Source organism: Suricata suricatta, chromosome 3, assembly GCF_006229205.1.
Source record: "Suricata suricatta isolate VVHF042 chromosome 3, meerkat_22Aug2017_6uvM2_HiC, whole genome shotgun sequence".
In the NCBI taxonomy this organism is placed as follows: domain Eukaryota; kingdom Metazoa; phylum Chordata; class Mammalia; order Carnivora; family Herpestidae; genus Suricata; species Suricata suricatta.
In genome coordinates, this window is record NC_043702.1 from 8,091,873 (window position 1) to 8,163,961 (window position 72,089).

The 72,089-nt window shown below is 44.6% G+C and overlaps 1 protein-coding gene across 2 annotated transcripts; it reads right to left on the bottom strand.

Moving 5' to 3' along the window:
* Positions 1 to 5,774: 5,774 nt before the first annotated feature.
* CAB39 (calcium binding protein 39) lies at positions 5,775 to 54,010 on the bottom strand. Of its 2 annotated transcripts, XM_029933611.1 has the most exons (9): positions 53,897 to 53,983; positions 34,107 to 34,319; positions 29,635 to 29,799; positions 27,426 to 27,544; positions 22,502 to 22,670; positions 15,557 to 15,616; positions 13,024 to 13,089; positions 8,785 to 8,928; positions 5,775 to 8,273 (listed from the first exon to the last, which is right to left on the bottom strand). In XM_029933611.1, exons 2-9 carry the CDS (start codon positions 34,119 to 34,121, stop codon positions 8,085 to 8,087), a joined length of 927 nt encoding a protein of 308 aa, XP_029789471.1. In that variant the 5' UTR covers positions 34,122 to 34,319; positions 53,897 to 53,983; the 3' UTR covers positions 5,775 to 8,084. The 2 variants fall into 2 exon arrangements, with proteins under 2 accessions (XP_029789471.1, XP_029789470.1); XM_029933610.1 differs by lacking the exon at positions 34,107 to 34,319 and having other exon boundaries at positions 53,897 to 54,010.
* Between the last annotated feature and the right edge of the window lie 18,079 nt (positions 54,011 to 72,089).

Consider the following 72,089-nt stretch of genomic DNA (forward strand, 5'->3'; position numbering starts at 1 on the left):
CCTCCGTCAGGGATTGAGCTCAAACTGGACCCTCTGGGCCGCCTGAGCTCTCAGTCCATCCCAGCGGTTATTGCTTTAAGGATGGCTAGGGCTTCCCTCAGGGGACGCTGTGCCCGTCCAGTCCTTTGCCTGAGTTAAGAGAGAAACTGGAAAGAAGGGCTTAAGAAAAAAAATGTGGGAGAGAGAGGCTGATGGGTACCAGCAGGTGAGCAGGAAAGGCTAGGTCTTGGGTGCCAGCTGGTGACAATTGGGCCTCAATTATCTGCTTATTGATGATTTTTGGAGGAAGGCAGGCAGCTGGAAGAGGGAATGGGACATCGAACTAAAGAAAAGAGAAACTGCCTGCCATGTCCACTCCTGACTCTGCTGGTTGCTGCTGTGTGGCCTTGGCCAAGTTGCTTAACCTCTCTGTGCCTGTTTCCTGATCTGTCAAATCAGGATCCTAGAAACCCCAGTTATCCGAGTGTCCTGAGGATTGAGTTAGTCCTTGTAGACACTTGGTAATCACTCAGTCAATATATTTTTTTAATGTTTTATTTATTTTTGATACAGACAGAGACAGAGCATGAGAGGGGGAGGGGCAGAGAGAAGGAGACACAGAACCGGAAGCAGGCTCCAGGCTCTGAGCTAGCGTCAGCACAGAGCCTGACGCAGGTCTCAAACCCACGAACCGTGAGATCATGACCTGAGCTGAAGTCGGAGGCTTAACCGACTGAGCCACCCAGGCGCCCCTCATTCAGTCAATATAAATGAAGGTTTTGGGGGTTAACGAAGAACGTTTGTTAATGAATGGGAATCTGTTTTCGGAGAACTTAGCACATGGAAGTCAGCAAATATTTACCTACCAGTTACCACAAAATAGAAATTAAATCAATACTTATTCTTTTAAAAAAAATATTTACTTTTGGGAGAGCACAAGCAGTGGAGGGGCAGAGAGAGATGGGCACAGAGGATCCAGAAGCAGGCTCTGCGCCGACAGGCTGACAGCAGTGAGCCGGACATGGGGCTTGAACTCATGAACCGGGAGACCATGGCCTGAGCCAAAGTTAGATGCTCAAGTGACTGAGCCACCCAGGTGCCCCATCAATACTTATTCTGTATTGCATCATCACACGATTGAATTTCTAAGTGTTTCCTAAGAAGGGAAGAGAGTTTTCCTATGATTTGAGACTTGTTATCATTGTTCTAAGGATTTCTGATTTGCAGTTTCTAGACCAACGCATTTCAAGGCAGAGCAAGTAGGATTTGCTTTCGACTGGATGGGAGGAGGGGGTGGGAGAGGAGGCAGGAAGTCCAGGAAGATTGTTGATTTAAGGAACCAGAGCTGGGGGGGTGCCCTGGCAGGTGGGCTGACATGAGTTCCATCTTGCCCCCCCCCCCCCCCATGCAGGTCTGCTGTTGGGCCCTGTGTGCAGCTGGAGAGGAAACTCCGGAGAAAGGGTTGTGCGTGCCGCTCAGTCCCCTCACATCCCTCAAAGCCACATGGCCCTGGGGGTCAGCAGTATCTGCTGGGCATATACCCCTCTCCCCTGGGCAAGTTTTTTGGATCATTTATTTTGTTGCCACCATTTTATTATGAAACATTTCAAGTGTACAGAAAATTCTACAAGGGAATTTTTCAGGGGAAGATGATCTGATGGGGAGAAGAGACAGATCTCTTATGCAGAAAAATTCCAAATAATCGATGTTAGATGCTTGCTCTCGAGGAAGTGGAGCCTAATCCCCACTCCCTGAGTGTGGGCTGACATAGCGACTCTCTCCTGGGGACGGACTGGAAGGAGGGAAAACGAAAGAGGAGCTTTAGTGCAGAGAAACCAAACAACGCCGTCTCCACCGGTGATCAAGGTCAAGAAGAGAGGATTAAGTCATGGGGCTGTGAGCGCCCTTGCTAAGCTGTGATGGGGGCAGCGCTGTACCCCGCCGGTCTTCTAACCCGGAGAGAAACAATCAGACAGATTATCCACCTGCAGGGGATTCTACAAAATGCCCATCATGGAAAACCCGAGAGTCTGAGAGACTGCTCCGCAAGGTTAGCCATGGAGACATGATGGCTTGTGTCACGTAGGGTCTTGGTTGGGCTCCGGCACAGGGAATGGAAAAACTACAGAAATCTGAGTAGTGCATGGACTGTAAGTATTAATAATACTTTCACATATTAGTAATAGCACATCAACATTGGCCCATTAATTATGACAAATATACCATGCTAATTTACAACGTTAATAAAAGAGAAACAGGTACAGGGTATATATGGAAACTCTGTACCATCTTTGCCTTTTTTTGCTCTGTAAATCTAAAATTCTCTTAAACAGTAAAGCTGCTTCAAAACAAAACAGCCATAGGGGTGCCTGGGTGGCTCAGTCAGTTCAAGCGTCTGACTTTGGCTCAGGTCATGATCTCACGGTTTGTGGGTTCGAGCCTCGTGTCAGGCTCTGTGTTGACCACTAGCTCAGAGCCTGGAGCCTACTTCGGATTCTGTGTCTCCCTTTCTCTCTGACCCTCCCCTGCTCACGCTGTCTCTCAAAAATAAATTAAAAAAAACATAAAAAAATTTCAAAACGAGACAGCCATATACCCACCCCCTTGACTCTACCCTTCACACTTTACTGTCCATATCAGACACTACATGTGTATCAAGCATCTATCCATCTCTCTGTTTACCTCTCTTTACTGTCCTCTCCTTTTTGCTCAAAATGTCACTTGGGGAGCTGGGACAGGTGGGCTCTCAATGCCACGGGGGTCCCAGGGTCTCAGGGTCTCCATATCTATAACTCTAGGAATGCCCCGGCCCCAGCCGCAGTGGCTGCTGGAAACAAAGAGCTCTACTGCCACCCAGTGGACACTGAAAAAAATGAAAGTTGAGTAGTTGGGCCCTTGAGGAGGCCCTGCAAGGCAGGGGGCCCCTCTGGCTGGGGGCGTTTCTAAGGCAGCCGTGCAGGACCCGTAGCCCCTTGGCCAGTTCTTGTCTAGACCCGGACGTTTGCTAACTCTGGCCCCAGTTCCCAATTGTGCAGACACTTCGTAAAGTTGTACATACTACACTTTTCAAAAAAGTCTTTTGTGGAAGAAGGTAGAGCATGAGGGAGCTGGGAGTTTTCCAGGTGCGCTAGTATTTCTGATGCCCAGGAAGGGCGGCTTCGGAGCAGGGGCACGGGAAGCTGCTTTGGGAAGAGAAGTGTCTAGGGGCGTCGGCTGACTGGGCTTGGGGCCCAGGGGACTGATGGGAGGCCCAGGTCTGCAGCCTGTCCGGGGCCACAGGTACCTGGTGTGCGGCTTTGTCACACACTGTGGCCACAGGCCCTCCTGAATATGGAGGTGAGAGGAGAGGGCCGGGCAGTGTGTGACTGAAGGACAGGCGGCGGCGGCTTCCTCTTGTAGGAGGGGCCCCGCCCACGACGTGGCTGACCACAGGTTCGGCCGTTAATGCCTCCTGGTTAGGAAAAGGAACAGTGTGCCTTAGTTTGGGTTTCCCCAGCAGCAGAGCCTGGGACTGGGGTTCGAATGCTGGTCATTTATTGGGAACTTGATCCCAGGAAGCCCTTGTATGGGGAGGGGGATGAGAGCCAGGGGACAAAAAAGATCAGATGCAGGGTATGTCATTAAGTCATTAACATCATGGTTTTGGAACTCATCCCTGCTGGGAGCCACCATCCCAGCTGCCGGCGGAGGACGCTGGGGTGAGGGCTGCTTGTGGGAACGCTAACTGCCACCCTTCTGGTCCCTGGTCCCCGATAAGCAGCCTCCAAAGGGCAGACGTGGGTGCTGCGGGAGGCTCGGGGCGCCGCGAGGTCCTCTCCGTGCGTTCATGTGTTGGGGGCTGGCACCCAGCCCTACCCCACCCACCTCATCCCCCACGGGGAGAGGTCCAAGGTGGGGCGGCCTGAGGGTTGGGGAGAGCACAGGACCACAGGCAGAGTTAACTGAGCTCGAGAAGGTGCTCACTGGGTTATGAGTGGGGCCGGGACGGGGGGACCCTCCTGCCTTCTCCACACAGGTGACACTTGGTCAGAGAGATGCCGGTCTCTCTCAAGCGTGGAAGGGAGTGTGCGGGGCAGCCCACCAGGGAGGAAGCAGAGGGGGCCAGCTGGGGGCGGCCCTGTCTGGAAGCTTCCCCTGGGCTGGCCCTGAGGCTCCTCCAAAGCCTTGTGCAGTGCCCCTGCTTCATCACCAAATGGAAGACCCAGGTACTGAAAACCGGACCGTGTTCTTTCCACAGCAGCCACGTACTTTGGTGATAAAAATTTGTTGCCAAGGAACAGGAGTTCTGAGGAGCTCCAGTTCACCTGGCGGAGAATGTTGAAAAATTGAAATGTTCCCGCTGAATCCCCGGCGGTCGTCTTCCTGAAGGGCTGCTTAGAAAGAGGTATTGCATGAGCTATGGGGGACGTGACCTCCTGCCTCGGAAGCTGGCGGTCCCGGAACTGGGAGCCCCAGGCCCCTGGGAGGAGCCCGGCACTGGCCCTCAGGGCTTGTGGTTGTCTTTTCCCCCCTGGCGATCCCACAGGCAACCAAACACCAGGAGGCCTCGAGGTCACGGTCACCAAGCACGCCAGCTGCGAGGGGGTCCGGCCTTGTGCGGAGAGCACCCCGGCTTGGGTCAGCGTGACTGCAGCAGGGATGAGTCTCCACCAGAGAGCCTGAAGGCCTTGGTCCCTGCCGACTGTGCCTTGGGCTCTAAGACCCGTGGACGGGGACACGGACACGGGCTGTCTCAGCAGGGGCGTGGAGGCAGCTCCTGAGGGAGGTGTCCCTGTGGGGTTGGCTCTGGGATCCGGCCCAGAGGGCTTGGGGATTGCAGTGTGGGGTGTCCTGCCTTGTCCCCCTCACCTTCCAGAAAATAGACGGTCAGAGAGAGTGTAGGAGGCTCTGAAACTGGCCGGAAGGCCACAAGGGCCAGGGAGGAAGAACGCTCCTTGTAAACCTGAGGTCAGTGTGTCCGGGGGCATTTCTGGCAAATTCTCAGGATTACTCATTCATGACCTCAGAAGGGCAGAAAAAGTTTTTCGAGCACTGAGTCCTCAAAGATCATGAGTCATGATCTTCGGTCCTTACAGATAACATATGTGACAGAGGGCAGGGTGAGGGCTGCACGTGACCCCTGAGTGGCCTGAGATTCATTTTGTCTTAGAGCAGGGAGGTGACACCCGGTTGGTGACCAGTGGGAAACGGAATGTGAGCTGAAGAGTCCAGCCCCCAGCGTGGCCACTTCCTGTCTGATCAGAGGGCAAAGTCACAAGGTCTGACCTCATGGGACCCTGTCATCTTTGGACACAAAGACTAAACTACCCGGAAGAACTAAGCAATGAATGACACGCCCGGATGCAGGGTTTTGGCAAGAACATGTCCCAGGCCGTGACCCCAGAGGACGGCGACCCAGTTTACAGACAAGGATAAAATGAAAAGCGAGGCCCCCACAGGCAGCCTGGGGACAGAGGGCTCTGTCACCCTGTGACCCCACCCTGGTAACCTCTAATCCTCCCTCCGAGTGTCCAGTTTTACCTTCGATGTCAAGAATAAAGGGTCACAGGGCCATGGACCAAGGGTCTGCTCCCCAACGCTAGGGTCTAAAAAAGCGATCAAGCAAGTTGTAATAGTACTGAACGTGAGTGAGAGGCAGGGGGAGGGCGCGGGGAGCCCTGATCCCAAATCAAACTCTGAACAGGAAGACAGACTTAGAAAGGCACGTGTGTTCACTGTTCCCGTTGGTTTGTGACAAAATGTGCGCCGGCGTCTCCTGACGGGGCTGTTCACAGAGACACCATGAGAACGGACAGTGCTGTTTCTCCAAAATTTTATTTTTAATTTAACTTACAGGGCCAGCCAGATATTCTGATAAGAAATTTACGTTTCCTTGGGAGAAAGGAAATGCTTTCATGGCATTGTTAACAACTGTATACATCTCCACCTTTTTGTTTTTTAGGGGCTAAAAAATCACACTGAGTAATGTACCTGACTCAGGTAAAATGAAACCTTTAAAACACAGAAAGAAACCACTTCCCGTACGGTAGTTTGGGGAATATGAATATATTAAATGATCATAACTTTTCACCTTTGAAATGTTTTCACATTTTTGTTAGAAAACAAAAACAAAACGAGTCCTAACTGTCCCCAATCCCAAGGCGAGGGTGGTGTGCCGCACCCTCACCGGGTCCCGCACACTGGCGTGCAGGCGCCCCGCAGCCCCCGCCCGCGTGGAAGGTGCTAGGAGCCAGCGTGGCAGGGGGACCTTCCTTCCACTTGGTGTAACTGAGGTCTTCGCCCCAAATCCAGACACCAAGCACTGGACGTTTCCGCGCGGTCCAGTCCTGCGTTCCCCTCCTAAGTAGCTTGGGCATTGTTCGTTTCGGGGAGCTTGGATCGCTTTCCCGACTTCCGATAGAAAGACAGGACTTGTTTTACACGGAATTTGGGAAAGACAGCCTCAGGAAAAGCAATTAAAATGCAGACTGCCTTTGGACTGAGATGGGAAAAAACACAGTTGTATCCTCGGGAGCTATTTTCCTCACTGGTATTCCCAGGAGGTCTGAAAACCTGATGCTCAAAACATCCACCGGGAGTCTCGTGTTGCTGGCTGATAAATAATTCCGTTAGTTAGAGAGGCGGGCAGAGAGTAAGGATATAAATTTCTTAATCAGCTACAGCCATGCTGAATTCAAACTGGCAAACTCTGATTCGTTAAGTTGTTAGTTGTGATCTCTGTATCACTAAGATGAACAGATACCATTCTAAGAACTTGACACAGATATGTTCTAGGAGACGTTCTGACGTGGTCACAGTAACAAAAAGTGGTGCAAAATCAGTTACTTTATAAATACTGATAATTTGCAGCATTAAGGAACAGGACATTAAAAAAAAATAAATGTCCCCATAGGACACGTATGGCTAGGGGCTCTTCCTTTCCTAAGAGAAGCCGACGTGTCAGTCACCCAGCCTCACGACTGCTGCGCTGGGTCACCCACGCTGAGGAAGAGGCGGTGCTCTGCAGGCCCCTCCCCCCCGAAGCAGCAGCAGCAACTTAGCATCATCGGCACCACTCACGGCAGGCGAGCTCGTGACCCATTTAAGTGAATAAGGCCGACGCGGCGCAGGGGTGCGGCGGGCGGCATCCCAGGAGACAGCTGAATACAAAGGGCTGGTTTCCATTTTTTCTTTTAATGCTGTGATACTTAAAAGTTAAATCAGCATTTTCATGTGATCGAAGTCTTTCAATTACATTTGAGCATTCATTTTTTTTTTTGCAAAAACTCAATATTAGGTAATAGTTACATACTAATACAGTAACATTCCTCTGCTGTACAAATTAAATCATTTAAAAGAAAGGAGCACTCTAAGAATTATATACAAAAGAAACCTGTAAGCATCGTTGAAATGAAATGCAAGGTGTCACTGTTAGTTCTACTGGTTTAAAATACCTTCCAAAAAGTAAAATTAACAAATACCCTTCAACATATCCAGGTTTACAAGTCTCGAGAAAAATCAAATGTCAGAATATTCTAGAAAGCTGTGAAAAGCATATATACATTTTCCTTACGACCTTATGAAGCCTCACGCCTTTGAGAAGTGGCTATCCATTCACTCGCACGTCAACTTTATCCGCCCAAACGGCTCCTGCCCCGGAACAGCGCCCCTCTGGTCTCCAACGCGGCTCTGCGCGGTCCTCCGTCCGCCAAGGCGCACCGCCTCACCGCGCCTCCACGCTCAGATCTTTAACAGAGATCAGCGCGAACACGCAGGTCGGATCTGAAAACACCAACCCCCTTCCTCCCTAAGCCACACTGTCACCTATGCATCTGCCTGCAGGAGCCCGGCCAGCCACGTTCAGAACTCCCACAGCCAACACAGTCCTCGACTTCCGAAGCAACACACAGATCAAGAAGAAGTCCACGTGTGCTCTAGTGGGCAAGAAAGCAGCAGCTACGTTCTCCAACGTGGACTAAAACAAACAAAAAAGGTAAAATGAAAAACCGTTCACTTAACAGCAGGTTAGCAGTAATGTTCCTCATGAACCGAGAAGAGAGCCTGATGCTGAATAGCTAACAGCAGATGCCGAATCTGGATTTACTATTGTAGGTGCTGATTGCAAATTAGGCTTCTTGCTGGGCTGGTCTCTTCAAATCCCTGATCTGTTTAACTAAATAGGTCTTCTCATCGTTAAACTGTTCGTCCTCGGTCCTGTCATTCTGGAACTTGCTGAGGAACTCTATGAGTTTGGTCTGGTTCTTGAGGAGGATGTCCAGGATGGGCTGCGTCTTGTTGGGATTGGCTACAAACACCTGCGTGGAGAGAAAGCGGCGTCAGTCACAGGAGGGACGGAACCCTGACACCCGCCGCGGCCCAGGCCCGGCGCTCCCCCGAGGGCTGCGGTCAAGTCCCGGCTCAGAGGATTTCGGTTTGGAAGGCCTCCTTTTACAACAGGGGGCGGGGGTGGAGAATGAGACATTTCAGCGCAAAAAGGACTGACATATTCATTGATGCTCTGAAATTCAGTAGCTTGGTATTAAAATATAGCTGATTTTAGAATAAAATGGGCAGAAATTACTTCTGGGCAAGGGAAGGCAGAATGGATTCTAAGTACCAAAGCCTCCATGAAAAGGACTAAAAAATACATTGAAACATGCTTTACTTTGTGATTAGTAATATTCTATGTCAGGAACGAATGCCTCGCCTTGTCCCCCAGCGCAGATGGTACACCTTGCCTCTGGGTCTATTGTTAAACACTGCGCCGCACGAACGTGCACTCGGACCACCGACCCGGCGCCGGGGCCCGCGTCCCCTGCACTGTACCTTAAACACGTGGAAGGCCTCAAACTGGATGTTACGACTCTTGTCTCGTAGGAGATTCATCATCAACTTGAGGTTCTCTGGTTTACTGATGTATTTTGTCATAATTGTGAAGTTGTGTCTGTCTAACAGCAGTTCACCGAGAAGCTGAGAAGACATTTAAACAATTACTCTCACACTGTCGTCAAGATTGCAGGTCAAACCAAAGTTTAAAAAAAAATTTCACTTTATAATCATCACTGTTAAGCCCAAAACAGCAGGTGCTCAAAAGACCGATGAGTGGAACTGAATTTCAGCCTATGAGCTGGCGAGGGCCCACCACCTGCCCTCAGAGACCATTCGTGGGCGGGGGGCGTGCAACCATATGGGGGGTCCAGCACTGCTCCCTGGTCTGAACACGCGCCAGCGCCTATTTGGCCCAGAATCTGAAACCGTCAGAGCCTACTTTCCACATAAGCATTTATGTCATCTCATTAAAAAACAAAAACCAAAAAAACCTGCCAAAGAAAATGGTTAAAAGGTAAGTTACTGATAATTCTTGTTGAACTACAAATCTTAGCTTAATCAATAAAGTTATTTTATTTACTTGGATTTCCCAGGACAGAGTGTTTCAGGTCCAAAGCCTTCCACACACTTACCCTTAAACTTGCCCAAGTTATGCTTTTATCATACCTGATTTGGGAAAGTTTATAAAAATGAGTATTTCTGTTCTTTCTTTAGCAAGCTGTCCGGAAGATACTCCAGTGTCTTCCCAACAGCGCCTCATCAGCACTAACGACAGTGAGCTACACATGCCTGTGCCTCCAGCGCTCACACAGCCATCATCCCACAGCGGTCCCTGGTTTCTCCAGCGTCCCTGCTCGCTCTAGCTCCCCTCTTCTGGAGCCAGCAGTCACCTCCTCGTGTGGTCAGTGAGCCAGCTTCTAAGGGAGGTCTAGTGTGCCCGCCGTGGGGGAGGCGGCCAGGGGCAGTCCTTGGGGGCAGAGGCAGGGTGGTGGTGAGGACCCCGCGTCAGCCCGCTTGGGGTCGAATCCTGACTCCCCACGCCCGTGAGCTACACGGCCTTGAGCACATTAATTTCCGGCGCCCCCGTTTCACCATCCACAGTGCGGGTGGATCACAGCACCTGCATCTCATGAGTGCAGTGAGAAATAAAAGCACGGATATGTATGTGCAAGGCACGCGGGACTGGAGTCTACACAGCACTGAGCTCTAAGGGAAGAAAAATGCTTGAGTAGAGGTGTTCCGCCCTGGCTTACCTGCTCTGGTTAGTTCCTTTCTGGATTCTTGGTTATGTTCTAGACACCTGAGAATTTCCAGACAACTGATGTCTAGATAAGAAATGTGTAGTACTAAATAAAAAATAACCTGATGTGCAGAACAAATCCATTCTACTTAAGATTTAAAAGAAAATTCTAGGAAGAATTCAAAGGCCCAAGCTCAGGCTTCACATCAATCTGAATCACAAAATGTACAACTTTCAGGGTGCCTGGTGGCTGGCTCAATCCACTGAAATCAACTGCTGATTTCAGCTCAGGACATGACAGTTCATGAGTTTGAGCCCTGCGTCGGGCCCTGAGTCTGGCTCAGCACTGACAACTGGAGCCTGTTTGAGACTCTCTCTCCCCGTCTCTCTGCTCTCCCCCAGTTTGCGTGTATGCGCGAGCACTCTCTCTCTCTCAAAATAACTGGAAAAAACCCCCCCAAAATATATAACTGTCTTTAAAAAAAATTTTTTTAATGTTTTTTATTATTGAGACAGAGAGAGTACAAGCAGGGGAGGAGGGTCAGAGAGAGAGAGGGAGACACAGAATCCAAAGCAGGCTCCAGGCTCTGAGCTGTCAGCACAGAGCCCGACACGGGGCTCGAACCCACAAACTATGAAATCATGACCTGAGCCGAAGCCGGACACTTAACCGATTGAGTCACCCAGGCGCCCCGTAACTTTTGAGGTAAGAAGCAGCAAGTATTTACTCTTATGAAGCCTCAGAAGTTACTATTAAGCACGTGAAGGAGTACAGCTCTGCTGGTGTTCATTTTCTATCACAGAAACCAAAGAAACACCAAGCGTGGCTCACTTGGTCGTCTGGAGGTTACCAGTTTGGTTATCTGGAGGAGGGTAACTGCTAATTCTTTAAATTTCTTTAGACCTCAAAAAAAAAAAAAAAAGTTGGAGGTCTTGCACAGGGAATACACATTTACTGGTAAAATAAATACAGGAATGCTAAATGCCTGTGTAGTTGGAAAAAGAGAACAGAAATGACAATCCATGTCTAGAGTCCCACCGGCCCTCATGGCTGTTCCACGCGTCCTGCGTTGTCATGGGGCCTCAGGAGCCGGGGACTGGCCCCGTGTCCGTGACTAATGGCCTATGGACAGTGGTCTCAACCGTCCTTTTCAGGTTGGCAGTTCTGAAGTGGCAGAAAAGTCTCGAATGCCTTTCTCCTTATCAAAGCAGCTCCAAGATTCTGAATTTGATTTGCTGACACACTACCCTCCTCCCCGACCAGTGAAGGGGTACTGGCCCTGTTGGAAGCTACTATCCTAGGTAGTCCTGCCAGGCCTCCTTGGCCTTGGGAGACCCTGGCTCCATCCAGCTGCTCACGCCCGTGGGACTGCTGGGGAGACAGGGTGCCCTGGCCCTCAGATATGGCGGGGCTGCTGGCAGAGCGCAACCTTCCTGTGTTGAGACTCACAGGGGAGCGTGCATTATACCACAGACATCACAAGCACAGAGGGCATTACAGCACACTGATGTAGAGGCAGCTGCCAAGACTCCCACACCAGCCCCGAGGGCGAAAGGACTGGCCTTATGAGTGCCCACTGCCCAGCCAGCGCACCTGCACACCCGGAGACACGGAGAGGTTCCAGGACGCGCCGGGCGACGAGGCCCCAACAGCGGCCACGAGGGGAAAGCACCCCAGCCTGACCGGACCACTGCGGCCGCGATCTATTTCCAAGCTGTGGCTACTACTGGTCCCTGACTGTAGGAGGCGCTGTCTTAAAGGAAAGGGGGAAGCTTCTGGCCAGATGGAAATTTGGGTGGTAGAGAGTATTCTAATCAAAGGACACAAAGTATAAAAGAGGTTCCTGATGTCCTTTAGTCAATTCCCAGAGAAAGACAAGGTCCCGCAGGAGGGGCAGCAGGAATGCAGTCCTGACCAAAGTGGTCTCAGACACCTCTGAGAGGCGCCACTCCGAGAAGAGTAGAACTTGAAGTGGACGTGGAATTAGGATTTCCACACCCTCCCCTCCCCCAAACCCTTTGTGATCTGCACCCACAGCTCCTGTCAGGCCCACTTCCTGACGGTGTGAGGGGTATGCTTTTATTAACTGCAGTGAGAAGTCTCTAGAGCAGAGGTCAGCAAACGTTGTTCTGTAAAGGACCAGACAGTAAATGTTTCCGACTCTGCGGCAACCGTTCAAATCGGCCGTTAGGCTCTAAAACAGTCTTACATAAGGCACAAGTAAGTGCATGCGTCTGTGTCCAAGACACTTCTATTGACAAAAACACGCATTGGGCTGGATTTAGCTCATGAGCTTCAGTTTCCCAACCCTCATTCCTGAGTTTTAAATCTTAAATTTCTTTTTTTTTCTTTTTTAAGTGTATTTATTTAGAGACAGAGAGAAAGTGTACGTGCATGAGCAGGGGAGAAGCAGAGAGAGAGGGAGAGAGAGAAGTTGCCCAAGCAGGCTCCGTGCTATCAGCGTGTGAACCAGCGACACGGGGCTCGATCTCACGACGCGTGAGATCATGATCTGAACGGAAATTGAGAGCTGGACACTTGCTAAGCCACTCAGGCACCCCTTAAATTTAAATTTCAAATGGAACTGTCCCTGTCCTGGCTTGATATAAAGCAGCCAAACCTGCCTGTGGTTGAAGGTTCTGCTGCTCCTCCCCCCTCCCCACCCCCAAGCCTCCCAACAAGCAGCTCCTGGGGCCTCACCTAGCTGATATGAGTCTAAGTTTCAAAAACAAGCTTCCGAACCTAAAACACTGCATTGCTAAGAGGAGAGGCCGCATCAAAACTCTGGACTCCCCACGTCGGTCTCCTCACTTACCAGCGGGTGGCGGGCGCCCCGTGCGGACCACAGCTGACCTTCCTTCCCACAGCAGTCCCAACTGTGGACAAATGCATTTTCCGCTCAAAGGTCTAAGAGCCACACCAGCGCGTCTCCCTTTCCCCAAACACAAATTCCACATGCAGGTGAAGAGAAGTCAAATACATAAAATCATCATACCTTGAGTGACTGTCTTTTTGTCACATAGTTTTCTGAATGAAGTAACTTCTCGTATTCACTGAAGAACTAAAAGACAAGAACACACGTATCGGGAATTATTTTTTAAAGATGGGCAGAAGACCTTAAAAAGCTGGAGCACAAACTGCTCACAGCACGAAGGCCGACGGCTGCCCATCCGTCCCACGCGGCCTTCCGCGGGGCTGCTCAGAGACCCCCGGCCCCCGCCCCGAGGCTCGGCCAGCGCGGGCCAGGCCCGTGCAGCTGAAACCCGGTCCTCCGCTGCCGCCCAAACTGCACATACATAAAACAGAACCCCTGCCTTCCCCGTTTTCTCAGGGTGAAGTCTGCTCCCATTTCTTAGTTTTAGGTTAGAAAATTCCTATTTTTTTCTTTTTATAATTCAGTGACTCAAAAGCATAATCACAAGTTACCTATTCTTTCAACGCATCAGGCAAGAGGAGAAAATGATTGTAAACAGACAAGAGAAATTCAGCACTCTCAAATAGGTAGGTGTCCCAGAAAGGGCGGGAACTGGGCTCAATCTTGAGTAACCGCAGGGATTTCATTTAGAAAAGGGGGAGGAGAGAGGACGGGAAGGACACGGCGTGAGTGAAGGCTGGAGAACGTACCATGTGAAGACTGAGGAAGTGAGGGACACGCGTCCACCAGACTTAACACGATGCTCTTCTCTAAGCAGCACGGTGTCACTGGCATGGGACGGCGTGGAAGGCAACAAAACGGGAGCTAGGAAACGGACCTGGGGACACAGGCACCAAGGCCGTACTTGCTAAAACGGGGCCTATGCTTTACCACGGGTGCTTCTCGGCCATTCGTCTGTGACGCAGAGCAGGGCCTCCCCAGGGAGCTGCTCTTGGGGCACTGGACTTCAGTCACCTCACCACAGGGGCTGTGCCCACTACATGCCACGGTGATCAAGTCCCCGAGAATGCCCACGGGAGAGACACGTTTTGTCTTACAGATGTTGTCATCTTATAATGGATTTTGTTCCCTTGGTGCTTTCAGTTATTAGAGATTTCAGGGTCAAAGGGTACAGGATTTTAGGTCATGTAACTCTGTGTCCTCATAGGAAAATATTAGTACAAAAACTGATGTCACTGCCTGAAGTTAACTTCCTTGGAAATTAGTTTGTATCTTTGGCAGGCTTTCAACTAAGACACTGGAATGTGAGGTGAAAGAATCGTTGAGGCCGTGTCATAGTACAAACAATCTAGCTGACATTTATGGAGGCTTCCTGTGTTCCAGGCAGGACTGTCAGGCACTCAGCACACACATTCTTACTTAATCCTCACAACAACCCACCCCAACGGTGAGGGTGTGATTATGAGCCTTCTACTCAGGGCTGAGGATCCTGAAGGCAGAGGGTGAATGAAGGCAGACGCCCGAGGTCTGGCAGCGCAAGGTGGGGTGGAGCACGAAGCCAGACTCCAGGCCATCCGGTGCCAAAGCCCACGCTTCTAACTGCTACAGAAAGGCACCCATGAGATGACTGTGCTCCCATTTTAAACTAACGCACAAAGACACATATCCTACCCAAGTGGAAAATTAAAAATATCTGACCAGCGATGTGGAAGCCACTCATGAGGCTAACTCTGAGGGACCTTGATGCACTCAGCATTGCATGCTGGATGCTACACAGGAGTTCGAAAGCACAGATTTTGCCTCTGAGAACCTTACAATCTAAACTTAGTTGAAGAGTAAAGTGAACAATGAAGGATCTCAAAAATTCAAGGAACTAGTGAAGAATGAAAACCCACGCCTTAGTCCTGCGGTCAGATGGGAATTTTATGTGCACTGTTACGATCCTGGTCTCTAAGGGCACCTGTTGTCGGACTGCGGGCTGCATGTAGGTCAGGCTAGTCCAGGGTGAGGATGCACCCGTGGGTGTGGTGGGAGCAGAGCTGGCATGCGGCAGGGGTGAGCACCTGACACAGGGGCCCGAAGGCCACTGTGCGGGTCAAGGCACCCCAAACTGTTTACGCCCCTCAGGAAATTGGACATCAACTCACACTGCCGGGACAGTCCAGTGTCCTCCCTCTACAAAGGGGACGGACTTCTGAGTCCCCAGCAGTAATGGCCTCGGCCACAGGCCCGAGGAGCCAGCTGCGGAAGCAGGGATCCCTGAGGCGAGTGCTCTGCTCACCCCCGAAGCTGCCGCTCCCCTGGCCCCCCAATGGAAGTGGCAGGAGTGTGGGCAGCCGATGGAGAGGAACGGAAAGTTGAAGTTCGGTAATAATTTTCTTTTCATCTTAACTGGATACGGTCACGGCAGCAAAGGGCTTTTCCCACCTCCCATAAAGCAAGAAAAGATGCAGAGGGTAGCGTGTCAATCAAAAGATAAAAATTCTGCTTCTGACCAAGTAACAATCTATAGACCTCAGTTCAGTACAGAAACGCTTACAGCACCATCAAAACCATTACGCATGCAAACTAAGTATCTGGCACACAATCTAATTTAAATCTTTCATTTCTGGTACAAAACTTACAATTTTAAAGTAGAATTTCATATACTTACTTTATCATAATGCTGTTCCAAAAATTCTGCACTGAGCAATTTATGTCTTGTAAGTAAATCCTAGAGAAAGAAAAATACTATTTTACAGCTGTTCTGCATTCAAGTTCTTTTAGAAAAGAGAATCCTAAAACATGCCACGCCATTTTTACCTGATAAAAACTGTCACTAAAATTCCCTATACTCAAAATGTATTCATGCACTTTCAGTACATGAATTGTACTGAAAGTGTTGATTCTATGGAAGAGCAAATAAAATCATTACTAACTGGCAACTGATGGTGATGATGATTAGTCACAGGTCTATAGCTCTTAGAAGGAAAAATTTAAAAACAAATACGTAAGGCAACAGAAATACAAATTCAAAGAAAGGGGATATGGCAATAAAGTGAAATAAAAGTAAATGATTGTGGTAAAGTATCCAATAGAATACTGCTCCTGGGGGAGAAAGAGGGAATTTCGTCATTAGAAGTATTGGAGGCTTCATTTTCTTCCTCACTTCTGTTATATTTTCTGTTATCTTCAGTGTCATATCTAATGAAAAAATTTTTTTTGAGACAGGATGTTTTCATTGTTTGTTTTTTTTTTTGTGCAAAAAAGGTGATTTTATGAAAGCACGGGACAGGACCCGTAGGCAGGAAGAGCTGCTGCAGAGAGCATGTTTTTAAAAAGCCCCATTGCGTTACCAACTTTAGCTCCCAAGTAAGCACATGAATGCTGCAGCAGTGTAGACTCAAACATCAGACTGACCAGGAGTCCAATTCTGCACTCTGCGCCACATGGCTTTCCCAGAACAACTCCAGGATCATGCACTCAGAAAACACCTACTACGTGCCCGGTAAAGTTCTAGGTGCTGGGGCTCCAAAGACAAGACGTGGTCCCTGCCTTTATGGACCCAGAAGCTGGCAATGATCAAGAGAGAATGGGAACTCAGGACAGCAGAAACGGGCAGTATGTGGTGGATGACTGAATAAAATTCATTTAGAGCCGCCTACTGGAGGGGTTAGTGCCAATAATCCCCTTTCTCTGAACCAACTTTCCTTGTTTTCTTAGCTGTTTGAGTGGCCCAGGTCACAATGAACTAGTGTTTCCTGAAGTCTGCCCAAGTGTATTATCGGTCCTGAGAAAAGTTCGAGGAAATGCCTCATGGTCAAGTGCATGTGGCACGTGCCACAGCTCTGGTTCCCTTGTGGGAATCAGGCAGGTCTCCAGAGACCCTACAGGGGGCTCTTCTGTCACCTGCTTTGTTACTGCCCTTCCCTGAAAGGCCTTCCTCACACAGGCTTTTCCCTTGCTCTGCTGACCTACCGACCACCTTTGGACCTTGACCCCACATCACTGCCACAGAGAAGCCTTCCAGACTGGTCACCAGCACGAAGAAATTTGTGTTTATGTCTGTGAGATTACCTGAATGCCAGCTCCCATGCTAGACTGTAAGTTTTATAAATACCATGTCTATTTTTACGAATCTTTGAATCTCCAGCACCTATGCAGGGCCCAGCACATAGAAGAGTGTAGTATTTAATAAATAAATAAATGAATGAGTGAGTGAACCAAAAAAAATCAGGGAACAGGTTTGGAAAAACATCGCATCAAGCAATCTTTAAAGTATGCTTTTAAGAAGGCTTCTAACTCCACCCCAAAGATTTACAGGTGTTCAAACTGCTGGATACGGTATGCATCGTATGCCTAAGAAAGACCTACCCCAACTTTTTAAAATCTTTCTTGGGGGTTAAAAAGACAAAATTAGAAAACCTGGAGCTCGGGTGTCCTCAAGAAGCTGGAGAAGAAATGCCATGAAGCTTCTGGGTGTGGGGGAGGAGATGGGGGCAGGGAGAATTTATATGATCTGAGTGTACTGGCCCACAGGGTCAGCTATTAGGGGGATGGGAGCAGGAGAACCTGAAGGGAGTGTGTCCTGCATGCTTGTTAGCACCTCCCCCTTCTACAGCTTCTGCAATTGGTTTGTGGAGTCGCCTCGGCGTACGAGCCTCAAGGGCAGGGGAAGGACTGCGGAACCCCGCGCCTGAGGACCAGAGCCTGGCACAGGGCAGGGGGAGAACTGCGGAACCCCGCGCCTGAGGACCAGAGCCTGGCACCGGGCAGGGGAAGGACTGCGGAACCCCGCGCCTGAGGACCAGAGCCTGGCACCGGGCAGGCAGACTCGTGGAGTGAGCTGAATGAACAAATGAATAAACGAATTAAGGGATTAGTGTGTCAGGATCCACATAAGACTATGTGTCATTTCTACTTTTTTTTTGTGGCTAAATCATTTTGGAGACCACTGTAAGGAAGTATGGAGAAAGGAGCCCAGTCGGCTCTGTCATAATCGGACAGAAGAAAATGTCAAAGGAGGGAGTCTTAGAGACAACGGCTCTCAACTAGGGTTGGATTTTAGGAACAGGGAGGTAGAAAATATTGCTCTAGAAAGCAAAATTCCTAGACACGTCGTGCAGTAGATTTTTTTACTGAAGTTCTGAGCAAGGAAACGGCTCTGAGGATAGATCTCAAGTAGGAACAAGAGCCTTGCAGCTGGGCCACACATGAAGAGGAGGACTTCCAGCATCTCCCTGACTAGGAAAGATTTCCTTTATTATCATCTGGTCTAAAGAGACCAGGGAACTCAGGAAACCACTGCCATCTAGGAATCCAGTCTTCGGTAGCCCTGGGGAAGGAGAGACTGGAAGGGCTCTGAGACGGCTAACATAGGAGATGGACTCCAATGCACAGAAGGACGAAAGCCCCTCGTTAAGAGGGCCACACCAGGGCCTGGGGAGGAACGCGCAACACTGGTAGGAAAGGAGAACTGCCGAGAGCCAGCAGCCAAGAAAAAGGCTGATTCCAAGCTGGGAAAAGAGGAGGTGGGGGTTTGGGCAGAGTCTCTACCTACTGAGCGACGAGAAGGAATCTCACTCTAGAGCTGGAGCCACGTGCTTCGGGGGGGTCCCCCAGGGTCAGGGACAGAAATCGACGAAGAGAAGGTGAAGGGGAAAGGTCATGCAGTCAGTGGGCAGCGAGCTGCCAAGTTTCCAGCATGCCAGACCGCGAGGTGCTGGGTCGGCTAGGTATGGGGAGGGGGGGCGGGATCGGATTCCCCACCCGCTGGGCTCCAGTATGCCCACGGCCTTGGTAGGACTGGCAGACGGCCAGAGGTCACCTCCTGAGCCCAGCAGATTGAGCAGCCAACTTTTGGGGTATGCTGAATTTAGAAAGAGTCCTACAAGTTAGTGAGTGCGGGCCTCAAACAGCATGTTGATCCCTGAAGAGACACTGCTGACCTCGGGCTCGGTTTCACAAGCCCTGGCAAGTTTTTGGCCCAATTTCCTCTTTGATGCTTGACCATGTCCCAGGACAAGCGACTCGAATCTACCAAATGTGTGTGGTTCGCCTTTGGAGCTCTTAACAGAATGTTCTCCCTGCGCTAGAGTCAAAGCTGTCCCCAGCTTATTTCCAGAAACCGTCAGAGCCGGCAGAAATAGAGTCAACCCCGTTTCTACAGCCCCCCGCTCCACATACATGAGGTGCTCTCACGGCAAGTCCCTGCCGAGTCTTCTCTTCTCCAGGCTAAATACGTCCAAGTTCCTTTAACCACTCCTCGAAAGACAGGGTCTGAGTCCCCCTCACCATCTACTGTCTTCTGAAAGCCATCTATTTGTCTATGTGCCTCTTACAGTGTAGCGCCTGGAACGGAACACATTTATGTGTTGTTACCGTGATGGCTCACAGTGGGGCCAGCCCAGCAGCAGCACCTTAGGTCACACACTATGTGGTCACAGGTAGCTTCGGGGCAGCAGCGTCACACTGTCTAATTTTACTGCACGGATTCAGAATTCTGTGTGCTCAGAGTGGGCTCTGTACACAGACTGCCTGGGGTCAAATTCCGGCTTCCCGCTTTTTGCCTGACTTCACCCACTACGTCTAGACTTCAGTTTCCTTGTCTGTAAAGGAGACAGTAACAATGCCTTCTCCAGAGAGTTGGTTGAGTAGGATGTGAAATTGCCTACATTTTAGTAATTGTTACACTTAGCAGTTACCTTTAGTATTAACTATATTATTATGCCTTATTCCCACACCCCTTATTTATAGAGGTGGGTCCTCAAGTGGAAGGCCACGGTTACTGTTCTGTTCCATTCTGGCTTCTCCGGATCACTCTGAAGCCTTATTTTAGGATCACCATTGTCTGCTCTCATTCCCTTTGTAGCCATCACCTATACATTTGATAAGCTTATCTAAGTCAATAACAAAAATGTTCAGCTGGACTGAGACAAAGCCCTGTGGAAATCCACTAGGAATTTCTCTCCAGGGTGATGGCGATCCATTTGCCAGCACCTTATGGATGCAGCATTCAGTCTGATGTAAATCACTCCACTGAAACTCAACCTGGCTCCTGTCTTTTCACTGATTCCACAGACACAGATCTGTACAATTACTCAACATCCAGTATGTCCTCATGGTTCGAAAGGAGTGATTCTAACAGCTTCTGTCTGCTGCATACACAGTGTGTGGAGACGCACTGACCCTGACACACGAGTATCCTTATTTCCACTCTAGCCGATGAAGAGCCCGAGATCGAGTCTGCAGCAGGGCCGGGAATGGGACCCAGGCGGCCACTCTCAGTCCCCTCATCCGCTGGCAACTGTGAGATTGATTTGACTGAAGTGACTCTTTGTGAATCCATGCTGGCTTGTGGGCACATGGTTTCCTTTCCAAAACGCTCAGATATCATCTCTTTACAAACACTTCCTAGAACCTTACACAGATATAACCTCAAGCTCCAAGCTCCACCAGCCTCTCTGGGGAATCTATCTTCTTTTACTCTGGAAAAATTGGAAATATATTTGTTGGCCTTCTGATGCCCCTCCCCATCTCCTTAAGTCCTCAAAAGAGAAATCACAAACAGTATTTGACCACTGAGTTACTATGTTGGTATACATTCATTCAAGCTACCAATCTTGGTAGTTTTCATTTCCTAGTGGCACACATTCCAAACACTCGTAAATTCGAATTTATGGATGCGCTGCATTTGCTTCAGTTTTTGTGTGCAGAGTTTCTGGGGAGACAGGTCTGGGCAGACCAGGTCTGGTCATATTCTTCAAGGAGAGTGCGAGCTGTGGATCTATCTTCCTTTTCCGTTACACAAATATTCTCTCAAAGATCTTGGACACCAGTGAACAGGATGGAGAGGCCTTCCTTCTCATCAGCACCTTTGGCGGGAGGCTGTCAGACTCTCACCGCTCTGACTGGGCTCCTTCTCGGAAGGAAGGGGGGGGAAGGTCTGCTGTGACAGGTCCCGTGCCTCTCTCCCCCGTGTTGTCTGGGTCTGGGCCCCACTTGATCTGTGTGCTGGAGAGCTCTCTGCTCAGGGGCCTCTTGAAAGCACGCTGCCCTTTCTATGTACCAGCGGCGGCCGAGACACAGAAGCCAAGCCAGCTTCTCGACGCTTGTCTCTTCCAGAGTCCATCCTTTGAATCCTGAACCACCTTTGAAAGTTTCCCTTCTTCAGGGAGACACTACCTGCCGGGCCCTGGCCAGTCTTTCCCTCTCTGGCTTAACATGAGCTGATAGGGCTGCTTTACCCACAACGATTCCATCACCACCATTTTCTCCTTGGGGAGAATGTAATTCGAGGAAGCGGCCCTAAGTGATGGCTGATAAGCAAATTATCAGCAAGGCCAATCGAGACTGTCAGATTCTGCGAATCCCATTTCTGGCACAGTGTTAACACGTCTCCCTTACCTGTCAGCCAGCCGTGCCGCCTGTGCCAGGAGCACGGCATCGGGCACTCCACTAGGTCTGGAGGTATGACTGCACCCTCCCCTCCCAGAGGGGCGGCCCACAGCTCATGGCTCGTTTTCTACACAGAAGGATCTCTTCCCAACACGTGGTGCTACCACACCTCCCTCCAAAAAGGCTTGCTGCTTTTGAATGGAACATCCCCTTCGACCAATATATCCTCATTGGGAGTCCTAGCTCCAAAATGCAGTGATAGAAAAGACATCAGATTTGTTGGCGTATGTTATAATCTTGAATTCACTTCAATTTGCTTTGTAAATTGACATGTAAGTACCTGAGAGCTTACCTAGGGCTCTGACATCCTCTTTAGTGGTTTCAGGAGAATAAACCCTCGGGCACTTCTCACGCTTTACCCTATTCTCATTCCAGGTGAGACCTCACGGCCAGGCTCGAAGGTTTTCAGCCTGTCTTAAGGGTGTTCATTCACGGCGAGCGACACCTTTTACCCAGAGACCAGCATGTGCTCGTTATCTCAAGGGCTCTTCACCCTCATAAAAGGGAACCCCTGCGAAGAAGTGGCTGCTGCTCCCAAGACGAGTGTCCATGGCTCCTGGGCACAGTGGCCTGCGGGTTTATGCATCAAATTCTGGTTCCACTGAAGTAGCGGCTCTAACCAGCCACTTGTGAGGTCATTTTGTATAAGGAACGTGACATACCAAGGCTTACTTTCACTGTGAGGAACGCTAATAAACATCACTGCTTTATTGACTGTCAACGGCACAGAACCTTGCAATTCAAAACAAAAACGTGCAAGCTGCGCAGCGCTGTCGAGTCCGATGTGCATTTAATCTAATGGGAAGGGAGGCCACGGAGAGAGACGAACAGCGCGGGGGTTCTGCCCCCCTGGCCCCGAGTGTTCAGCACAGCTCTGGCGTGAGCATCACGGAGAGCTAAGTCCGTGTTCCCTAGGGCCTGTCCACGGTGCGGACACCTCCGTCCTGATTATGGTTCTAGTACTTCTACACCTGCACACTCCAAATCAGCCCTGAGCAGGAGACAAGCTTAACCGGAGGAAGTGCCAACACACAGAGAGCAGATGCTCTCTCTTCCCACTAGAGGGCAGACGGGTGCAGACATAGAGGTTAGAGGTTTAGGAAAGAAGAGCAAACTGGGTAATCTCACAAGTACATTTAGAATTCTACAGTTTTTATGTTACCTTGAATGTGGCAAATGCATCTGAAGCTATGTCAAATGTTGACATTTCGACATATCTGAAGAAATCATAAAACTGTTCTGACCACAAAATGATTTTGGCAAGTGGTTCATGTCTGATGCATTCTCTTAACATTATCCCACAATTTAGAGCTATTTCTGGAGATTCATACCTGCAAAAAGAAAAAACAACAACCATGATTGCCCTAACCCTAAACAGTTCACATTTTAGAACAGGAAGTTGAGGTGTGTCTTAATTAAGTGGCCAGAGCAGGTTACAAAAGGCATCTCTGTCAGAGCAGGGTGTGAGCTCAGGGGAGTTTACTCTAGAGGGTGTGCATGCGTGCACGCGCGCGCGCACACACACACACACACACACACACACACACACACACACACACACACACAAGCTGGCAAAAACTGCTTCAACCCAAAGAAAAATAAAAAGCACAGGAGTGATCACATAAATAAACATTCATTATTTAAGCTAAAAGATTTGAGGAGAAGTATTCAGGGTCACTCCCCCAAACAGGAATTAGTTTCATGTGGGATGCTTTCAAAACTTCAGAAAAAATCAAAAGCTGAATAAAAAACCTCAAGAGGAAACAAAATCACTTCCTAAACTCATAGTACCTAATAGGTATAGCAAATAGGCAGCGTTTTTACTTCGTTGTTTCAATTCAATCCTCGAAGCAGCGCTGCCTTCAAGAGCCGCGGCAGCGCCGACCCCACGATGGTGGAGGCCTGATCCTGAGGAGGACCCAGAGCGCCGTCGAGGCGACCCTGACCGCCTCTCGCAGTGGGTCCTGGGGACGCCCCGGCATCGGGTCTGCACCCATGGCTGCATCTCCCCTGTCGGAAAGGAGCCCTGGCTTCCTCTCAGCCCGCAGCCTGCTCCCTTCCGCTGGTGCTGAGCCTCGGGCCCCCCACTGCCTCGCAGGCTGCCCGTGCCAGCTGGTGTCCTGCCCACTTCCCAGGCGGCATCCCTCTGCCCGCCGCGCTCACTGCACCTCCCCACACCCTGCTGGCAGAGACCCCCTCCTGGCCGAAGCAAACTTCTCTCGTGACATAAATTCCACTACTCAGTGTCTCGACAGCGCTGACCTTTGCATCCCATCTTTGGAAAAGGAAAGAAAAAGCTCTCTCGGTTCTCCTTTCCAGCCCTCGGACTGTTCCTCTTCCTTGCCTGGCCGAGGGCAGCCCTCCCTCGGGGGCCGCTGGCCTGCTGGTGGTTCACGGCTCCCCCTGCGACTCCTAAGCCCCGCAGCCAGCTCTGCTCCTGGACTTTATTAGGCATTTTCTGTGGCCTCTGGACAACTTGGGTGAAAGGTCTGCCATAGCGCTAGGCATCTAAGTCCGAATCTCCTCTCCCCCAAAGCAGCCGCCCTGCCCGGCTTCCTCATTTCTGTGTTCTGGCGTCACGATCTGGTTTCAGACACCGGTCTAAAACAGGTCTTGCAGAGCCGTCTCTTCCGATAACGGAAGTGTTCTACAGCCGCAGCTACTACTAGCCACACGTGGCTACCAAGCACTTGAAATCTGGCTAGTATGACCGAGGGACTGCATTTTAACTGTTATTTAATTTAAATTAATGAAAAATGAAAGGACTGCCTGTGGCTAGTAAGTAAGAGCTGCATTGGACAGAACAGTTCCAACCTTCCCTCTCCATCTCCTCCCAGCCCTCCCATCTCCAGAGCCACCACTAGTCCTTCTTTGAAACACTTTAGTTTCATTTCCTTGTATCCATGCCCACTGTTGCATTAACTCACACCTAGAAAAAGACAAGTGCTCCCTAACCAGCATCTTGGCTTGAGCTCAGACGTCTTAATTTACCCAACACACAAGTAGATTGACAGCATTTCCAGTTTAGGAGCTCAACATGATTTCTCCTTGCCAATCAAACAAAGACAAACTTCTGGGCTTAACGTCCAGGCTTCCCCTCATGAGATCCAGTCCTTCGGGAAAACGTCACCTCCCACTCTGCCATCAAGCACTCCGATTATCTCCTTTATTGCTGCCAATCATCATGTTCACTCCTGTCCCTCGACCCAGGCTCCTTTTTCCTACTAGGAGAATTCTAAACCCTCTGGAACGTCAATCATTAGTCTCACCTCTTTTACCAACCCTTGCCTTGCGGACCAAACCCACACCGCACCCCCTGAAAGCCCACAGGCATAGTCGGTATCTGCAGTGTTATTCCTCTGTTACCCACGGGCTCGTCTCAGAGCCTCAGAAGACCCACAGGGCTCCTCTGGGTCACTCACGGCTCAGCAACCAGCATGCTGCCGGCGCTCGCCTGACTACAGGGTCTGCTCACAAAGTGCCTCGTCAAACAATTCATCCTCACTGCTCTGAATTTACTAAGCAGGAGACCGGAAAGACCAGAGTAAGATGGTTTGGCACAACAAGTTGGGCAGGTTTCGAGTGGTCTGTTAAGCTTGTCTGAAATGATTAAGCCATAAACTATCGAGTACAAGGCAGACAGTGGTGCTGCACACCCTGCCAGCACTCGAGTGGAGAGCACACTCACGTTTAGGCCGCACATTACCCTGCTGCCTCCAGATGCAGCCTGACAGCAGCGACGAGAGTATGTTGAAACGCACACTGCCTCCCCCAGACGGCTACCGCCAAAGCACCTCCGGCCCACGCAGGTACGCACACTGCGGGAGAGCAGACTCGTCGGGGGAAGTACAGAAACCTTCAGAGGTAGGTAGGAAATGGTTGTTTCCAGGTCTGAGGCAGGAATCTGTACAAAATGAGCACGGACATCTCATGCCAGAAAGCAAGGAAGCTACCAAAGACCGATGGGGTCTTGCCAAAGGACACAGGAGCCAATTTGAAGGAGCTTCCCAATGGCCCAAGCTGACGTAATTTGGATATAAGAATCGGACATCATGACTGTGATGGATTGAAACACACCAAGCATTAAAAAAAAAATCCCCAAACTTGAGTTCATACTGCCTTGATCATCCATTTAAGAGAAAAGAGGACAAAGGAACATGTTAAATGAAACCACAGGGATGTAAAATTCAAAATACGTAATTTTTCTATAAAAAATACAACCCAGCTGCTTCACAAATAAATGGCATTAAAAAAAAAGAAGGCGTAAGAGTCACGTTAACCAAATTCAGTTTGTGCACCTTGCGTAGAACAGGATTTAAAGAAACTAACTAAAAAATGACTTTTTTGTGTGTGAAAATCAGGGACATCCGAATAAAACAATGTTAGCTCTATAAATGGTATGGCAACTACGGCAGGAAAAAAAAATCCTGGGATGCACTATGTCCTGGGGACCCACACTGAAGCAACACATGCGTGAGGGGGGAAAGGAGGCAAGGCACGTGAAAGAAGGACGGCAGCATGTCGTTAACCATCTGAGCTGGGCGAGGGCAGGACGGGGCCGGTGTTTTACTCCCTCCAGGCCTCTGCACAGTCTCCCTCTAAGGGCTACACAGGGCGGGGAGGCGGGCGCTGGCGGGGCCGCACCAGGGACACCGTCCGGGCTTCTCCTCGCCTCCCTGGCGACGTCTCTGCTCCAGCCACTCACGTGAGAGCTTTCAACTTTTAAGAAAAAAATAATTTAAAGATAAACTGTACCTTAAAATTCTTACTTTAACAACATTTATATCATTCCTTTGGATGCTCTCAAGTGAAAACAGAGGCATACTAATCTATGATTTTAAACCACCAATGCTTTCTATGGACAAGGAAATTCTCAGTTTAAAAATACACAAAGGCATCTGGAAGGTGCTCCAAGAACACCAAAATTTCAAACTACTCACTACATGCTTACACACACAACTCTGGATTGGTAACAACAAAAAATGAGATGCCAAAAGTTCTGGATGGCAACATCTGAAGAAGCAAATAGATATTTAGAACCAGAATGAAGGAAAGAGAATGCTGGCATCAAACACACGCGTTGACTCATGCTTTGTCTCAACAAGTTTGAACTTGGGGGAAGTGTTAAACCACAGAGATATGAATCAGAGCGAGGCAAGCTGTAATGTGAGGGGTAGGAGGGCAAGCTGATTCACGCCAGCAAAATGCCTGTCCGCCAGTGCAACAGAGCAGCACCAACGTGGGACAGACACACGCCAGGCCCAGAGCTGGCAAACAGCTCCGGCGGAAAGCAGCAAGAGGTGACCTTGCCAATCAGGAGGCTCCCCGATGAGGGAGATGAGGATGTGTTTTCTTTGGTTTTGAAGTTTTTGTTTTTGTCTGAATACTAACAGACTGCCACAAATGCCTGATGATTGGCCCAGGAGTTAAATGCACTATGAATCACCAACTAAGTGGGCTAGTGAGGTAAGTGGCATCCAAGCTCCACTTACTAGGCAGCTTCCCTGCCTCACAGCGTGCACGTCTGCCCAAAGACAACGTCTTTACACACACGACTTAACTGATATTTCATATAAATACACTTCTAAAGTCTAGAGAAGAGCAGTAAGACCACAGAAGACTTTTCTCTTCAGTTGCACAGGATTTGAGAATTTAAGGGCTCATGATTTACCCACCTTTAAACTCCCATAGGCATTTTCAAATTCAATTTAACTCACTGGCTGAATTTTAAGAGTGAAGTGTGCTCAGGGAACCTGGGTGGCTTAGTTGGTTGAACGTCCATCTCTTGATATCAGCTCAGGTCATGGTCTCACAGTTCATAGGTTCGAGCCCTGAGTCAGGCTCTGGGCTGACAGTGCGGAGCCTGCTTGGGATTCTCTCTCTCCCCCTCTTTGCCCCTCCCCGACTCATGCTTTTCTCTCTCTCTAAATAAACTTAAAAAAAGAGGGTAGTATGTTCAAGATCTACAGAAAAATGAAATCACTGAACTACAGAGAAAATACTTTCCCACAATTACCATCGTGTTTTTTCCTAAGACCATCTTTGTTTTTCAACTGAGAATATAAATTTTGTTATATTGTACATACCCTTTCAATAACATGAACAAAATATTCTGTTGAGTGCAGATGTATTCAACAGTAGGAGTTCTTGTACCAATTTGTCTTCTGAGAATATTGTTGAAAATTTGCGCCACGTCTTTTTTGCCCTATTAGGAATACAATCATTAAAATATTTACTCGACTAACCACCAAAAAGCCCATTCACCCTCCCCAGTAAACTCAAACTAAGGCATTGCATATTTATAATTATGACTGAATCCTGACTTTAAAGCATTCACAGATACTACATTTTCTTTATATTTCCAAATTCTAAGTTTTAATAGTACACTGTATTTATCAGGAGCAATGTATTCACAAAGTGAAATCTCACTACATAATTTTTAACCCTTAAAATCACGCGGACTCAGATATGAAAACTAAAACCTTGCTACATGTTTACAATGTTCAAGGATCTGATTCCCACCATATGGAACAAGCAGCTTCAGATAAAATGCTCGTTTTGTAGAACAATACGCACAATTTCCTTTTACACTGATGGAGGAGGAGCTGCCTGCTGCTAGTGTAATAAAAATGAAAGAATTCTGTGAGAAGCTGAGCTTCCACGGCAAGTAGACACAGCCCCCTATTAAGTTAGGTCTACTCAGGAGAGATTTTCTATAGCTTGATCATGAAGGTTTAAGTACCACATGATGCAGCATTTCAGGGACTAGAATTATACAACTGTACTTTACAAAACGAAATAGAAGGACATGACTGCTATACAGTGGACCTTATAATCAGAAAACTGCACAAGAAATTAGCAAGCGGAGAACTGAACCCCAGGAGAGGTTTCAGAGTGGCTGCTGAGCCTGCAGGGAAGTGAGGGGAATGCTAGCTTTCCAGCGCCAGACACCATCCTGGGGCCTGTGCTAGATCAGGAGCAGCAATAGCGGTCTCTAAGAACCCATCCCGAGGACTTGCACTTCTTGTAAATTTAAGTCACTAAAGTCCCAAGTGAGTATTAAATCCAGTGTCCACGCTGGGAAACGAGATGGGTGGACAAAGGAGAAGGAACTGGATGTTCCAGTGTGCTCCCCACTTTGCAGGAAATAAAAACTGTTGTTGGTGGAATTTGATAACACTATTAAAAATACATGAAACTGGCTCTCTAAATGGAAATATCATTTTTATATGTTCTGCAGGATCACGATAAATTTCTGTTGTCCTTTATTATCAATATTATTCAAGCAACCTATGAACCACACTCTCTCATGACTCTCCAAAACTGAATCTGGCTCTGTATCTGCCGTTCTCTCCCTGGTTCTTCAGGCCCCTGCAGACATCGATCGCTCGGGATGATGAACACTGGGGCTTCAAACGAAGCCCACCCGTGACAAAGACTCAGAGGAAGCTGCTCCGAACCATGCCAGAGCCCTGCATTATCATATATGCTTCTCAGACTGGTATCGAGGACCATTATTCTCACTTTAAAGCCACTAAATATCTAACATGGCGTGATTCAGCTATGGGAGTGTGGGCAATAATAGCAAATGCCCACCAGGGCTGGGCAGGAGATGCCCATGTGGCCAGCAGGCCCCGAGACAGAACGGCAGGCCGCCGTGTGCCGCACACCCAACTATATCGCGGTGTGGTGGCTGCTCTGTTCCAGCTGAGGGGCATGTGGGCCCACAGGCTCTGTTGCTGGAGCCAAATTTTTAAGGGAAGCCAGAAATTAATAACTGTGTATAAAATCTCCTGCTACTTAACCGTTATCCTAACTTAAACATTGAAAAGTAGTGCCAAGCAAACAAAACGCATCTCTGCTACGTAATGAGTTCTCAACAGGTTAAAAAAAAACAAGCCAAAACCATAATTGGATGTCTTCAAAAATCTCTTCGACCTCTAAAATTCTAACATTCTACAATCTTCTTTAGATTTATGCTATGAGGACCAAAGGCCAGTGAATTATGTAAAACAGCAGGTGTTTATTAAATACGATGTAAATAAAAGGGCACGATGAACACCTAAGAAGCTTCCTGTGCGAAGCGATGGAGCAGGAGAGAGGCCTGGCCCAGCCCGGCGTGCCCCTGGCCCCGGCCCAGCTCTGCGAATCAGGCGGGCGGCCCCAGCGCGCTTCCAGGTCAGTAACCACTGAGCCAAGAGCTCAACAGCAATCTTCGGATGTTTCCAAGGACAGACCACCAGGAAAAGACCATGAGTAGGTACTGTTTCTGAAAACTGAGAAACGGTCTCTGACCTCAAAGTCAATGAGCTGTAAGTCCGCCACGAGGGTGCTCAGGAGCCCGCTGTTGTAGAGCTCCTGAGCAAGCTGCGCCACCGCCTCCGTCTGCGGCTCCTTCTCGTTCGTGCCGTACAGGATCTCCTTCATGGCCACCAGGTTTTTGGAGACTTCTTCTGTGGCCTGATTTGGGGGGAGAGGAGGAAGCAACTCATTAAAAAAAAACCATATGTAACATACTTACATTTGTCAAATACCTTCTCTCTGTATCACCTACCCAGAAAACTACATGAAAGACACAAAGGTGTGCAAGCGCCAGCCCGGCCCAGGAGGGCTGAGCGTGGCCACCGTGTGTACACGCGTGGGCAAGGACACACGTGTCGAGAGGGGAGGCCGGCAGATTACAACACGCACACTTGCACAGTGCAGACAGTGTTGTGTGGCAGGAACCGAACAGGGAGGAAAGTTTAATTCTGGGAGGGAAACAACATCGGAGAGGCACCTGAGCTGACCTGAGAGCTGGAAACACTGACAAGCAAGAATGAGAGAAAAGGAACTGAGGAGAAAGGAGAGGCATGAGATGTGGAACAGGGAGAGGGAAGAGCACAGGGTCTGAGAGAAGGTGTGGAGGAAATAAGGGAGTGACAGCAGTAGGGGGCTCTGAATGCAGAGCTGAAATATCAGCAATAAAAAAAAAATCACTAAAGAGCCTCCACTTCTGGCCAAGACAGAGGAACAAGAGGCAGATTAACTTCCTCCATGGAAAAGATGGGGGGAAAAAAGGAGGAATCATATGAAACAATACATTTTAAACACTGAACCTCAGACAGCACAGGACCCTGATCCTTGAGAGACGGGAAACGGATGAAGTGACGCTCACACGTGCCCCCAAGTACGGCCTGTAGAGGTTTCCAGGCTGCACCACAGGGAGGGAGGAGGCAGGCAGAACAAGCCGTCTGCACAGGCTGGGGAGACAGAGCTGGGACGCCGCAGGGCAGGGTGCCGGAGAGGAGACACCGGCGCTCGGTGGCGGGAGTGCGAAGAGGCAGGGGCACCGGAGGAACACGCCCCAGGTCAGGGAGCAGCTGCTCTTTCCAGGCAGCCTGCCCCTCTCAGGTCTTCCCCAGAAAACTTCCTGTCAGCTTCTGTGCCTGTTCTTTAAGAAAGGGAGGGCTAATGTTCCGATCCATCTAGACTGGAATGATGCAGAAGACACCAGACCACGGCCACCCCGTAACTGTCACTAACGTATCCGGAGGCTACCATTAAGAGTTTCTGCAACCAGATCAGAGAACTCATTCGGAGCCAGGGTTTGCATGGCATTGCAATGAAGGCTTTAACTCTTCTCGCGCTTTAATTTAACCTCGCTAACAGGCCATCAGACAACCCTGTGCAGGTAGCTCTGGATTTTGAAGGACATCCAACGTACCAGCTGTCACTCTCCTATTTGCGGCACCCACAGATCTGGCAGGATACCTCCCGTGGCCTAAATCATTAACCAAAACACTGAAAAGGAAGTAACTCTGAATGGAAGCCACCGTCATGCCTTTGAATCATCATAATCTTTTCAGTAACAGACTACCAATAATCTTTGGGCACGGTCACTCGGTGACTTGCATATAAACCTATTTCCAAATCATGTGCTAAGGGGTTTTTGTTAAATACTTTTGATAACCCATGACCCATGGACCACAAGGGTTAGACCTGTGCTGGTCCACTTGTGCTCGCATCTTTTACAGGACTAGAAATGTATTTTCTCCTTATGATTTCCTTAGTAACATTTTCTTTTCTCTAGCTTACTTTAAGAATCCAGCATCCAACATATATAACCTACAAATGTGTTAACTGTTTATTTTATTGGTAAGGCTTATGGTCAGCAGTAGGCTTCTAGCAGTTAAGTTCTAGGGGACTCCAAAGTTGTACATGGGTTTCTGACTGTGTGGGGGAGGGCGGTGGCCCTTACCCCCATACTGTTCAGGGGTCAACTGTATAGTATTTCTTCCACGTTTCCTGAACATAAGAAAATGAAATAAAGTTAATTTGGTGTGATCTTTATATTAAGCTTATGTTCATTTCTAATGACTACTACTTTCTTTCCTAAATGTTTAAAATCATCCTGTTAATCTCATACAAAGCCTTATTCGGTATTGATGTTACACAGAATCTGTACCTTTTCCAGTCTGCTGTTACTACTCTGTTCTGTTAATGCCTCAGATTTCTGATAGCAGTTCATCATCCAATACCCCAATTTTAAGCATCCCCAAATGTTCCTTTTGTGGGCCAGCAGATAAAATCATTCATCAACAGTCAATGTTCTCTTTCAAACTAATTACATGTGTTACCTCTGTAATTTCATTTTATTCATCTTTATTCTTCAGTTGATCTTTGGCAGGGAGGAACCTGACACTTCGCAGGTTTCCTGAGGGTACATCTGTGACCCTAAGCAGCAGGGGCCCCTGTGCTTCTCTGGCTGGCTCACAGTTTTGAGGCTCTTGGAAACCTTTCACATGCCTCAGCTTACCTATGCTCTTCTTTGAAATCATGATTTTACATTTGAACTCAGACCATACTCTATGCTCTCTTCTGACAGCATAAGACAAGGGGAGGGTGATAGCTAAAAGGTATTAAGTTTCTTTTTGAGGTGATGAAAGGTTCTAAAATCGACTGTGGTTATGGTTGTACATTGTGAATAAACTAAAAACCACGGAACTGTGTGAGTTACCTCAATAAAGCTATTTTTAAAAAATAGGGAGGAGAGAAGCAAGGAAACAGAAAGCAATTTCTAGTGTTTCTGAGATAAAAATGCAGCCTAGACCCAGTGTGCAGTGCTCTTCTCAGAAGATGACACTGTCGCCTGTGCTACAGGTGGTGGCGGGACGTGGCACCACTGGCAGTCCCACGTCTGTTAACCGCTGTACTCATCTACTTATGTGATCCTTCTGGACTTCACTCACCCTTTGGCTTTCTCAGGAACCCAACACATCTATTTTCTCACCTCCTTCTCCTATAGCCAACTCCCTCTCACTTGATTTTTCCTCCAATCAGGTTTTAAATATGATCAAAATCATTTACACAATCAAACAAGCTCTCCTTTGAGCAGCCACACAGCCCCTCCAGCTCCTGCCCACCTGTAATTAAGCCTCTAAGAAGTGTCCCCCTGGGGGTGCTCCAGTCCACAGCTCCTTCCCAGGCACTCCCAGCCCAGGCCCATGTGGCTTCTCCGCCTCGTCCATTACAGCTTTCAGCCAGTCACCAATGACCTGCCTGCCAGGAAATACAATTCTCAGTCTTTAGTACATGTTAGCTCTTGGCAGCATTTAAAGGTGTTGATTACACCCTTCTTTTCAAACTGCTCCTCCCTCGGCCTCTGTGACTCACCACCACCCTAATTTTTCCTGCCTGTCTCCCTGCTTGCTCCTTCTTGGCTCGCCCCTCTTGCTGAGGCCATTTACATATCAGGGATTCCTCAAGGCAGGGTTCAAGGCCTCTCCTTCTCCTTCTAGATCTCTCCCAAAGTGATGTCATCTACACCCACAGCTTTAATTAACCCCTAAATGCAGATGCCTCACAGATTCCTATCTCTGATCCAGTTCTCTTACTACCACACTCCGCAGCCTACCTGAAATGTCTCCACTTGAACGTCTTAAGGTACCCCAAACCCAACGCAATCAAAACCAGCACTCATGATCTTCCCCTGATGCCTGATGCATTCTTCTCTTGCTCTCTACCTCAGGGAACGGTACCCTGACACTCCTGTGCTTGTCAGAAACTCAGAAGCCGTCCTCAACCCTACCCTCTTTTTCACCCCGTCCCAATATTTAATTCAACAGTGTCTGTCAAATCCATCCATTTATCCCCATACTACCACCACCCACATCAGAGTTCCCACAATTCTTGCCTGGACCATAAGTAGCTTATTGATTGATTTTCTTGAATTGCCTATAATCCATTCTCCATATCACAACTAGAATGATCCCTTTTTTGCGAAAGAGAGAGCACGAGGTGGGTTGGGGCAGAGGGAGAGAGGGAGAGAGAATTTTAAAAGCAGGCTCCGTGCTGTCAGCGCAGAGCTCAACACAGGGCTTGAACTCACGGACCGTGAGATCATGACCTGAGCTGAGATCAAGAGTAAGATGTTGAAACAAGTGAGCCACCAGGGTGTCCCTAGAATGATCCTTTCTTAACATAAATACGATTGACATTACCTTTGCTTCAGATGCTCCAATGACCTATTGCTCTTGGGACGGAGAACATTTCTTAACGTGGCCCGTAAGACCCTGCACGGGCTGACGCCCTGTCTGGCCCTGCCCTGTGCTCCAATGATCTCTGCATCAACACTCTGGTTACATGGGAATCTGTTCAGGGTCCTCGCACATGTGGTCTGTCAGGCCCCCGCCCTGCCCCCACCTCCCAGCCAACACACGTTCTTCCTTCATTGCTCAACTCAACGCTCACTTCCCCAGAGGTGATCGAGGTAAATCCTACCATACCTTCACCACCACCATGTACTCCTTTTCTCCCTGTTGTGTGTAATTCTGCTTTTCCTTGTGATTTCAAGTTAACGTGCTTCCTTCTGCTCTGTCAGGCGCCCCGTGCCTGCAACTGCGCAGCACACGCCTGACGGATGGGTCCGCACCAGCACCAGCAGCACCGGGATGTTACAAAGTCCAGATGAAAGTGGACGTCGGGAAGCCAAGGAAGTCCTAAAATGCAGTACATCCAAGAAAGGCATCTACCTGACACAGCCACTTCGGTGAGCCATGAACATTTACAAATCCCTGTGTTCTCACAGAACAATCTGGAAGAAGACACACTAAACTGAGTATAATCTGCCTATGGTAACAGGTAAGAAGAATATATATATATTTTTAAAGTTTATTTATTTTGAGAGAGAAAGAGAGAGAGCACGTGCACATGTGTGAGAGCAGGAGAAGGGCAGAGAGAGGGAGAGAGAATCCCAAGCAGGCTCTGTGCTGTCAGCGTGGGGACTGACTTGGGCCTGACCTGGGCCTCAACCTCACAAACTGTGAGATCACGACCTGAGCTGAGATCAGGAGCTGGATGCTTAGCTGACTGAGCGCCTCAAAAATATTTTCACTTTTCACTTGCTCTACTTCAGATCTGTATATTTCACAATTCACATTTTACTTTTTTTTTTTTAAGGAACAAAAAAAAATCAAGGGAATGAGATAAATAGATCAAAGTGCTTGCTATGTTGGTGCTGGTTTATCTTCTTTATTTTTTTAAATGTTTGTTTATATTTGAGAGAGGGAGAGAGAGTGTGAGCGGAAGAGGGGCACAGAGAGCGGGAGACAAAGGATCTGAAGCTGGCTCTGTGCTGACAGTGAGCCCAATGTGGGGCTCAAACCCATAAACTATGAGGTCATGACCTGATCTGAAGTCAGATGCTCAATTGACTGAGCCACCCAGGCACTCCTGATTTATCTTCCTATCTCTGCTTCTGTTGCTATTTTCACTCCTTCCCAGAAGACATCCCCGCTAAATTTTTAAGACTTCTAACAAAAAACTAAGTATGTAAGTTTACATATATAAGTAGTAACTAATCACACCCTGAAAATCAACAGTGTCACAAACAATGCCAAATAAAAAGCTAGAGACTGTAATGGGGTTTAGTCTCTCTCTCTGCTCCTTAGCTGATCACCTAGCTTCGCTCCCTCCATGCTGGTGTAAGACTTCATAATGAAAACATCTTCAGCTTCCTCCATCCGTCTTGATGTGTTTCTGCCATCCTCCATCTCAACTCTGGACACACACCAGAATCACTTCTAAAAACGATGCCCAATCCCCCCAAGAGACTTATTAATGAAAAAAGGAAAAACGGAACTTTCACCACCATAACCATGTGATCAAAGTAAATGGTAATGAGACCATTGACCTCATATGCCTCCTGGGAGAAGCCACTGCAAAGGGTGCAGCGTTCTGTGATTTTCTTGCCAAAAAAGCCTCACCTGCATTGAATCATAAGGAAACATCAGCCAAAACCAAACAAAGAGACAATCTGCAAAATAACTGGCCAGTACTCTTCCAAAGTGTCAAGGTCACAGAATCAGTGGAAGACTGAGACACTGTTCCGGATTAAAGGAGAGTAAGGAGATGTCACAGCTAAATGCAACATGACATCCTGAACTGCATCCTGGTCCAGAAAAAGGACATGAATGGGACAACTGATGAAATTTGAAAAAGATCTATGGATTAGTTCATAGTGTCACATAAATGTCAGTTTCCTGATTCTGATCACTAGACTGTGGTTACGTAAAATGTTAACATTTGGGGAAGCTGGGTGAAAGGTACTCTCTTGGCAGTCATTGAAAGATTACATCTCTCTCTTATTTTGCTTCTTCACAGGTGAGCGACATCCCTTAGTCCCAAGGCAGATGGCTCTACATGTGTGTGCTGGAGAAAGGGCCCCTAAACACAGACTCTGGTCTTTTCTCAAGTCCCCCATGTGCCACTGTGCCAGCTGTGTGGCCTTGTGGAAGGTGTAGAGTCCACGCCTTACAGACCTCAGATTCCAAATAAAGGCTGTCTCTATCCTCTACTGTCCCATCCCCTCCTCACCCTCTGGCCCTGGTATCCTGTGTCTCCTCAAGCGCTCCTGAATGCTCACACTACTCCTCTCCACCCTCGGAGCCCCCACATTCACCAGGTCTCCCCACACTCCCCCCGCTCTCCCCCCACTCTCCTCCTCTGACGCCACAGCAGTCGCTAAGCTGTTTCAGCCCCTGGCCTCGTAGCATGAGGTCTTCTAGTCTCTACTCGCATTTCCCTAACTTATCCCAGGGCTTTGGGAAAGGCTTGCTTCCGCTTTTTTATCCCCTTCCCTCTCCGATGTCTGAGATGGTGACTTTCAATTGGCCTGATGTCATCATTTTGTTAACCCACTAAATCAAGACTTTTAGTCAAACATGGTGCTGTGGGACACAGATGCCACCCCTGGGTGTCCAGCAAGCATCATATTAAGTTTCATGGGCACAGACTGCTAACAGCAGCCAACTGTTTTACAAATACACAGTCACGAAGAGAACCATGTGAAACAAGTAGGCCCCCTCATGACCAGCCACTCACTTGACTGGAAAACGATGGATCGTGCCTCACTGATGGTGCCGCTGCCCTGTCCAGGTGAGAAGCACAGAACTATAAGTTCCTAGTTGTTTTCTTGAGGCTTCTGAGCCAACACAGTGGGAATCTGGGGATGCCGGCAGCGCAGAGTCACAGGGACAGGCACCCGGGGCGTGGCAGAGCTTCCTGGAGTCGGGGCTCCAAGGTGAGCAGCCTTGCCGCTAACTGCCAGGGTCCAGGCAGATTAATCCGGTGCCAGAGGCCTCACGGACTCCACATACAACTGACTGGTAACAACTTTGTTTTCAATTAATGTCTTTAAGAAATACTTTAAAATTTAAGGATTTATGTTACAGGATCAACTTAAGCAAATACCCCAAAGTTCGCCTCCCGCACTCGCTTCGCTAGTTAATGGTAACAGATCCATAGCTCTTTCCCTCCCAGGGTGAGGCCACCGGAACTACTTCAAATTTCTAAGCATGGCATTCATATGATAACTTCTCCAACCGGAACTAAGGCTGGGAGCCTCCGCACCAGCTGGTTTCCCATTGAAAAATACAGTGAAGTGGCAAAATAAGAAATCAGCAAGCCAGACACTGGTTAGAATGGCCCGTATCAAGATCCCCAACAGCTCAGGTTTTTTGTGAAACCGCTGGCCTTAGCCCCACGTTCCCCCAGCGCCCATCACTGTCCTATTCCACTCGTATCAGAAGCAACTGGTCAGACAAAAAGTTGTGATGCAGAAATACAGTTTTAGAAGCCAAGAGGAGATACTCGCTCACTCATTAGTGATTGCGGACCCGGTCCCTGAGGCGCTCATAGCCCTTGTTACCCTCCTCCTCTGGACCCGACAAGGCCCAGACGCCCCGCAGATGTCTAAGCGGCCTCACAGCAGGAATATGAGGTGACAAGGCAGCTACTCCCAGCGCAGGCACAGGGCTGTACTGGTGGGGTGTGAGACTAGGTCTGCCCGCTCTCTTACCCCCAGTTTTTAATACACTTACTAGGTAAGCCTAACATTAAGATCTAAAGCACACTTAAAAATAAACACAGCTAAAATGCTACGTTCAAAGTACAGATATGCCTGATGTTGAAATTAAAAGGTAAAAAACCCTTTAAAAAAAGATATTCTACTTCATAATAATAATTAAGTTAAAATGGTCCAGTATGTTTTCCCTCCTACCAGAGGCAGAGACTTCTAAATGATTCACTGGTGGGTGAAAAATAAACTGGTACAACACACGAGACAGCAATTTGGCAAAATGTAGCAAAAAGCTTTAAAAGTGCCATCTCTGTGAATCCCACATTTCAGCTCTAGGAGTCTACCCAAGGCAAACAGGGGATTACTCAGAGATAGAAGGACAAGCAGTGTGACTTACACTAGCAACGAACTAGAAAAGTTATCCCCCTGAACCGGTTAAATGGTAACGTACCCATAAAACGGGAGACCATCGTAAACTTTAAAAATAAGTAAGTAGATCTATACAGACACGCAAAGATGTTAACATTAAAATGAAAAGATAAACCAGGCTACAGACTAGTATGATCCCACATTCATTTACTTATTTGCCCCAGAGAGAGAGTGAGGGAGAGGGAGGACAGGAGGACAGGACTGAGACTCTGCAAGGCTATGCCACCGTGTCAACACCAGTCACTTCATGCGGCACTGGAATTAGGAGGATAAAGCTCCTAAAGATCAAGATACACACGCAGAAATCAATCACCACTACTCGACATAATGCACGGAGCACGGCTCTCTCACGGAGCTGCCCCGACGCCTCGCACCCTCCACGTCACCACAGAGGGCTTCCGAAAACAGAAAACACAAGGTGCAGACGTCAGTCTCCTCTCTTTCCACCAGATGATTTCAAATGAACGGACTGTGGCAGACGAATGCTAACGTAGGAGAATCAATCTGATGACTCAGGTTGTGAGCCAGGAATATAAAGGCAACATTTCTTTCTTTCTTTCTTTTTTTTTTTTTTTAAGATTTTAAGTATTCTCTACACCCAACGTGGGGCTTGAACTTACAACCCCAAGATCAAGAGTCCATGTTCCGCTGACAGAGCCAGCCAGGTGCCCCTAGGCAAAATTTCTTAAACCAGTCAGTCAGGAGGAGAGAGGCGGACTGCCTCAGAGAAAATGAGTCATGAACTGAACGGTGAAGTCTGAGCGATGCTGCGGTATGGAGGCAGAGCACCTGAAGTGCTGAAAGAGACATCAGCAAGCCTCCAAATGAAGTGGGTTCCAAATCCTTTTGGGGCCACCGATACCCTGTTCTCTACTCCCGTCCATCGTCATTTCTCAAAATAAAAATCTTATGTAGAATCCCAATACACAAATGAGGATAAAGGAAAACTAAACAAATGTACAAAGGGAGGAGCCCTTGAAACCAGGGCCTGCTTCTCTGCCTCAGCAAACACACCCTTGGAACATCAGGCTTAAAAGCAAACACGTAGCCAAAACACACACTTTTCCTTGCCCGAATTTCTAACCACATTAAAAATCCTTGCTACAATGTCTCATTAGAAATGCCAGGTTTCTCTGGATAAGTACGTGGCAAACATTTTGTGGGTCGTATAGGCTCTGTCACAACTACCCACCCAGTCCCTGCAGCAGGAAAGCTGCCCTAGACCATGTCAGTGGATGCGCACGTGCTTCCTAACACGACTTTATTTATTTATTTGTTTTTTAATTTATTTTTGAGAGACAGAAAGAGCATGGGTAGGGGAGGGTCAGAGAGAGGGGGAGACAGAGAATACGAAGCAGGCTCCAGGCTCTGAGCTAGCTGTCAGCACAGAGCCCAACGCGGGGCTCGAACCCACAACCACGAGACCATGACCTGAGTCGAAGTCAGATGCTCAACTGACTGAGCCACCCAGGTGCCCCTGCGACTTTATTTATTAAACCAGGTAAGGGGCCATCCGGGGCTGCAGTTTATTAACTCGTGATCTGGAAAATATCTGGTGGGTAGAAAATAGGCCAAAGGGTGCATGACCGTAGAGTTAGCTAAAGACGACCACCACATCCTCTCAATTCTCCCTCAGAAACCTAGTCTCCTATCTCGATTCTCCTTGTCCTTCCGCGTTCCCTCTCACCAAGGAACTCTTACGAAGTGCATCTTCTGCCATCGCGTCCCTCTTCCCCAACACACCTCCCACCTCACCCGTTCTCTGACTCTGAAACACAGCTGGTGGGGATGGGAAGTGGTACGACAGCTCTGGAAAAGAGTCTAATGGTTTCTTGCCAAACCAAACGTAACGGTTACCTTATGACCCAAGAACTGTACTCTTGGGCATTTATCCCAGAGGAATGAAAACCTATGTTCACACAAAACCTGTACAAAAATGTTCACAGTAGCTTTATTTGTAATAGTCCTAAACTGGAAACAGTCTAGATGTCCTCCAATGGGTGAATGACTAACACACTGGGATACATCCCCAGAATGCACTAAAACTCAACAATCCATAGGAATTATCACTACTCAAAACTACCTGCACTGATCTCGTGGGCATTCAGCTAAGTGGAAAAAAGCCAGTCTCAAAAGGTTATACACTGATGATTCTATTTATGAAATATTCTTAAAATAACAAGATCACAAATGTGGAGAACAGATTTGTGGTTGCCAGCAAGGGTTAGGAAAAGGGGGAGAGGAGACAGGTGTGGCTGTAAGCGGGTAGCATGGGGGGGGCCTTGAGGTGAAGGAACGCTGTGTGCCTTGACTGTGGTGGTGGTTACAAAGAAACCACATAGTTACAAAGACAAAATTGGTGAAATGTGAACAAGGCCTCTGGACCACACCAATATCAGTTTTCTGGTCTTGATTCTGGACACAGTCATGTGCGATGTTACCGCTGGGGGAAACTGGAGAAAGGTACATGGCATCACTCCGTATACTTTTTTGCAACTTCCAAGAATTAACAATTATTTAAAAATAGATTTAAAACAAAGCAAAACAACAACAACAAAGATTTCTCCGGCTCCCTCAGTATATATATCTTTAGGCTGTACAAAAGGCCTTTTTCAATCTACCACAACCTACATCTGGAACCTCACTTCCCACCACGATCCTCTATGCAGTCTACGATGTCACCTTAACTTGCCACCGTGTTCTGGATATTCCATTCCCTCTCACTTTGCCTGGCAACACCTTGAAATCCAGATCAAATACCACTTCGAACCCAACATTCTGGGTGTACCTGTCTCTGACAAAGGGAGTAAGTGCTTCATCCCCTTGCTTCCCACAGAATTTCCTTCCTGACTATACTATTTATAAAGCTATTTTGTCTAGTAAATTATAAACTCCTTTAGAAGAGGAACAAAACTTGATCCATGTGCCCACCTATCTGCTCACACAGATGAGGGCACTAAAGTATCTGTGGACTCAATCAAGTTGGGGATCATCTTTTGCAAAAGATGACAATGAAGGTAACAAAGTCATCTTTTGCCAGGGACTGTCCTTCCAACCACTGTGTCCACGAAATTTGGCATAAGGAAACATAATTCAGACGGGAACCATTGTTTTATAAAGCACTGTTTTTTAGAAACAATATTAAAATGATCTATTAAGCAGAACTTTCCATGCTTCTGTTCACCATAAATTTATATAATTGAGTTTATTATAATTTACATGTGACTAGTTATTATTATTATTGAGAAATCAAAGAGCCCAGATTTGGGGGGTTTGGGGGAGGAGGGGGCTTAAATATATTTTGTCTTATATTTTTATTTTTTTGCATTTCTTTGTACCTACTCTTCAGCAAAAAAAAAAAATCATTTAGCAAACAAACCAGAGTCCTCTAAACATGTACTAATCTATATTTAATACCTTAAGAATCAATTCATTCTCAAAAAGGGATCTATTAAATGACCTTATTGAAAAAAAGGAAGTTCTTAAATCAAAGTAAATTAAGATAAAGGAGATGAAATCTAGAAGTAAACTGAAAAATGTTTGTGCCAAACATTTGACAAAAGCGATTCTATTTTCACATTAGTTTTGTGTTAATTAAAAAAAAAACTCCTACAAACACATACACACACATGTGCGCCTCTCTACTGAAGAAAATTTCTGAGTCTTCTAAGCTGAAAGATCATGGACTAAGAATAACCTATTAATAATCTCCTGGTGTTAAAGATGACTCTAAACAAGTTTAGCAACCATGAGTCACTGTTAAATGGCCATGCTAGGAAAGGCTACTCCCTCTGCCCCTCTTAAATATGCCAACACAGAGTAAACTCATTCCTCTCATGAAATGAGTGAATATAGCTATTCAACACTGTGAACACATGCAGTCAGTGATGAAGGGACCCAAGTACAAGCTGAACAAGAGAGGCATACCTTCTTTATATGGCATGCTGTGGGCAAAGCGTGTGTAAACAGTCATTACATACAGTTTTATGTGGCTGTGAGCAATGAAAGAACAAATTCCACCCCATCCCACTCCACCCCCATGCCCCAGTTTCCTAAAAATAAGGATGTTAAGATAAACTATTTTTTCTCTAAAGGCATAAGGAGAGTAGTTTTAAATTCTTTTAAAAAGGTGTGACATGGTTCCTAAGGGACTAATCCATTTTTATTATACACAATTCATAATATGGCAGCTGACTACAATATAAAATAAGTAAAAATACCAATACATTACAAATAAGGGGATAAGCACTCAAATGTTGTATTTATCATTCTGTCTACAAGATCACAAGAAATGATTGAGAAAATGCACATGGAGGTAATGAGTAAATCAGAAACAGGCATAGTTTCACAATGGGTTTGGCAGAGCTGGGAGTGAATTCCATCTCTGACTCCAATACAATGGGTTATATTAGAAACAATAGCTTTCTTCATGTGGATCATGAGAATAACAATAGGAATCTACTTGACCTCAAAATAAGACGGATGCCTATTCTCTACGAAGGCACGTTGCAAAATGTGGTGTCGTGAGTATTCACGTAAGGATGTGTCAACCAAGAAAGCTTGTATTCCTTTTACAAGAACTAAGTGGGCTCTTGGTGCAACCAAATACATATCCTATCCCATTCCTTATGAGACAGAAATCTGCCATCGCATAGGGAAAGCAGTTTCCACCTATTATTTTTCCTAACAGCAAGATGAAATTGGACCCCCTGTTTTACTTCCACTTACAGGTCTTAATCTTCTGTGACCATCTGGAACCTTCCCTTTCCTCATACGAGTATTCCCTTAAAAATATGTTACCAAGAGCCCAGGGCCCACATTTTATTTTCTCTACTTCACATCTCCAGTTCGTTCAATTATTCCTCATGGCACAGTTCTCAATTTGTGTCGGCTGGTCACTCCCCTCTCAACACATTTTAGTTTCTCTACGTTCCCAAGTAAGGATTTGTCTACACAGAGCAGATGATCACTTTGAATTTAAGCAGTGTATTTATTTATATTATTGTCACCTAGGCTTTCAACAGTCTTTCCGGGTATTTTACGACATGATCTATATTCAGGGCAAACCTCTGTGGTTTGTAAGCCACCTCCATCTCAGTTGGTCCATGGACAGTCTTTCCTACTCTTTATGGACTTATAAGTGATAGACAACAAACCACAAAGATTCAAAGTGTACAATTTGGTAAGTCTGGACTTATGTAAACACCCATGAAGCCATCAAGACAGTAAATATATCCATCGCCACCGAGATTCCTCTGCAGTCCCATACTTTGCCAACCTCACTCTACCCTCCACTTCTCTGCCAATCCCAAAGCAGCTACTGATCTGCTTTCTTCATTATGGCTATCCATAGAGTTCTGTATAAATAGAAGCATACATTATGTACTCTTTATGGTCTGGTTTCTTTCACTCAACATAATTATTTTGAGATTTGTTCATGTTGTTGTGTATGGCAATAGTTCCTTTTTTTTTTTTTTATTGCTGAGTAGTATCCATCGTACGGATGGACCTCAACTGGTTTACTCTTACATCTGGGCTATTTCCTATTTTAGACTATTACAGATAATGTCACTATGAACAGTTATGCACGAGTCGTTGTCTGGAAATATATTTCTTGTTCTCCCATGTAAATACCTAAGAATAGGATGGCTAGATGTAAGTTTAGCTTTTTAAGAAACTGTCAAACTGTTTTTAGAAGTGATTTATCATATATCCCCAACAGTTCCAGATGTTCTACATAATAATCTACATCTGCTATAGCCCAAGATTTCAATTTATGCCATTCTAAGAGGTGTACAGTGGTATCTTCTCCTGGTTTTACTTTGCAATTCCCTAATGATAAACATCTTTTCAAGTGCTTATCTGAAATCTGTGTATTTTCTTTGGTGAAGTGTATATTCAGATTTCTTGCCTGGTTTTTATCAGATTGTTTGTTTCCATATTGTTAAGTTTTCAGAGTTCTTTATATATTCTGGATGCAATCTTTCATCAAACTCTCATTCAGTTACTTATTTTCTCAGTTTTTTAACAGTGTCCTTTGAAGAGCTGAAAGTTTTCGTGTTGATGAACTTCAATTTATTATTTTTTTCTTTTTTTTAGAGTATGCTTTGGGTGTCGTATCTAAGAATGCTGTGCCTAGCCCAAGGTCACAAAGATTTTGTTTTCTTTCAGAAGCTTTATGATTTTAGGTTTTACATTTAGTTGTGTGATACATCTTGAGTTAATTTTTGTAAATGGCACAGGTGATGAGTCCAACATTTTTTTTGCATATGTGGCTATCAAATTGTTTCAGTAACCAATTGTTGAAACTACCCTTTCTCCATTGAACTGAATTTGCTCCTTTGTCAAAATTTTCCATACATGTGTAGATTTATTTCTATATTCTGTTGTTTCCCTGTCCGATTTGTCTATCTTTATGTTGATGCTATACTATTTTGATTACTGTACTTTCAGAATTATTGATATTAGATGGTGTGAACCCTCCGACTTTGTTTTTGTTCCAAACAAAACAAAGGTTTGATTATTCTAAGTCCTCTGTATTTCCACACAAATTTTAGAACCAGCTTATCAATTTCTATAAAAAGTCTGTTAGGATGGCAATGAATCTGTAAGTCAATTTGGAAAGAACTCATATTTTAACAATATTGAGGCTTCCAACCCATGAACAAGGTATATATATCTCTCACTTATTTAGGTCTTTCAACTCTTGGCAAAATACTATAGTTTTCAAATGTACAGATCTTTCACTTGACTTGTAAGACTATGCCTAAGGTGTTTCATATTCTGATACTATGCCAAATGACTTTTTACATTTTGATTTTGTACTCTGTGACCTTGCTGAGCTTACATATTAGTTCTACTAGCTTTTTTGTAAATTGCTTCAGCATTTCTAGGTTGTGTCATCCACGTATAAAGACAACTTTACTTTTTCCTTTCCATGCCTTTTGCTTTTTTCTTGCCTGACTGCATAGGCTAGAAACTCCAAGCACAAAGTTAAACAGAAGTGGTACTTCTATTTACTAGAAATTAAATAGACATCTGTTATTTTTACTCCTTTCTTGTTTTTTATCTTAGAGATACATGATTCAGCCTTTCACCATTATCTATAGTGCTAGCTGAAAGGTTTTTCTAGATGCTCCTTGTAGGTTGTGGAAGTTCTATTCCTAATTTGCTGAAAGTTTTATCAGGATCAGAGGCTGGTGTTATTTTTTTTTTCTTCTCTTCTTTTTCTTTCTTTTCATATACTGACCTGAATTTGTCAGTACAATGAATTACACTGACTGGTTTTTGAATGTTAAACCAGGCATGGGTTCTGGAAATAATATGTCACCTGGGCATGATGCATTATCCTACCGTTAGATTCAATCTGCTAAAATTTAGTTTATAATTTATACATCTCAGTTCATAAGGAATATTGATTTATAGTTTTCTTCTAATGTCTTTGGTTTTGGTATCAGCATAATCTTGGTCTCAGAGAATGAGTTAAGAACTATTTCTTCTTAAATTTTCTAAAAACATTTGTGCAGAAATTGTGTTATTTCCTCTTTAAATGTTTGGTAGAAATTTTTAGTGAAACCATCTGTGCCTAGATTTTTCTTTGTGAGAAAACTGTTAACTAAATTTTGAATTACTTTAATGGATATAGGGCAATTAAAGTTATCTACTTTTTTCTTGAGTGAGTTTGGGGACGTTGTCTTTCAAAACATTTGCCCGTTTCATCTAAGTTGTCAAATTTATTAGGATAATCATGTTCACAATATCCCTTTATTACACTTTTAATATCTGTAGAATCTGTAGTGATGTCAACTCTTTTGTTCCACATACTGGTCATTTGTCTTGCTGCTGATCAGTACTAGCTAGAGTGTATAAATTTTATTCATCTTCTCAAAGAACCAGTTTTGGTTCTGACTGGGTTTTTTCCCCTGGATTTTTATTTGACAGATTTCTGCTTTGATCTTTATTTCATTTCCTCTTACTGTTTAATTTGCTTTTTTTTCCTAGTTTCTTAAGGTGGACAATAAGACCTTTCTTCTCTCCTAGTATTTTCATTTAGTATTATAAAATCTCCCCAAGTAATGCTTTAGCAACAACACACTAACTCAGATGCTGTTATTTTTATTCCACTCATAATTTTCCAATTTCTTTAATCCATGCATTATTCAGAAGTATGATGTTTAGTTTCCAAATATTTTGGAATTTTTCCCAGGCTCTGTTATCAATGTCTAATTAAATTCTATTGCAGTCACAGAACATATGTTATATAAATTTATCTTTTAAAAGTATTGGACCTTCTTTTAAGGCCCAAAATATAGTCTACATTTACTAAAAATGTGTCATATGTCAAAAGGGTGTAGGAGTGTTCTGCTGTTGTTGGATAGAGGGTTTTATAAATATCAGTTCAGTTAAATTGGTTGATACTATCATTCTGGTCTACTAGAAGATCTTTGTTGATTTTCTGCTTACTTGTTCTTCAATAATTGAGATTGGGGCACTAAAATCTCCAATTACAATTGTAGATATAACTGTTTCACCTTGCAGTTGTATCAGTTTTTGCTTTATTTTGCTTTAAGGCTCTGTTACTAGGGGCATAAATATTTAGGATTGTTGTATCCCTTGGACTAACTGACTTCTGTTTTTATCATGAAATGATTTTATCCCTGGTGATATTCTTTGCTCTGAAACCCACTTCTGTCTGACATTAACAGAGGCACTCCAGCTTTCTTTTGACAAGTCTATCATTTTCCATATTTGTAATCTAATTGTGTCATTATCTTTAAAGTTCATTTCATATAGGCACATAAAATTAGGACTTTTTCATTCAGTCTGATGATCTCTGCCTTTTAACTGCATTATTCAGCCCATTTATATTTAATGTGATTATGGATATGGTATCTTTGAGTCTATCATCTTACTGTTTGTTTTCCATTTGTCCCATCTGTAATTCCTCTTCCCCCTTTCCCTCTTTTTCTGCTTTCTTCTGGCTTAATCAAATATTTTATTCTCTCCTTTGGCATCTAGTCTGTTGTGTTGTTGTTCAAGATTCTAGTACAAAGTTATACGTTGACCTGTACTGTATTTTATCAGTTCTCATGCTCTTCTTTCAAGCTTTACCCTGCCACCCCTAACAGCTAACCCTCTGGTGCCTGATTCAGTTACCTATAGGGTTTACTATCCTTCTATGATATTTGTAACTCACAACCTCTGCTAATAAGCCTTTTAATTCTCTTCATATAAATCAATAACAATAAATGTCAAATAGTTTTGAGTATCTTACAGTATGTTACAACAGAGCACTAAAACCCTGCCTAGAAGCTTAGAGTAATCCATTAATCAGGTACTAGGTATAATTAGTGATCCAATCATTAAAAATACCCTCTGAAAATCCTGAACTAATTAATGAACATAAACCTACAATGGAAGATACTAGGCCCAACAGGGTCAATTTCCCAAGAAGGGTCATTTATCTCACTACTTCTATGTGTAGTAGCATAACACGGAATGTGATACTTGGCCACCATCAAAAATCTGTAAGATACCTGGCTATTATACCCTGTTACTGGTCACACACTCAAAATACAAATTGTTACACACTCTCAGTAATACCTGTTTTATCCTATTAAGGATTAAGAGCTCGGGAGAATCATAAGGTGATAGTATTTCAAGTTAACTCTGCTTTGTATTCCATTTTCAACAAATCCAAATAGTTATTGAGCTCTGTCTTTGGAAGGCTTATATTCTAATAGGAGGAAGAAAGAATAAACAAACATCATTAGTATATTAAAAATGTTAAGTGCTACAAAGGAAAATAGAATAAGATCAAGGGGAACAGGAATGCCCGGGAGGAGACTTGCATTCTAAGTAGGGGGTTGGGTGGAAAGTGACATTTGAGTAAAGATGTGAAGGTGATAAGGGAGTAAGCCAAGCAGAGAACTGGGGGAAGAACATTCTAGGCAAAAGAAACAGCCAAATGCAAAGGCCTAAAGGCAAAAGCATCACTGGAGTATATCAGGAAAGGAGTCAATGTGGGGGGAGCAGGTGGAGAAAGGACCACTGAGGCCGTGGGCAGGGCAGGGGTCACTGTTTATTTATTTATTTATTTTTTGCTGATAGGGCAGATAGTAAATATTGTGAGCTTCACAGGCCACAGAAGGTCTCTGTTGCATATTCTTCTTTACTTTTTAAACCAACCCTTTAAAAAGGTAAAAACCATTCTTAGCTCACAAGCCTTACAAAAACAGGCCTAAGCAAAGATCTGGTCTGAAAAACTTAGTTCAAATCCTTGTAAGGACTCTGACTTTTACTCTAAGGGAAATGTTATTTGACTCAGGTTTTTTCTTTAATTTTTAAAATTTAGTTTTGAGAGAGAGAAAGAGAGAGAGAGAGAGCATGAGTAGGGAAAAGGAACTTTTTAAAAAAATATTTTTAAAATTTAGTTTTTAAAGAGAGAGAGAGACAGCGTGACTAGGGAAAAGGAACAGAGAGAAAAAGAATCTTAAGCAGGCTCCACGCTCAGTACAGAGCCTGGCGCAAGATTCAATCCCACGACCGACCGTGGGATCATGACCTGAGCCAAAATCAAGAGTCAGACGCTTGAGCGCCCGCGCCACCCAGGTGCCACATTTGAGTCAAGTTTTGAAAGAACCAATATGGCTGTAGGGAGACAAAAGAGACCGTTAAAAGGACACTGTGGTATTCCAGAGCAGAGAGCAGGGTAAATCAGACTAGAGTGGTAATAGCAAAATGAGAGACAAGGTTAGAGTCTGGCTTTTAAATCCGCCCCCCCCCCCCCCCCCCCGCCTCCAAAGTGAATGGATTTGAGAGGTGTGAAAGGAGTCATGAATGACACAAGACTTCTGCTCTGAACAATAAGAAGGACAGAAGGAACAAGTTTCATTAATCATGCTTGGAAAGACTGTGAGTGGATGTGTGAAGTGGATGTTTTGCTTAAAAACAAAGTAGAATTTATATTTCTTCAATCCTGCTATAACTTTGTAGCTCTTTTATTTATTCTTCTAGAACTTCAGAATAATTATTTGTCAATTTGCAAAAAGATCCTGCTCTGATATGAATGAAATCGCTTTAAGCTTAAAAACTAATTTGAGAAGAAACGGCATCAGGGGCGCCTGGGTGGCTCGGTTGGTTAAGCCTCCAACTTCAGCTCAGGTCATGATCTCACATTTGTGGGTTCAAGCCCCACATCGGGCTCTGTACTGACAGCTCAGAGCCTGGAACCTGCCTTGGATTCTGTGTCTCCCTCTCTCTCTGTCCCTCCCTGCTCATGCTCTATCTCAAAAATAAATTTAAAAAATTAAAATTAAAAAAAAAAGAGAAGAAACGGCATCTTAACTATATTCCATCTGAGAGCACGGGCCAGGTATTCTTTGGTGCTGCTGAACAAGGTTTCATAGTTTTCTCCACACTGGCTCTGTATCCTTCCTGATGGAAGTATTCCCAGACATATTCTACTTTTTTGTTGTTACTGTAAATTAAATACTTGCTTTAAAAATTACAATTTCTAGATAGTTTTCAATAGTCATTTAGGGAGGCTATGAAGTTTCTATTGATTAGCTGCCCTTGTAAACTCTCATTTTTATACTCGTATTTTGTACAGATCCATGAGTATGTCAACAATGTAATTCTCCCTGTTTGTCTGCAACAGTTGTGTTTTTTCTTTCTAAACCATTTCTTTATGCATTGGCTGAGTTTCCAGAACAATGTTAAAGAAGTCATAGCAAGCGCTGGTTTTATGGGACTACCTTCAAGCTTTTAGTCTTAAGTATAAGGTCAAAGTTGTTTTTCATGGTTTTTAATTTAGTAATTAGATTTTCACTTTCCACTTTTTTTCAGGTCTCCATTCCCTCTCTGCCATTTGCATCAGTTGCTACTGCCTTTTGAAGGTTGATAACAAGATGAACTGGAAATTTCAGGGTTCTCCTCTCTCTTCTTAATCTAGTTCACAATAAGTAATTTGCCTAAGTTGTCTTTCAGAGTTGTCCCTTTCCACTGAAATGAAATTTATTTTTAAGTTCAACTATTTTCCTTTGCTTTGTTTATCCTTATCAGGCTACTGCAGGAGGTCTATTCTTGCTAAGGTTTAAAGCAACAGCTCTCAACCTCGTGTTATGAACATTTGGGGCCAGGTACCTCCTTGCTGTGGGGGGCTGTCCCAAGATTAGCAGCATCTCTGGCCTTTACTAACTAGGTGCCAGTCGCAGCCCGCGCCCCAGTGTTAAAACCAACAATGTCTTTAGACACTGCCAAATATCCCATAGAGGGTAAACTGCCCCTGGTTGAAAACCACTGGCTTAGTCAAGTAGCTAATATGGATCCCAATGGGGACTAAGCATGCTTGCTATAACTTACAGGGCTCACCTCCAGGGCTCCCTCCTCAGGCAGCCCATCTAAGTTAGGACACTCCCCCTACCTGCTGCCACGCCCCCGCCCCCAGCCCCACACACCCCTTCTGCTGACTGCCACAGGTGTCAAAGCATGGACTCCTGTGGACCCTCAAAACCCTGTCAAGGGGACCAGGAGGTCAGAACTGAGCTCAGTCAATACTAACACATTATTTGCCTTTTTCTGCTGTTTTGCCATTTGCACGGACAGTGCTGACCCTCGGGCACGAGTCACGGCCGCGACGACAAATTGTGCCAGCCGTCACTGCCATCTTCATCACCACGCACTCGGGTTTAAAAAAGTCAGTTTTGCTTAAGAATGTCATGAGGAAGCAGAAAAAATACTCATTTTATTAAATATTGATATCTGAGTACACACGTCTTTTTAACATTTGGTGTGATATACGAGGATGTGCATAAAACACCTTCTGCCCCCCATTAAAGCGCAACAGGCTGTCTTAAGGAAAAGTACTTGTCTGACTGAGCTATGAGCTGCACAAGCCACTTTTTAAATAAAACATCATTTTAACATGAAAGAAAAACTGATAAATCATTCAGGCTTAGATATTTGGCAGACATTTTCTTGAAAATGAATGAAGGGAGAGCTTGTCACTTTAAGGAAAACACCCTATACTATCTGTTGGCAAATTTGAATTTTGAAATCTGAATATAACATGCATAAGTCTGACCACTTCCCAATACTTCCAGACTTTTCTGATAGGATTCATAGTAATACTTAAAATGTGAATTTTCGACATTGTATAAAGTGTCAATATTTGGAAGATGTACATACATCAGTAATTCAACACTTTTAAATGATCAACATATATTACAGAATCATACATAGATAAAAGATCTTTTCAGAGTGCCTACGTGGTTCAGTCAAGCATCTGACTTCGGCTTCGGTCATGATCTCATGGTTCCTGAGTTTGCATCCCACACTGGGTGAGCATGAGCCCTGCTTTGGATGAGCCCTGCTGCTCTCTGTCTTCTCTGACTCGACCTTTCCCCTCCCCTCCCCTCCCCCTTACTTCCCCTTTCCTCCTCTTCTCTTCTCACTCATGTGCTGGCTCGCTCTCTCTCTCTTTCTCTCTCTCTCTCTCTTTCTCTCTCGGAAATTCTCCCTCTCTGCCCCTTGCTCACTTGCACCCTCTCTCTCTCAAAAAAAAAAAAAACTTTCAAAATGCAGAGTATGAAAAGTTTATTTATATACTGTCAGATTCTACTACAACCAAAAAGCTATCAATTGTTTTTCTCTTTTATGAAATATTTTTTATTTATTTATTTTGAGAGAGACAGAGACAGCACGAGTGGGGGAGGGACAGAGGGAGAGGGGGAGAGAGAATCCTAAGCAGGCTCTGTGCTCCCAGTGCAACGTGTGAGGCAGGGCTTGAACTCATGAAACCATGAGATCACGTCCTGAGTTCATGATCATAATCCTAAGCTTAACCAACTGAGCCACCCAGGTGCCCAAGGAACTATCAATTGTTGAATTTTGGTGTGGCTACCAAAAAATATGCAAAATTATCTGAAAGACTATTAACACACCTCACTTTTCCAACTGCACATCTGTGTGAGGCCAGACTTTGTAACTTCAACCAAAATAACATATGACAGTAGACTGATTGATTTTATCATATCATAAACATTCATCTATTATCGTACAATGGGAATGCAAGAAATTGTCTAGAATTTCCATGAAAGATCTAAAGTTGAATTAAAAAAAATTTTTACTAATTCTTGATTGTTTCCTTGTTTTAAAATATTTATTTTTGGTGGGAGGCAGGGGTAGAAAGAGAGAGGGAGACAGAGGATCGGACGCAGGCTCTGCGCTGCTCAAACTCATGAACCATGAGATCATGACCTAGCCCAAGTCAGATGCTTAACTGACTGAGCCACCCAGGCACTCCTCAATCGCTTCCAATGACAAAAAGATATATTAACTCAATACTTAATCCCTTTTCTTTACAGGAACCACAGAGTCTTAAAAAGATGCTAGCAGTTAAGGAGTCTACTAATCAACCCAAGACAGGAAACAACCTCCTAAACTAAACAACAGGGTGGAAGAGGTCATTCTAATCAAATACTCATTCGAGAAACAGCAGGCATCCAGCGCATGGTAGCCGTGGAGGACACAGGTGGGCTGAAATAACACAAGAGTCAAAGAGCTCATGTTCTAATGAGGGAGACAAAAATACGACACAAATAAAATCATGTTCAAGATGGAGGCAGTGCTGGCATTTCCAAAAGAGGCGACCAAAGGATAGAGCTTTGTTTTAGGGGGCAAGGATGAGGTAGCAAAGGAGTATTCTGGGAAGGCATCTAGGAAATAGAGAGGTATAGTGTGGTTCTGAAAGATGAATGGGGGCTGAGGTGGAAAACCAAGGGGTGGACAAGACAAAGGCATTAAAAACGGTATAGCTGATTATTTGCTTTAGTTGCTCTAGCGGACAGAGGCAAGCTGAGATTGCCGGAGCACACAGAATAGTGGGAAGAGGGGTGGAAAATCACCTAGAAAAGCAGAGACCAGGTCATGAAGGGTTTTGCATGCTATGTGAGGAGTCTGCACTGAAGGTTTAAAGCAGGGGAGATACTTTAGAAAGAGCATTAAGGGAGTTACTGCTGAGGTCATAAGGATCTTCATCAAGTGGGAACGGAAGTCAGGATCAATTCCTAATCCCTTAGGAAGTAGGATTCATACTATTTCATGAAAGATGACATTTTAAAGAGGGAGACAGGGGTGCTTGGATGGCTCATTGGTTTAGCATCTGGCTTTGGCTCAGGTCATGATCTCATGGTTTGTGAGTTCAAACCCCACGTCAGGCTCTGTGCTGACAGCTCAGAGCCTGGAGCCTGCTTCAGATTCTGTGTCTCCCTCTCTCCCTCTGCCCTTCCCCTGCTCGTGCTTTCTCTCAAAAATAAACAAACATAAAAAAAGGAGGCGCACGAGGAGGAGGAGACGACAGATCAGGATGAAAGCAAGCCAGGTTTTGAACTATGGTGACTGACTGGGCAGAGGGAGACCCTCATCACGGATACAGGGAACAGAAAGAAAACCAGGAAAGATGTCTCTCCAAGAAAATCGCCAGTGGAAACGCTGATCAGATAAACCACTTCAACAACGAACTCCCCCCTACCCACCGACTTAAATAATAAATCTGAGAACCTGAAATGAAAAGCTGAGAAAAAGTTGAGAAAGCGATCTGCTGGATGGCAGTATAGAAGAAAGCATGTGGTGTTTAGGCAGCAGCAAATGCTACTTTAGGACTCTATTTTTAAAACTCAAAATAAACCCAAATTTGGATTCACTGATCTTTTAAAATTACTTCATAATCTGTCTTACATTTGCTCCTAATCAAAAGACTGAAAATATAAAATAAAACCAAAGACATACCTTTTCTGCTTTCTTGTCAGAAATGTCCTGCTTTTCCAGAACAGCCATGCTCTCCTTCAGGTTCTTCACAATGTCTGCTGGGGATTTGTGAGACTTCCCAAACGGGAACGGCATGGCGGCAGCGACAGGGGCCTCGCTGCACTCTGCCTGCTTTACCTGGAGACACAGCACAGGGCACCAGTAAGAAGAAGTGGGGGCAACAGAAGACATACTTTTTAAATCCTAATCTGGGAGGAAAACCAGTGTCATTTTACAACAAGACTTGCAAAATGAGTAGGAACCGGGAAACCTACAAACATACCCAGGAAATGATAATGCGGAGAGATCTTAGAATCACAGAACGCTCCGTACCTCTCAAAACACCTTCTTAATCACCTGCTCCCCTGACCACCCATTTGAAGCGGAATGTGCTAGTACTGGGGAGCGGGCAACCCGTCCCACCAGGCCCCACGCTAAGCACTTTAATTCGTCATCTTGTGGGATCTTCTCAAATAATTCCCTGAGGGACATTATTACTCCCATTTATAGGTGAACTCTAAAGAGGTCAAGAAACTGGCTCAACTCAAGGTACCAAGTGGTTAAACCAGCTCAGGTCTATCTTAATCCAAAGTGACCTTAATTACCACATGGTACCTCTAATTAACAGGCATCTTTATTTTACAGTTGAGGAAACTGAGGCAAAAAGCTAGGTAAGGAGCTTAGCTAAACAGCACTAGCAACAGGCTCACTATCTAGGTCTCTCCAGACACACCTTGGCCTGGTTCACACTGTTTCCTCCTAGGCAGCCCTGGGCACACACCTCCCTCTCTGCAGTCGGGCAGGGTCTCAGAGTTGGACAGAACCTTGGATGGAGCCTTGGGCGATTCTCCCAGCAGATCCTCAAGCTCCTTATGTGACAGTTTCAACATGTACTCTTTCTGCCTGGGAAGGATTATCCTGATACTATGAAGGAACTCCCTGGGTGAAACCCTTGGGATAATGAACTTCTGGAAATTCTTAATTTTTTATGGATGGCAGAAAACATTTTAACCACATAAACTACAATATTACATCATGTAAAAGGAGGCCATCAACTATTCCAAGAAGTCACCATGAAAAAACAAAGGTAACAAGAAGAACAATGGAAAGTAACTCGGGAACCAGTCAGAACTTATAATTTCTTTCACTAAACTTTTGAAAGAAGCTATATTCATAGACATTAAACAACCTCATGGAGATACCAAAAGACAACTTTTTTGAGAACAACCTTATCGATCACTCAGGTCAGTGGTTTTTCAAACTGCGAGCTCCAAACTCCCGTACTTAACCGTCCCTGGGGCCCACTGCCCACCTCTGCTGACATGGGGAGAGCCAGGTCTCAGACGCTCCAACTGAACTTTGTTTTTTCCGCACGTGAGCATAAAACGTCTCCACTGCACACATCATTAACACTTGCTTTGAGCTCTGCCTAACACTTTATTTGAACAGAGTATTTAAATGCTTTTTTTTCTAAAGTTTGAGACACAGTGACCTGCCTATCTGTTTACAAGTTAACTTACAGGAGGAAAGAGCATGCAAATGAAGGCTAACGTTAAGCTTACAATTAAATCATGAACGAGTATGTTAATTCTTGACATGTTTGGATACACTCTGTCCTGACCAATCTTTACACCCGAATATCACCTATACAGCTCACTTTCTATCAGCTTGTAAATCCTTCTTTGATCACATTAAAACCACATCTTCATTAACCAAAGAGAAATATCCTCAAACACGGGTGTTCAAAATCCAAAGATGAATAAGTTCATTTTTAAAGATCTTTTCTGTGACAAGAGGTTTGGATTTTATAGGTGAGTCATCCCAAGTGGCTGTTACATTATCTGATTACCTGGCAGGATGGTACACAGATCCTGATCATTCTTTTCCATTACTTTCTTTTTAACCTTTTGTTTTTTGAGAGGGTAGGGAGTACTGCAGAGGCTTTTCCACAAACACCGTGGATCCGGAATCACAATAAATCCTCTGAAAATGCAATCTTTCCTATTTGTACTCTTCAAATAATAGCAATGATGCTGCAAGTCCATGGTGGGTGGAGGGTGGGAAGAGTTTAATGGTATTTTGCAGGAAGTGTTAGGGTGCTATGCAACAGAGATATTTTCAGCTCGGGCTTCATGGCGGAAGAAGTGACTTTCCAGGGCAAAGCGGGTTTTAAAATGTTTCACCAAGCACTCGTCATAGCAGACAGAGTGCAGCTGCCAAAGAGAACACATACCCAGCGCTTCTGTGAGGGAAAGAGAAGCATGACCCAACCACCCCTTTGTTAATTAGTATACTAATTAAATACTAATTTCTAGCCAAGATTTTGCAGAACATGTAAACTAGTAAGATTGTGCTTTGAGGAAATACAGTTAATAACAAGTACTAAAAACAAGAAGTGGACACTCCTCAGCGAGATCCTTGGAAGGATGTGAAACACACAGGCCCACAATTGAGTTTTGGAAGTGACAATCTCAAGACTATGGACGTAGCGAGGCTGGAAGTTGCAATAGTTAAACAAGTGTCAACATGGCTAGAAGACACCTTATACCCTAACAGTACAGCTGCCTTTCTTGTTTTACCTCCTCTGTTGTCGTTTCATTACAAACATCCGAGGGAGTTTAGGGCCCAGTAACCAGAGCCCACTGATGAAGGCCCTTTGATAACTCTTCACTGCCCTTATAATAAGATGCAAATTCCGACCATGGCCTTCCTAGGCTTTACCCATTTCCAACTCATGGCCCAGCATCTGGACCTTTATTACTGAGGCCCAGCCACACTGAGGTCTCTTCTGTTCCCAGAATATGCTACCTACTACTAAGCCCGAGTACCACATTTGCAAATACAGTAAGAATCTTAATTTTTAAATCTAGATGGTGGATATATGGGTTTTCATTGTTACTCAGCTTTTGCATATGTTCAAAATATTTCTTGATACTGTTTTAAAACTGCCTAAACTATGTTTTGGACATAACTGGAGATCATGAAAGAAATGGACAAAAATATATATTATAATTTAAAAATTCATTTAGAGGCACCTGGGTGGCTCAGTCAGTTAAGCGTCCGACTTCGGCTCAGGTCATGATCTCACAGTTGCGTAGGGCTCTGTGCTGACAGCTCAGAGCCTGGAGCCTGCTTCAGATTCTGTATCTTCCTCTCTCTGCCCCCCCCCCCCGCCCCCGCTTACTCTGTCTCTCAAAATAAAGACATAAATTTTTTTAAATTCATTTAGCTTTTAAATACAAATTTCCTCTGTCCCTAAAAAAAAAAAAAATACATATATATTTGGTTCATAATATACCTCAGCAGGATTCTTTGGACTGAGTCAAAATTTTTAATGCAATGGGGAGAAAACCAGCCACTGTCAGGATTCTAAAGAGGGCTGTGGAAACCCATGTCCACAAATCTCAAACTGGAGATAAGCTTGCTCCTGATGGCAAACAGTGGTACATGCTTGAATCCCAAAGATAAAGAAGACTTGGAGGGAAAGTTTAGCTTGAAATTTTGAGGGATTGGGGGAAGGGTGGGGTGGGGAAAAATTAAACATACTAGGTTCATACTAAAATTAACATTTATGGAATTCTACACTAATTTTTTAAAATGTTTTTTTTTTATTTTTTTATTTTTTTTATTTTTGAGAGAGAGAGAGAGAGAGGGAGGGAGCTCGAGCAGGGGAGGGTCAGAGAGAGAGGGAGACACAGAATCTGAAGCAGCTCCAGGCTCTGAGCTGTCAGCACAGAGCCCGACGCGGGGCTCGAACCCACGAACCGTGAGGTCATGACCTGAGCTGAAGCTGGACGCTTAACCGACTGAGCCACCCAGGCGCCCCGGAATTCTACACTAAACCTGCATGAAAGGAATCTGCGCGAACAGTTAGCACCGCACCCCTTAGCTTCCGCGCACTGCTCTCCCTTAGCTGTTTTCCTTTCTCTCTGAGGCTCTTTCTTTCTGCATTTAATCCATGACTCATCTCTACTCCAATGTTGACGTCCTTCAGGGTTCTACCCTCAGCTGGGTTCTTACTCTGTACTCTTTCATTGATCTCATCTACCCACTGTTTCAATAACCTGAAGCCCATCTCCTGCTCCAACCAAATGGCCTACATTTCCAACTACTATTCTCTATAAATGTCCTCCAGGCAACTCACACCTCATCCCCAAGTCCTGTTTCTTTTTCCAAGTTCCCCTTCATAGGAAGGAATCCATAGTTCACCCAATCACAAAACCCAGTCATCATACCAGACTCTTCCCACTTGTTAACTCTTCCATTATAATCAGTTCACAGTTCCGGTCAATTCTATGTTCTAAATCTCTCTATCCTACAGACATCAAATGGAGACCTTCACTATTCTCCACGGAGGGCAGTGGCTGACAATGAGGCCAATATCACTTTTGGGGGATGTTTTGGGAAATCTGGTTCACACAATAATTGGGATCACTGAAATCACCAAAAAACCCTCCAAAACCCAAAAACAATTTCTGTGCTGTTGTTCACATAAGCATAGCCTTCAACTAGCTTCTATATCCATGGGGGTGTGGGGTTGGGCTAGGGATCAGGATAATGAAAGTCCTTCTATCTACTTCTGCATCAATGTCAATCACTGAGAGTTAAACTTCCAGTTTTTTAGAAATGGTTACATTATTCATTACGCGAAATTCAAACACTAAAGCACGACACAAGGTAGACAGTGAAAATCACCTGCAAAGCCGATAGAGAAAACAGGTTTTAATAGTCTGTTGTACATTCTCCTTTTGATTACTTGCTCCGTATCTGTGGTCGTTGGTACTGGGAGTCTACGTTCTTCTTCAAAACAGAGACCAGATGATACTAGAAATGGTGATTTCATATCTTACAAAGAACAAAAACTGCACATCACTGCTCTGTTATGTGAATATTCAGAAGAGTACAACATTCCACCCCAAGAACGTGCTGGAGACCATACAGAAAACCTACTGGGAAAATAAAAGTCTAACATAATTAGAGTTAGCACTGCTAGGCACTGCCCTTCTTAAGCAATCTGTTTTGGCTTGTGTGACACTCTCCTAACTGTAACTAACTCTATTCACCTATATACTGACACATACTGAAAAGTAGTCAAATGGTCCATAAGCAATTGATTAGGACAGTCATTCATTGAAATACCAACTACGCACTCACAATATGCCACAAGCTAAAGGCATCAAGGGCACCTGCTCTAAAGAAGACAGCATTCTGGTGTGTGTGGATGTGGGTGTATGTGTTTAGAGACAATAATGAGAAGCTGCTGAATGACAACACATTCCTAGACAGTTGAGTTAATGGGTTTCTACACTAACATATGTGTTAGATCTGACTCATAAACTTGGTGGTCAAATGCAAACACTGAAAATTGACAAATAACCCCACATACAATAATGAGATCATTGCCTACACGAGCTGCTAAGGTAGTTAATTAAGCAGCCATGGCAAGTGTGGGATGTACTGCACACCTCAGCCCATTTTTAGACAGCTAGCTCTGAGACCAAATCTCCTGCTTCTATGGTTAATGTTACTTAATTCAAATTAATACTGAATATCTACAACATGCCAGATATTGTGTTAGGTGCTAGACTATCCATATAGTTGTGCGGGGCAATTATATAAACCACGGTGGTTAATTACACAGCTTTTTATTATTATTTTAATATAATTTATTGGCTAACATATAGTGTGTAAAGTGTGCTCTTGGTTTCCCATGGTTCATCACTTACATACAACACCCAGTGCTCATCCCAGCAGGTGCCCTCCTCCAAGCCCATCACCCATTTCCCCCTCTCCCCCACCCCTCCATCCACCCTCAGTTTGTTCTCTGTATCTAAGAGTCTCTTATGGTTTGCCTCCCTTCCTCTGTTTGTATCTATTTTTTCCCCTTCCATTACCCTGTGGTCTTCTGTTAAGTTTCTCAAGATCCACATATGAGTGAAAACATATGATATCTGTCCTTCTCTGACTGACTTATTTCACTCAGCGTAATACTTTCCAGTTCCATCCACCTTTGCTGCAAATGGCATGATTTCATTCTTTCTCACTGCCAAGTAGTATTCCATTGTATATATAAACCACATCTTTTTTATTCATCAGCTGATGGCCATTTAGGCTCTTTTCATAATTTGGCTACTGTTGAAAGCACTGCTATCAACATTGGGGTACGTGTGCCCCTATGAATTACACTCCTGTATCCCTTGGATAAATTCCTATTAGTGCTATTACTGGGTTGTAGGGTAGTACTATTTTTAAGTTTTTGAGGAACCTCCACACTGCTTCCCAGAGCGGCTGGACCAGCTTGCATACTTACATAGCTTTGAAGATGACCTGGGTTCAGATCCTGACTGCATCATGCCTTAGCTCACTTAGACTTTTCTAAGACCCTTTTCCACATCTCTAAAATGAGAAAAACAATAGCTTACCTTGCATAAGAATTAAATTGTATGTTTAAACATGCTTAGCACAGCATCTACATATGGTAAAATCTGAATAAATAGTAATAAAGGATAGTTATGTGAGGTTTTCTGTTTCTTCTAAAATCTGATCTCCTGGGTGGCTTAGTCACTTAAGTGTCTGACTTGGACTCAGGTCATGATCTTGTAGTTTGTGAGTTCAAGCCCTGGGTCAGGCTCTGTGCTGACAGCTCAGAGCATGGAGCCTGCTTTGAATTCTGTGTCTCCCTCTCTCTCTCTCAAAAATAAACAAACATGTAAAAAAAAAATCTGATTTGTGACCATTTCTAGAATGAAAAGTAGGGGGAAAAAAGTATCTACACAGATTGGATAGCAATATAAAATGAATGATCTTATTCTTCTTTTCAAACCTGCATCTTAAAAGTTTCAATTCAGGTTTTGGATGAACAGGCTACACGTCCTTCTTAGCTGTAAATAAGATGCAATAACTTACCCCCTTAAAATAAACCATGAATAGCTTTAGGCAGCATTTGAACCTTTGGTCAATTATCAAAGCCACCAAGTATATACATAGATCATCATTAACTATATCAAAACTGAAATTAAATGTCCAAGAGATACAAGACTTTGGAATATGTTTTGCAATTAATATACCTTGCAGGGGCCCAAGATGTTCAACACTGGATACTATGCAGGAGTCAAACTGACAGTCTTTTATAGCCTAGATGTTGAACCAGAGGGTTGTAGGAATACTACTAGTAGTAGTTAAATTACTTCTAAGATCTCTCGTGTAGTATGGCACTTCAGTTTACAAAGCACTGTCACTTCTCTGTTCAATACCTCCCCCGATGACTTCCCTTGTCACTCAGAATAAAATCCAAACTCCTGACAAAGGCATATGAGGCTCCTTGGGATCCACTCCCTTCTACTCTTGTCTCTCACACTCCAGACGTCAGCCACACTCCCTGGCTTGAATTCCTGGACCAGGCCTCTGTATATCCCCCATACTGTCTATGGAGAGCTTTGAGCTCAGATCACCGTGGCTCTCTCCCTCGTTTTGCCCACTCAGATGACCCCCTCTCAAGAGGGCCTTCCCAGACCACAGTTTCCAGAATAGCACCTCTCTCCTACTCTCATCCCCTTATCCTGCTTCGCCGCCCTTCCGGTACTTATCGCCATAACCCGACGTATGTTTCGCAGCTCCTTTCTGTTAAAATGCGTCCTATGAAAACAAGGACTTCACTGGATTTACTCATTCATTGCTGAATATCCAGAAACCCTTGATTTCAGTTCAGGTCATGATCCTGGGGTTGTGGGATCGAGCCCCACATTGGGCTCTGCACTGATAAGGGAGCCTGCTTAAGATTCTCCCTCTCTCCCTCTGCCCTTCTCCCCTAGCTTACACTCTTTCTCTAAAGTTAAAAAAAAATTAATACAAGATCATGCGTCAGAGGAATCAGGTCTCCATGAAGGAGCAGGCAATAAACAAGATGAGCCTGGGACATGGTGGTTACTTCAGAAAGTGAGGGTGAGTGGGTTCGTGCAGAAAAAGACACAGGAACCAATCTGAGAAGGCTTACACAGATGATATAATTGGGGCAGAAAGAAGAAAAATGACCACAATGAATTGGCACACAAATTAAACCTTTGCTATATATACTTAATTGTAATATAATAATAGAAGTACAACATTAAAATCTATGAAAATGATAGTACCAAAAAAGAAAATTTAGGGGTCAGCTTAGAGTCTGAGAGCCACAGCCGATACCCCCAAAACTTGTAAATAATAGGAAGGGAACAGCACATTTATGCTGTCTTTTCTATACAGCCTGTATTTGAGGGTACCCAAATAGGTGACAAAGAAAAGTTCTTTATAGAAGATTCACATAAACATAATGAACATAGGAAGAAAAATTGAAAACAACCATTTTGTAATCCTTATGAAATAATGGATCTAGGCAACAAACATCAATGGCCATTAAAATCACAAGTGAAAGGGTGATGGAGAACTTCACAGTGGATATACTGGAAACAACAACTTGAGAAACACTGATCTATTGCTAAAAACAGGACAACCAGACATCAATCTGTCTCATGATATAATGCAACAGGAAATACAAAGCTCCAACTATAAAAATTTGATCTCCTTTCCCCCACGATAAACAAAAAATCTGAATCTAACCAAGTTTCTAGAGCCACCAGTCTCAAGGAACAAGTCAAACAACATCACTAGGAAGAAGTCAAGCCCAGAACAAGGGACAAGTCAAATAACTGGGTTTCTCCAACGGATTAAATAGCATAAGGCAGAGTGGGGTGAGAAGCAGAGAATATCAAATAAGAAGATACTCACAAAACATCATCAAATATATGGACCTTCTCTGGACCCTGATTCAAATAAACCAACTGTCAAAATGATATATTGGCGATCAGAAAAATTATCCACTGGATTTAATTAAGGAATCACTGTTACTTGTGTCAGCTAAGAGAGTGGACTAGAGGAGATGGTGTCACGAACAAGGCCCAGGCTCATCTTGTTTGTGCACAGCAGACTACAGTAGATATGAAAAAAATGTCCTCGGTTAGACACACATACCCAAGTATAACTGATTAGAGATTTCCTTTAAAATAGTCCAGTATTCTTCCCTAAGAGTAAGGAGCGGGGGGATAGAGAAACAAGGCTAGCAAATTAATAACTGCTGAAGCAGGAGATTCATTATACTACAGCTTACTTGTATATGCTTGAACATGTCCACAATTTTTAAAAAAATTAGTAATAAAGAAAAGTTCCTATTCTGAAGAATTGTTCTGTCTACTGTGCTTTGCCCCTCCCTTATTTGCCAAAATGTTCAAAATGTACGTGTTAACTGCAAAAAACCACCTTAATCCACGTTTCTGACATAGAAATAACACATGCTCCTCTACAGAGCCTCCGAGCTCTTACTGCACGGTTCCAATCTACACGTGTTCATTTTTGTCCCTTGCAGTTCAGTAAGCAAACGTCCCTGTTGAGGGCAGCTGGGAGGAGGAGGAACATCTACAGAGGAGTAAGTACGTGGGCAAAGCCTTCAAACCCTGACATGCGGTGTCCCTCCCTCAAGTAACCCTTGGAAAACTACAGGGACAGATACCAAGGGCAGCCCCTCCTTGGGAGAATTCCTTCTCTTCTTGCCCCAAACCTGGGCCCTGTCCCCTACCACAGCTAACTGCCTTCCCTCCAGGAAGATCCCACAGAGGAAGTCCCCGCCCTTCTCACACCCCTAAGCTTTTAAAACCCGGATGATGCTGTGCTGTTGTTATTCATACGTGTAGCACCCCCAATGAGTCAGGAAGCCCTGTGGTGGCAAACTGGGTATTACCCATCATGTTATATGCTTTGTACAAGACTCCAGATAATTTATTGACAGGGAACTGAAAAACACTTCTCAAAACAAAAATAAGGCCACAGAAATAAAAAAACAGGAGTTAACTAGAAAGTTTTAATTTGAAACCCAGCCTGAAAGAGGTTAGGGGCCACCACCTAAATAGTTTTGGAGGTTAAGTGAGCAGGAAATCCAGGAAAGCCCCTATAATTTACCTGTTGCTATGCACTAAGCTGGACCCCAACTTACTGAGTAACTCTAATTTGTCATATAAACATGGGAAAATTCGGATTAAAGCGTGCCAGATTAAGGTAGAGTTAACTGACATGGAATACGGCTGGGTTCCCAAGATAGCAACACAACTGTAGAACTAACTTGTTTTGACCTGCACAACTTTTTTTGCATGGATTGCTTTTATTAATGTTAAACTAAAATGAATTTAATAGCACTGATCACTTGTGCATTATACTGTGATGTATATTCTCCAATCCAATGTATACACTTTTTTTTTTTAATGTTTATTTTTGAGAGACAGAGACGGAGGGTGAGCAGGGAAGGGACAGAGAGAGAGGGAGACACAGAATCAGAAGTAGGCTCCAGGCTCTGAGCTGTCAGCACAGAGACTGATGCAGGGCTTGAACTCATGAACTGCAAGATTATGATCTGAGCTAAGTTGGATGCTTAACCAACTGAGCCACCCAGGCGCCCCAACACATTTTTTCCCTTAATTCAAGTGTAGTTAACATGCAGTGTTATATTAGGTATACAATACAGCAATTCTGTGTATTATTCACTGCTCATCAGGCTAAGTTCCTCTTAATCCCCTTGACCTATTAGCCCATCCCCTCCACAAACCTCCTCTCTGGTAACCACCAGTTTGTATAACTAGTTAAGAGTATGGTTTTTGGTTTCTCTCTCTTTTCCCCTTTGTTCATTTGTTTTGTTTCTTAAATTCTGCATATGGGTAAAATCATACGGTATTTATCTTTCTCTGACTGGCTTATTTTGCATTAGCATTATACTCTCTAGCTCCATCCATATTGTTGCAAATGGCAAGAGTTCATTCTCTTTTATGGCTGAATGCTATTCCACTGCACATACACCCCACACCTTTATCTATTCAGCTCTCAGTGGACACTTGTGCTGCTTCCACAATTTGGGTATTGTAAATAACACTGCAATAAATGTAGGGGCACATATATTCCTTCGATTCAGTGTTTTTGTTTTCCCTTCCCACCTTCTTGAAGTCCTATGGTAAATACTTCTATACATCTTTAGATTCACAGAAAAGGCTGTCCTGAGATCCCATAATGAGTGTATATGTCAGGATTCAAGGCAAGTGCCTTACACTCCAAATTCTTTGTATTTATCTGTCCTTTCACGTTTTTAAAATTTTTGTTAATGTTTATTTTTGAGAGAAAGAGAGACAGAGACAGACAGAAAGAGACAGAGCAGGAGCAGGGAGAGAGGGAGACACAGAATCTGAAGCAGGCTCCGGGTTCTGAGCTGTTAGCACAGAGCCCAACGCGGGGCTCAAACTCACAAACTGAGATCACGACCTGGGCCAAAGTCTGACGCTTACCTGATTGAGCCACCCGGGTGCCCTGTCTGTCCTTTCATCTTACACACAGATGAAGTACTACTAAAATGTACAACATAACAGTAATAAATTATCAGAGTATCTAGAAATCAACGTTCAGCAAGTCACCTTCTAAAAAATATTATTTTAAAATTCTAATCAAATAGGCAAAAGGCAATTTCTAAGATTAGTGAATTAAATAAATATAAAAGGAATACCCCTTAATGTCCCCTACCCCTAAAAAACACACAAGACAAAAACTGGTCCACATCTCTGTCTCACATGGCTTGGAAAGGATTTTTACTACTCATTACTGACAACCCAAGTTCCTTTTCTATTAAAAGTCAGAACAGCACTGCATAGAGGGCCGGGCGACGAACACTGCACTGTGCGCTCCTCTCCAGCTGCGATGGAGTCTCCCAAACACGTGCAGATGGCTGAGTGACCAGAGCCCCTCCGTCCTTTCGTTCTAATGTAAACTACACACTGAGTACTCAGTGAAATGGGCTTAGTAAAAGTGATGTTTAGAAATAATTTCACTTCCATGTTCTTCTAAAACAGGCTGTTAATTCTTGAGAATTTCTTTTATACTAAACATGGAAATGTCAAATTATGAATGCTTGTGAAATATTCTCTAATGGTAAAATTCATCCTATATTTGAGCAACAAACAAAGCGAGAGACACGCGCTTATAGGAAGGGGCTTTGCTTTGGTAGCTGATTTTTAGAAAAGTAACTTTACAAGAACTTGCTTTAAAGTACTACGTCTTGTAAAAAAAAAAAAATTCAACAGAGCTCTGTATTAATTTTACAGAGAGAAATCTCATGTTAAATTTCAAACACTTTTTGAGAGAATGTTGTTGTTTTACTGTGATAATTCCAGGGGAGCATACAGTCATCATGGACTCAGATAACTGAGTACAACACAATATTTCAAGCTAAATCCTTTCTGAAACAGCGGCAGGACATGTATCAACACCCACTCAAACAGTTCTACGATTCACCTAAAAGACAGAGTGGGAAGTATTTTAAATGAACTGAACACAGCTAAGTAACTCTTGGGAGTTAAGAACGAATCAGAACTCCTTCAGCACACACATTAGTAACTTCACTTCTGTAGAAAAAAGTTTGCTCTTTGTATACATATTTGTTCTTTGCCCCAATTGAATACTGGCCCCAGTAGCAGTTTTAAAATGTCTTTTGTGGTTTAAAAGAAAGGCGGTTTACTCAGGACTAAAGCAAGATGCATGAACGGGAGGACTCTTGAAAATGGTTTTCTTCTAGGGGCTCCTAGGTGCTTCGGTCAGTTAAGCATCCAACTCCTGGCTTCCACTCCGGTCATGGCCCCGGTCTGTGGATATGAGCCCCTCATCGGGCTCTGTGCTGACAGTGCAGGGCCTGCTTGGGAATCTCTCTTTCTCTCTCTCTCTCTTTTTTCCTCTCTCTCTATGACCCTCCCTGATTTTCTTTCTCTTTTCTCAAAATAAACAAATTTAAAAAAAGAAAAAAATTTTTTTAATGTTTTTCTTCTAGAGGCACCTGGGTGGCTCAGTTGGTTAAGCATCTGACCCTTGATTTCGGCTCAGGTCAAGATCTCACAGCTCCTGAGCTCAAGCCTCGCATCTCCCTCTCTGTCTCCCTCTCTCTGCCCCTCCCCTGTTCATGCTCTCTCCCTCTCTCAAAAATAAACACTGAAAAAATGTTTTTCTTCTACTTGTGACCAAGCGAATATCAAATTCTAATTCAGCTTAGTAATATTACAAATAAAGTTGAGTTTTAAAAATTAAGGTCCATGTCTTTATGTTTCAATTTTATGTATGAACACAACTTTGCAAAACTTAATATTTTATATCAATAATTCCATGCAAAATAGACCTTTAATAATGTCTTTTAAATTCATTTTGAAAGTAAACACACATTTCAAAGCTGAAACTGTTGGATCAACACAGCTCTTTTCTGAGTCAGCAGGGCATCGCTGTTGCATTTCTCCAGAGGACAGGCTGGTTTGTAACTATTTCAGCAGAAATACTCATGTCACAGACTTTAGGTCTTATTTCTGATGGGCGACTGTATGTCCCCTCCCTATGTTTAGCCCTGCCCAGCATTACTCTGTATTAAGGTACCGGGGCCAGTTGTTGCTGGAAGTCATATAAAACGAGCGAGGGTAAAGAAACTCCTGGTCTTCGCTCTCCTAGCCACATACCGGACTCAGGACCGGCACTGAGCATTAAGCGTCAGTTCTTCATCTCTATCACCCATGAAGAAATGATCCCTGGCCTGCCCACTTTGGAAGGCAAAGTCTCATTAAGAACAAGTGAATAATGGGCTTCTCTGGACACAAGAAGCCCACACAATGTTCTGTGCCACAGTAAAAGAAGCCAAGGAGATTCTGAGGGACTCAGGTAAGGTAGCAGTCTGAGAGTCAGAACAGGAAGACTGTTAACTTGTACCAAAAGCACATGCCAATTTACACTGCCACCAACAGCGCACCAGTGCACCGAGAGCAGGCTCTAGTAATCCTTCTGATTTCTTTTGTCAGATTAAAAATGCTATTTTCTTGACCTCTTCCTCTTCCTTCTCGATCCTTTTAACTTGAATTGCTGGTAAGTGATAACAATGAACACACGTGCGTGCCTACTGCCTATATGCACTTTCTTAGTAAAACTGTGTATCTCTACTGCCCGCTAGTTTACTGGGTTGGGAGTAGGTCTTTTTCTTACTGATTTGTAGGATATTATATAATTATGAATATTATCTCTTTGGCTGTTATTTTTTTGCAAATATGTTACCCTACTTTGCCATTTGCATTTCAACTTTTTAAATTTAACATAAAATTATTTTCTTACAGCTTTATCTACAACCTTTTTCTTTATGAATTCCAGGGTTTCTATCAGACTTGTAATGCATGCTGAATATGAATGCAAGACTCCGTATTTACAGGTATCAGACACTTTTTACATTTAAATGATGATTATCCTTTTCTGAAATAATGTTCTAGGAGAATCTAATTTAACAAACCTCACTACATTATCCAGTTTGACAAAGCATGTCAACTTTTACATTAGCACTGCTTAGTTGTGGGAAGAAAGTCAAGATTATCTCCTGTAACATGAATTCATGACCTTTTCCCAGTTAATCAACTACATTTGGGAGGGAGGGAGCATAGAACACATTCTTTAAACATAACGATACTAAAATGCATGTTAAGTAAGTATAATGTTGAATAGACACTAAATTTGATATTTTTCCAAAATTATAGGTGTATGAGAATATTTTTAAGATGAATCTATAGACATGCCATTGATTGTGACCAACTTCCTGTTCCTACACTTTATCCCAGTCTAAGCAAGCCAGAGGCAAATACCAGGATTAGAAGCAAACTGACAGACCATATGCCATCAAGCCGCGGTAGCAATTCCAGTGAGCATCAGGTAGGAATATTAAGTAGTAGACATGTATCCTCACGTCCTAAGGACTGACGCATCCAAGGCTAGAGTAAAAGGAAAGTGGGAGATTCCTGCAGGAGGAACTCAGAGCCTTCTGAGCAGCCTAGTCAGATATGTTATTTTAACTTGCCATCTCCACACTAGCCTGTGAGCTGTGTGTGCAAAAGCCAGAGATCCACGTCCAATCTGCATTACATTAAGCATACTTGGCAATCAGATTCCTATAAAATTGATCCGGTTTTGGTTTGGTCACAGAGAACTGTGGGGGAGGTGACTCAGATGACCCCTCAGTTATTCTCCAGGCCCTCCAGCCTGTCACTGTCCTTCTTAAGAGTGCAGTGTTCCACAAATCAGAGGAAAGTATGGGAATGAAAAAAAAAAAAAATAAGGGAGAGAGGGGGGAAGCAAACCGTAAGAGACTTCATGATAGAGAACTGAGAGTTGATGGAGGGAGGATGGAGGGGTATGGGCTAACTGGGTGACGGGTACTAAGGAGGGCACCTTGCTATGGTGAGCACCGGCTGTTATATGGAAGTGATGAACCACTAAATTCTGTATCTGAAACCAATATTGCACTATGTGTTAACTGACTAGGATTTAAATAAAAAACTGAAGCAAAATTTCAAAAAAAATAAAAAAAGAATGTAGTGTTTCAAACAGAACCTTGTATTCCATAGTGCTCTGACCAGCTGAGATCACCCAACCATATATTTCATAAATGTAATCTTGGACTCCGTTAAGGACTCTGATAGTAACAGACATGGCTGCTTTCTACTAAGCAACTGAAGGGACCTAAATCTTCTCCACATGTTCCCCATCTTATTAGCGTTCCCTACCAGATTCCTGTCAGCTACAAACCTGATGGGCAAGTCACACAGGTCTTCTTTTACTCTCTCTTAAAAGCACAATACTGAAGCCTTCCAAGGAAAGCAGCCGTCAATCCGTGTTACAGGTTTAAACAACCAAAAGGCAACCAGGCCACCTAACTGCATTACCACTAGCGGCGACGGCTCACAGATTTCTCTGACCATAGGACACACATACATATTCATATATTTAAAAAAAAAAAAAGTATCACACACACAGTACCGCCAAACAGTACTTATCCTTAAGAACTAAAATTACAATGATATTCTCTATTCTGTTTCATTCTGTCCTGGTCCCTTGCTCCCTTCCTCCCTTTAAGACGCTACTCAGAGCCCTCTGGGCCGATTTCACACACAAGTGATAGGATGGAACCTGCAGTTTGTAAAACAGACTTCTGATCAATCAGAGTTGCTTCTTTCTAATGACAGCTAACTTATTCACAATGCTGAACTTCTCAAATTACTATAATATGGCAAAAAGATTTCATGACTTGGTTTAAGACTTGAAATTACATTTACACATTACAAAGCCTTATCTGGAAACATCTGTAATACATGACTGGTTCCATGAATATGTTAAAGGCCTTTTATCAACATGATCTGCCATCTTTAATTTTATCTACATTGATTCATATACAAATAGTCTTTTTTTTAAATATCAGGCTGCTTTTCTTTTTAATGTTTATTTACTTATTTTGAGAAAGAGAAAGAGAGAGACTATCAAAGCAAGCTCTGCGGTGTCAGCACAGGGCCAGACGCAGGGCTCGATCTCACGAACCAGAAGATCATGCCCTGAGCCTAAACCAAGAGTCAGACGCTTAACCAACTGAGTCACCCAGGTGCCCCTCGTTCACAGGCAGTCTTAGGGAATTAAGAGTTACATTGTTACAGTTTGAGAATTAGTTCCAGAAAATGTGAACTTCACAACTATTTCTTTACAAACTAGCACTGTATTTTAGTAATAGAAAAGGTTAATCAATGTTCACATTTTAAAATGTGACACCACTGGTCTTCAAGCATGAAATCACAACTCCATTTTTCTTCTAGTTAAACTTACTACTCCCTTGGCTGCAGGGTTGTGTAAACACAGTCCATACGATCAGGGGCAAACACCAAGGCTTCACCCAAGTTTTAGTAAATGAGAAGAGTAAACAGCCAATCCTAACCTTTAAAAAGCTGGCAATTCCTTGAAAAGAATGTTTAATTCAAACTAGAACTGTAAACAAGTGCGGAAATTTGAAACAAAGTTCAAATATGAAAAAAAGCCTTTTAGAAAATTATTTTTGTGTCAAAGAAAAGATAGGTTTAAAAAAAAAGTTTAAAAAATGCTGTGGTTCTAAAAAGTTACACCTGAGAGAAATGAAATGTTTATTTTTTCTTTTGAAAAAAGCATTTCCTGTATTTCAAGAAAATAATTTCCTTTTGAAAATTTGCAACCTTCAAACTTCTATCTAAAGGATCAGATATAAACCTGGAAAATCACTTTTCTTCAGGGTCCAGCATTGCTATTTTTGTTCTGGCCAAATGCCCGTGAGGGCACAAACATGCCACAAAACCAGCCTGAGCCGAAGCACCATAGTTGGAGATTTGAAGGTTTGTTTCCTTTTTAAACTGCTCAAAGGCCACCGTACAGTGGTGTTCGGCGTAAACAGGCTTTTTCCAGCAGAAGCGTGTAGAGTCACAGAATACACAGCTCCACGACCCTTTCGAGAATGGCGCAGAACATCTTCCTTCAAGAGGGCCTCCGGGCCAGACCCTCTGCAGCTCTCCCTATCAGCACACTACGTGATCTTGGGTTGAGAAGAAAATTAGGTGAAATAATGAAGCTAAAAAACAATTCATCTGAGAGGAAGTAACTGGAGGTCATTTGTCAACTGCTGGCATGATGAAATATAAAACCTCTTGCTTGCGCGTTTAAAGGGGAAAAGCTCCCGATCCTAGAGCCTAAACTCAGCTCATGGACCAAAAGATGAGTCAGGCCTCCTCCGGGGGTTCACACGCACTAGGAGTTGTCCCAGGACTTAGAACACAACTGGGGAGCCAAGGCACACACACGCGGCGGCTGAAATCTGCGGAAGGCGACCATACGCCATCAGACCCTATATGAAAACCCCAGATACGTGATACGAGTGGCATGTTTGGAGGACAGACACAGCACCGTGTGCTGACGACCGCAGACTTCAACCGAGGAGATGCCTCTCAAGCTGTGTTTTGAAGACGGGATGAATCTGAGTAAGAGTCAGAAAATGTATTGCAGCAAATATACTGGAGGGCTTTATGCAACAATCTGAATGATGATAAGAAAATGAAAACTACTTGGTAATTTCATCAAATTCCAGCAGGAAATAAAGTATAAAGTGAAGAGGAAGGCAGAAGGTTAAAACCTCACTGTAAACCCAAGTGCTGTTTACAGAATAGTCACATGCCTTCTTTTATTGCCCAAAGAACATTCCACACTTGATGGAGTGGTGCTTTCCAGGTGAGTGTTGACACCACAATACAGTCACAATGGA

Excerpts from the sequence above, each read along its gene's own strand:
- CAB39 (XM_029933610.1), bottom strand. The coding sequence starts at position 54,010 with ATGCCGTTCCCGTTTGGGAAGTCTCACAAATCCCCAGCAGACATTGTG. Across the intron at positions 22,671-27,425 it reads TTGTTCATGTTATTGAAAGG|GTATGAATCTCCAGAAATAG; the intron begins GTATGTACAATA and ends TTCTTTTTGCAG. Across the intron at positions 8,929-13,023 it reads CAAAAAGACAGTCACTCAAG|CTTCTCGGTGAACTGCTGTT; the intron begins GTATGATGATTT and ends ATGTCTTCTCAG.